This window comes from Akebia trifoliata, chromosome 12 (genome assembly GCF_017979445.1).
Source record: "Akebia trifoliata isolate Shusen 1 chromosome 12, ASM1797944v1, whole genome shotgun sequence".
Classification (NCBI taxonomy): domain Eukaryota; kingdom Viridiplantae; phylum Streptophyta; class Magnoliopsida; order Ranunculales; family Lardizabalaceae; genus Akebia; species Akebia trifoliata.
Window position 1 is genome coordinate 29,076,028 of NC_141386.1, and position 59,659 is coordinate 29,135,686.

The 59,659-nt window shown below is 35.5% G+C and overlaps 1 protein-coding gene across 1 annotated transcript; it reads right to left on the reverse strand.

Annotated features, from left to right (window-relative positions):
- Nucleotides 1–7,410: 7,410 nt before the first annotated feature.
- Nucleotides 7,411–52,483, reverse strand: VAD1 (GRAM domain family protein). The gene is made up of 18 exons (XM_086417872.1): nt 52,086–52,483; nt 50,556–50,615; nt 47,797–47,847; nt 47,300–47,365; nt 43,881–43,976; nt 43,565–43,666; nt 40,750–40,847; nt 40,462–40,652; nt 39,459–39,499; nt 39,218–39,305; nt 34,062–34,148; nt 33,485–33,539; nt 25,179–25,245; nt 13,234–13,333; nt 9,872–9,933; nt 9,739–9,781; nt 9,277–9,581; nt 7,411–7,864 (listed from the first exon to the last, which is right to left on the reverse strand). The coding sequence occupies exons 1-18, from the start codon at nt 52,275–52,277 to the stop codon at nt 7,619–7,621; spliced, it is 1,950 nt and encodes a 649-aa protein (XP_086273998.1). The 5' UTR covers nt 52,278–52,483; the 3' UTR covers nt 7,411–7,618.
- Nucleotides 52,484–59,659: the final 7,176 nt, after the last annotated feature.

A 59,659-nucleotide genomic window follows, 5' to 3' on the forward strand; every position in this document is an offset into this window, starting at 1 on the left:
GCATACTCAATCGACTTCATGACGTGGATCAGTTTGGGAATTGTAAATACAATCTCTCGAGATATATTTTTTTTATGTGAAAATACAATCATATATCCCGAGACATACAAATCTACGATTTTCAAACTTGTCATGGCAGGGAGTCGATTGAGTATGCCACTTGACAAGTCATATTATCACGACTCAAAAATCTATGGTTCCAGGCAGATTCCATTTCATTTGAGTAGTGTCTTTTTAGTTTTGTATTATTCTTTCTTGATAGGCTATTTCTGATGATTTAATAACGATTCAATTGACTTTATGGGCGGCTAATAATACTATTTTAGTCATCATTTAAATATAGAAGTAGCTTTTGCCTTGTATTGACTATTGACCGCTATTATGTCTTGGGCTTACATAGTAAAAAATGCTGCGAGACCCAACAGTTAAGTTGGACGTTTTGTAGTTTGATGTGACTTAGGTATTGTTTATTAAACTAAAAAAATAAGTATTGAATAGCATTTAGCATTGAAATTTATAAACGCTGAATATAAGTATTGAAAAAGTTGTTTGTTTAGATGTAGAATCATGTTTCTTGCACATTGCTGAAATTAGTAAATTATTCATTTTTATCCTTACAATTATATTATACATTGTTTGCATGTTTCAAATGCCTATTTTTTATAAAATTAAAATACAATTCATTTTTAAATAATAATTAATATTCAAATTTTCAATTTATAAATAATAATTTTTATTTTTAGAAGTCCACAAATTTCAAATTAAAAATAATAATGTCATACAAATCATCAAAATTTGAAATCAATATTGAAAGAACTTAATTTGAGATGAATAATTTTCGATGGAAATCAAGGATGTGTAATTATAAAAGCACCCCACGAATTAATAAGGGCAATCCACACCATAGTCAATTTTTTTTTGTCTTATATGGATTAAAATTTTTGGATTGAATCAATTTTTGGTGATGATGATCTATATGGTCTAGAGATCATACTCACCAAAAATCAGCCCATTCTGAAACTTTTAACCACATCAAAACTAATTTCCAAAAAAAAAAAAAAACAATTGGACAATTTACGATTCTTGAACTTGTTTTGATGGGGTTAGAAGTTTTGGGATGGGCTAATTTTTGATAAGAATGATCTTCTCATTAGAGAGATCATCCTCACCAAAAATCAACTCATTCAAAAACTTTAACCCATACAAAACAAAATAATTTAGCCATGGTGTGGGTTTATTAATTTGTGGGGTGCTTATATACTTATCCATGGGATATAAGAGGTAATATCCTTTTAAGTATAAGGGCATACTTATCCATGCCCAAAAAATGAAGAGTATATTTGTCTGTGCCAAAAAAAACAAAGTGCTTACAGCTTTAGCACTTTTTTTCAGCATCAAAATAGTGTTGAATTTTTTTCACTTATTTTCAACAATAATGAAAATATAAAGGAAACAAACGCGCTATTTTGACAAAAGGTGTTGAATTTTTTTTTCCAGCAATTAGCACTGAAAAATAGTGCAAACAAACATTGTTTTAGTCCTAAACTTTTATTAATCGAGTGATTTTTTTGCTCACAGCCCAACAACTGATTGACATATGGTTCAAAAAAGAATCTTAATAATCTGATTACCCCACGTAGCAAACTCAATCGGCTATCTTGACGCTACAAGTTCAGCAACCGTAGATCTGCACTTCTCGGGATACACAACTACACTTCCCCATAAAAATGCATATCTCGAGGGAATCATGAATCATGAGGAGCATAGATCTATGATTTCTGAACTTATCACGTTAGCTAATCTATTAAATATGTCATGTGGGGTAGTCAGATTATCATGACTTTTCAAAAAATCCTAAATTATTTCTAAGGTTCGAAGGATATAATAGATAGAATCTTAAAATTGAAGCAGATTGGAATTTTTATTCAATATTTTTTTTTAAGGTTATAGGTAGAATCTGGTTGAAGAGTAGGGTAAAAAAAGTATCCAAGAGATTGACGATGATGGCTTTTGAGAAAGGTAAAAAAAAAAAAAGGGTCTATTTGATTATAGCAAATCAGTACTCTAATAGAATACAAATTCCATCAAGAAATGAATTCCACCGTTTGATTGCACCAAGCAAAATACTATAAAGAGAGTTGATTTTTACCATAATTTTAAAACTTGACAAATTGTCATGAAATTTAACCAAGTTCAGTCAATTTACCAAGACTTTTAGGTTGCTCCACCCAAAATTTGATGGAACCAACTTGTTAGTTATTGAGCTATGTATAACAGTTTTGTGGAGAAAAAATAAATAAATATTGCATTTATTTTAAAATATTAGGATTTTAATATATTTATAAATTTAATACATTTTTATTTGAGTCATTTAAGTTGACTCTCCTGTAATTGACTTGATTCCACTCAATGGACGTGTGAGTCGAATTGAGTTAGAAAACTATGATTTTTTGTTTCTAGATTGGGGTGGTTGTGAGAACAATCCCAGGACCGGGATGGGATTGCTATCTTCACTAGGTGGAAAATTGTCCAAGGTGAAAGATTGAATTTTAGGGAAAATATGCAACCAAACACCTAAAAATTGTATTTTTCAAAGAAAATCATCTCTACTTACTTTTCATATGTGCAATTTTTTGAGATGGACTGTAATTTAGTTGTCTTTTTTAAGGTTGGAGTAAATGGAATCTAATTGACGTTAGGGTAAAAAAGAATTATTCAGAAGATAATGGGTGTCCGAGTCCAATTTGAAAATTGTGATTTTTTTTTTATATTTTGGATTGGGAGTAACTATGAAAGAATTTAAAATAGTAGTAAGATGTGAGAAATTCATTTTCTAGGGAGTGGTATAAGATTCTATTTTCCCTCCTAAGGTGGAAAATTGTCCAAGATGAAAAACATAAATCTAGGGAAAATATACTCAAACACCTAAATTTTATATTTTTCAAAGCATATCATTTTTCTAATTTTCCATGTTTAATTTTTTAAGGTGAATTGAATTTTTTTTAAGGTTCTAGAAAATAGAATTGTAGGCATCAAAAAAATTTAAGAAGACTTTATAACTCTCTAAATTATTGGAAAAACCCCTAAAATATGACTTGAGCCTATACATTTTAATTATGACCCATTGACTGACCTTCTAGAGATTAGGGTTTTGGATTTTCATAGATAAAACCCATGATCCAAAATAAGTCTAAGTGATCCATATATCAAGTATTGGGCCTTTCACTCAAATAAATGAGTTAACCTACTAATTGTTTATAAAATCTTTTAAATCAGATTTGGACAAATTTAGTATTTATACAAACCAATGAAAAACTCTTTAAATCAGGCATAATTGATAAGTTAAATTATCCATAAGTTTATAAATATCAAAGCCTCCCTTTGTCAGGGGGATTTAATCACTCTCTCTCTCAGAAGACAGAACCTCCCCCTCTAAAGAAAAAGAAGTTATTAAGCCCTCATTCAGAGACGAAGTAAAGTTCTTTAAGAGATTCAGACTCCGATTAAAAAGAAGATCAAGCCTAAAACCCATTCTTTGAAAATCAAAAAATCATTCTCAATCAATAAAATGCAAAACCCTAAGAAAAGAAATCTACAAAAACTTTTATAGAAAATCAAGCACAAACAAAATCACTATCAAAGCAACCTTCTCAGTGGATCAAACGCGAAGTCTGAAGAGAAGAAAGCTACACACGTTATCTTTATTTTGTACTTGATTGTTAATCAGAAGAAAATACTGAGATTTGTACTCTCATTTTTATCAAATCAATAAATTATTTACGATCTCTCTTCACAAATCTCAAGGTAGATCTGTGAAATTTATTGTCGACAAGAATCTAATTGTAGGGTAAAAGAAACTACCCAAAAAATGATGAATTTTGATAAGAAAATCAAAGATTTTTTTAAAATAAAAACTATGTGTGTGAGTGTGTGTGAGCCATAGTAACAAAGTTTGGATTCAATAATTATTCGGTAAGGGTTCAATTTGGATAAATTCGAGAAAGTTTCGGAAAAAAAAAATTGGAGATTATATAAAATGTTTTATTGGATTTGCTACCAAAACTTACCATCTATCTTATCTTCTTCTTGATGTTTGAATGTTGAAAAAACTTAAATTTTAGAGGTAAAAGGTACCATATTCCATGATTGCTTGAGGGATTATTGATTAATTCGTCAATTCGTTAAATTAATCAGCTTATCCTTAATTTGGAGAATATTTCGATTTTTTTAAAAATTCGGAGAATTTTGTGACTATAGTGTGAGGACATGCAAAGGACAACGAAGATTGAAGAGCCTAGACCGAAGTCCTCATTTGGGCAAGTGAAGTGCGGCATTGCTCCAAATAGTACCTCAACTCTCTACAACTAATAAATTATAGTGTCATGTTTGAAAAATAAAAAATCATAAAAACAATTGTTTGGAGCGAGCGTCAAATCAACGATTTTGAAAATGGATAGCTGCTAAACTCCCAAATTTAAAATTAGACTCCTTTGGTGAAAATAAATATTTTTTAATTTTATTTAGAGTAAATTACACTTTGACCCCTATAGTTTGGCATAATTCCATTTTGACCCCTTAACATTTTGATAATTATACTTATCTCTCCTTTCACTTGGCAAACTTAAAATTTAGATGTTATTGTACTATTTTACCCTTTTATTTTTTTATTTTTTAAAAAAAATTAAAACACCCGCCTAAGCATCAATTGAACTCATATTTTCACAGGAATATATTTTCTTTTATAAAAATATAACATTTTAAAGAAGATAAAATGATCTTTATAAAAGAAATTTAACTATTAAGTTGCCTGCAAATTGATAGGAGGGTAAATGAACCCCTTCGACAATTATAAGGGAGGTAAATGTAATTATCAAAATATTAAAAGGTCAAAATGAAATTATACCTAATTATAAGGAGTCAAAGTATAATTTACCCATTTGTTTATTTAAAAGTTTTTAGAGTTTTATAATCTGTTGTCATGTTTTTAGGTTCATAATTAAGGACATGCAATCCACATCAATAATGTGTATTAATTAAAAGTGGACTCGGTCAAAACCTTTAAATTTGAAGTCGGCTGACCACTTCAAAGTCAGGACTGATGATGATTATCTATTAAATATATTCTAAGTTGGAAAATGTGTATTATGTTGAAATGAATCCTTCCAAGTTTTGAAGGTGGCTGTCCCCTTCAAAAGTCTCACTCATGATCATACTCCCTACAATTTTCCATAGATCTCACCTCAAGTCAAAGTCATGGGTTGAATGACCTTCCCCTCCTAGTTTTTTCTATATTTAGCAATTCAAAACACGACAAAAATGTGAGTTTTATTCCATTTAGAAATATGAATTCGGTCAAAAATTCAATAAATGTAAAATATACGATATATATTTCATACATATATTATTTATTTTATTTCAAAAATTCAAAAATAAAAAATTCTTTCATATGATAGTGATGGCGATGATGAAATTGATAATGATAATTATGATGATGGCGATAATGAGAATATTTAAGTTATTATTCCATTGATTTTTAAAGAAGATGAAAGTCAAGAGACAAATCATCAATTTAAAAAATTAAGATATAATCTCAAATAAATGTAAAGGGTGATGTCATTATTTTTTAAAAATAAAAAGGACATTTATCATGTAAAAATCTAAAATTTTGAAGTATGGTTGCTTCAAAGACGATTTGTGATACACGTCACAACTTACAAGTTTACACTTAGCAACATATAATTAGTTATACTAGCATTTTTTTTTTCCATCAAATTTTATAAAAATTCATAAAAAAAATGTGTTTTATTCCTTTCAAACTTAAAATTTGTGAATTATTTAAAATAGTTCAATAATCCGGAGAATAATACTTTATTTGAAAAAAAAAATGAAAAATTCATAAATTTTTCAAGAATTAAAAAGGGTATATTGCTAACAAGGGTTAAAAGTCGGGCTGCAGTGACATTGACATGGACATTGTTTCACACATTGATATGCATAGAAGTGACAGAACCATAGATGCTTCTCACTTGTATCTCGATGAAAGCATCTACCACACATCTGTCAATTTGAATGTTACCTCAGCATTTTCCTATTGTTACTCAGGTACTGTGTGGTGGCAAGTTAGTCAATAAAAAAATTTCTGAGAAAAAATCACCAACCACACTATTAAGAGCCCAGTCCACCATTTCATAGACTTTTATAACTTAAAAAAAAAACACAAGGAGTCATCATGAAATTGTATCATTTTCTTGACTAAGTGTGACACCAAGTAGTAATTTATTCACACCACCTAATCTGGTCAAAATAGATAAATAAATAATTGCATTTGTTGAATACTTTAAACCAAACAATGCACAAGAAGGTCCTCCTTCCTCCATTTCATATGGTGAGGACCCTATGAAATTTTTCTTGGACACCCACACAATTAATTATCTTTTGTGTAAGAAACTGAATAAAAAAATTATTTTCTAGGAAAATATGTTGTGGAGGTATATGATTGGGTACTTTTGAGTGGGAAAAAAAAAATCTATAAAAGTGATATTCACATCATGGTATAAAAATATTCTCCAACCAGATCCATTTTAAAATGATTTTTTGAAAAAATCTAATGTTATCCGAAGATTATGTCCAACCCCAAAGGTACAATCCAACTTACTTGGTGACTTTTTTCTTAATGTTAATCAAATGTGAGCATAAATTTTCTGAAGAAAATTAACTTGTCATGATCATTTCTTAGAAAGAAAAAATATTTAATTCTGTCACTTTTCTTTGATCGATAAGCTCGGATTTCCACAGATCCTCCCCCCCACAAAGCGAATTCATTCAATGTGAAAGTTACTCACAAATGTAATTACAAGATAAATCATCACACATCACAAATGCACTCTTCATACATTAGGGCCTTTTTTTCCCAAATAAGCTCGGATGGCATAATAATCTCGAAAATAACAGAATAAGAGATCGTAGATTTTGGGGGTATGAAATCATGCATTGTGGGTTTGGTTTCAAGTGAGCTATTATGGATGTAAAGCTCTCTTGATAATTTTGTAAATGTGAAGAGTGTGTTATTAGCCCTGGCTGCAAGTCAAATTGGTCACATTTTATCTCACAAGTAGTGATATTTGTTGCTCAAAGATAATTTCCACAGATGCATATTTTGTTTAATTAATGAAATGGCTTTGTGATTAATGGGTCTCTTTGAGATCTACTTTTGGATGATTAGTAGGACCCACATTTGACATTTCATTGTAACACTTCTAACTTTTTTCTCATAATAAACCAATTATATTATGAGCACAACAAATAATAACACTTTTCAATTTCACAACAAAGTAAATTTTCTATTATTGAATCAATAAGAAGTTACAAATAATAATTTTCTACTATTACGAGCACAACAAATAACAACTCTTTTCAATTTCACAACAAAGTAAATTTTCTATTATTGAATCAATAAGAAGTTACAGATTTAACTCTACCACCCCTTCAATTTAATCCTCTGGAAGTTAGTTACGGATTCTTTTGATTTACAAAACCGGATATGCAGAAATAAGGGATTTTTTTTTTTGTCGGGGGACATTACATATACAACTTCTTTAAGGGTGGAGAGAGGGCGGTCTCATCTTGCGTTATTGAGCTGTTCAAGACCTTTGAGATGTGCTTTCAACAAAGCATGCTCATGCCGCATCTTCTCCAGCCGAGTCTCTACCATGAGCATGTCATCCTTCAGGTGGTGAACCCGTTTCTCCAACCAAGCTACAACCTCTGCTCTTTCCCCTCCATTACTTCCGATACCATTCATGTAGTCCATTTGAGATACAAGATGAACTTGTGGGGTTCTAGTTAGTAGCACAATTATGCTCAGCTGCAGACCAAATCGAGAACAAACAATCGTATAGAATAAATCAGACAATCATTCAAAAACAAAAAACAAAAAAAATTCCATACGTCTTGATCCTAGTTCACATGCGACAGGATCAGGACCCATCATCCGATGTTTCTCTTCGTAGTAGATAGTAAGGTCAAGGGGTTATGAAACATCCAATATAAACATCTTTCATTAACACCAACCATTATTCTTTCTGACAATCCACAAGAATGCAATACATATCTTTTGAATGCATGTATAGGTGTCCCGTAACTGGTTTGATTTAAACACAGTATAATACTTATTGATAGTAATGCCATCAAAGCTAACACTAATCACCAATGAAGATAATTATAATAAAATAGATAAAATTACTCTTCACAACAGAATAAACATAATGTTAAAAGCCCCAAATGTATAGAGCTTTCTGAGAGTCCTACACAAGTAAACTAAAGATCAATACCCTGAATGTTTTATCTAGAAATAAGCAGTGAAGCATTAAGCACCCCAATTAGGAAAGATCACATAACAATTCATTCATTTTAACATGCAATGTACACAATTGACTAATAAATAAAGAAATAAAAACGACCTTAAACTGCTCTTAAGAAGAGATTTAAGATAATCAGACGATGACAACATCCAGAATGTGAAACCATCGGGAGTCTCAATGATTAGATTATACACAACAAGAAGTGGTTTTATTTCTATAATCATCATGTAACATGTGTTGTATACATGGAATAGAAGGCCCAGTATGCATATACCCTTGGGAAATAATTTAGACATTATACACACAAGTAGTGGTTTTATATGGGGAAATAGGAGTGATGAGACTAGGGTTTTGGTTTCTTATATATGTATATATATGCAATTGTAATCATGGTTCAAAATTTTGTGCTGTTTCAGAATGTTTTGGAGGAACATGGACCAAAACCGAAGTAAAGCATTGGATCCCGAAACACCGAATGTTTTCAGAATGTTCCAGAATGTCTCAGAATGTCTCAGAATGATTCAATCGAGACCGTTTTGGTTTTTCTCCTGGCTGAAACATTGCCTAGAAACAAGATTTTAAACCTTATTATAAATCCTTTTGGGTAACAAGGATAACAGACGGGATTGAGATAAATCTAACAGTGAAACTAGGGTTTCAGGATTTGGGAGGTTTGAGGGGGATATTGGAAGATCATAAAGGCGATAATTTCTCCTTATCCTTGGATGTAGGCATTGCCGAGCAAGGTAATTTTTTTTCTGTGTTCTTTTCTCTTGTCATTTATTGCTTTCATGATTTGAACTAGGGGTTTTCCATTCACAATATGGATTTTACAATTAGCTATCAATTTCTTCTCAAGTCAAATAGATTGCATAATGTGAAAGAAACGCAATAATATATTTATGTATGTCTGTACCTGCATCAGAAGAATAATTGAAACGGAGGCGATAACCAGCACTAGAGGAAAGTGATTTTGACTTTTTAAATACAAGCAGAGACTCGCCAATGGTTCTCTAAGTAAAGAAGTAATAGAGGTTGCATCTCTCAAGTCTCTTTGTCCAAGATTCTCAAGATGTGGATTAACATCCTTGCAATCAGGTGAAACCTGTGCAATCCCTGGAAGATTCCTTGTATCATGTAACCTTTCAGAAGATCCATTGTTTTCGAACCCTTCCAGTTGAACATCATCATTTTGAATTGTGTTAGAAGCAGGAGCTGCCCCTGCTTTAAGCATAAGTATCATGTAGAATGTGAGAGGATTCTAGAAACAATTTTAAAATTAGAAAAAATGACTTAGTTTCTTTAATCAAAATCACTCTAAGCAAATACATAAACTAATTATTGCATTAGATGCACTCGGTGGTCTTCACAAACATACCTTCTAGTTTCGCAAGGTTTTTCTGCTTCAAAAATTCAAATGCCTGAAAAAAATTCAACAATTAGTTCAATATATGAACCTTCAACCTGTAATATATCTTAAAGAAAACCATCATAAAGAGAAATGAGGATACATTGTCTAGCCAAGCTGCATAAGCTTCTCGGCACTCTTCAATCGTGGACTGCTCTATTTTCCCTGAACCAATATATGTCCACTTGGTAATTAGTTCCAGTTTTTTTAGCATGTATATAATAAATAAACGATTATATGAAAATTCAAGCAAAAAACCGGAGAAGTATGCACCACATAGGTAGATAGATGCTTGTCAAAACAGACAATATGCAAAAACATATTTTTTGATAGAAGCATTGTGCAGATGGATGATTAACTTAACCGAAAAGTGAATAACAAAATTAATCATCTTTGTTCCCCTTTTTTGGTGGATTTAACTCACACCAGATAAATTATGCTCTTTTGGAGTCCCAAGATTAGTATTTTCAATTTTTTTGAGGATATATTTGTTTTCCCAAACATTTTTTTTTCTTCCAACTCTTCAACTCGTCCACAAATGATATTGAAGACATATTGAAGATTAAGCATACCGAGTTCCGTTTTTTGGAGAGCCTTAAAAGTCGCCATACTCCATTTGGAAATAGAAGTCCAAGGAATATGTGACCAAAAAAATAATGAGAAATATGCATCACTCAATGCACCCATGTTATAGAAGAATTAAAAAAAGAACAAATGTATTTTTACTAGTCGTGCATTCAAAGTCCCCAGCCAAACTCGCATACCTACAAGCTTGAATACTATGAATAAATATTTCATTTATATTTACTATATTAGTCACGCATTCACTAGGAGGCACCAGTGACTTATACACATAAACCATCACCATTTCTTCTTGCTTTCTTCCTTTTTTATGGGTAAGCTGGACTTAAACCCACAACCTCAAAGTTCTATTGCAATATGTCAAACAACTGAGCTATGGGTCTAAGTGTGCATGAAAATAGGTATGCAGCAAGGACCGTTAATAAATGTTTTGTACAACCCTCTAAATCCATTTATATTTTAATTATAACATTCTGGGAAAAAAACAAAAAAACTACTATAATTTCATGAAATGATACAATAGCCAAATTTTGTGTACTTTGAATTTCTTTAATCAGTTTCATGTGGGTTCTCAAGTATAATTTTGTTGTCAAAGACCATGTGAGTTTCATGTGAATGTTCAGAACCTATGGGTCCTTTAAAGGGTCAGAGGACTTTACAAAAAGTTGAGTGAGGATATGAGGAAGTTTAAGAGAGTAGTGCTCAAGCTCTCCTTCTACAATCAGCAAAGATGGTGCTATCTTCTTCTTCTTTCTTTTTCTTTTTCTTTTTCTTGTTCTTTTTTTTTTTTTTTCTTTTGGTCAGTAAGCCTATTTTTAATGAGTTCAATAACTCGGTAGTGGCAGGAATCAAACCTAGGTCTATGGTATCATCATCCTAAGACTTTACCAACTAAGCTAGCTAGCACTTGCTCGCTGTTGCTATCTTTAAAGGTGATTTTTATTTTTCTTTATGGACAGAAAGAAAGTGGGTAAAAAGTGAAGATCAAGAAGACCTTATCCTCTATCATTACAAATGTATTCCCATAAAATTAGGTCTTCAAAGAAAACATCCTTGGGTAAAAAGAGAAGATCAAAAAGACCTACCAATTACATAGGCAATTGACTGTGAATGTAGAAATTTTAAAGGATGTAATGATGCCATGGCAGTTTTAAGGATAACTTGCTAAAGTTTCCTCTCTAAGAAACAACTTGTTAAAGGCTAGACCCGAGAACAATTAGTAAAATAACAAGGACAAGGATGAGGGTTAGGGCTTGTTTATGTTAAGGTCTCTGAATTGACCATTCCTTGGACCCCAAGATTTCAAGCCTTGGTCATCTCCCTTTTTCCATCACTAAGGCTGATCAAGATCCTTGGGATAATGAATACAAGACTTAAAGAAACTAGTGGAACAACTGACATAGAACCTGTTGTACCTCTGTTATAAAAACAAAGTGAAATCCACCAAAACTGAAGGAGGTCGGAACCTCACTTATGATCACCGAGAAGGTGATGACAATTTATGAGAAAACACTAGAGCGATACAAAATCCCTTTCAGATCATGCACAAAATGCAGATCTGAAGCATGGGAATTGGAAGAAAGTTTGTTCAAGCCATTGATAAGCGTGATCATGGTATATGATTAGATGTTTTCATTTCCATGGAAGGCTCTATTTAGGGACATTCTTCGACTGCATGACATAAAGAATTTCTTTGAAGTTCATGAGGCAAAATGAGGCTAGATGACGTTTGGCAATACTAAATTGAACACTTATGGAGAGAGAGGTGTATTTTATAATTTTAATAAATAAAGATTTTTTCTCATTTAGGCAGCGAGACACTTACAGAACTCACATCTGTCGCTTGGTGATGTAGCATAAGTTGTGGGGCAACAAGGACCATGAAATCATATTGATAAAAAAAAAGGATCGCGAAATTATAAGAGTAAGAAACAAGGAATCATATTAATGAAGTGGTTACTTGTGGTCTTCATGAATATTTTAAAATGCTAAAGACGCATGTTTTCAAGTGGAAGATGCCTTCAAACTTAAATGTGGTAGATTTCCAAGACCTAGTTTCATTAGATATAAGTCGGTAGATTTCCAAGGTTTGAATATAAAGTTCCCTAGGTAAGCTACCCAATGTTTATTGTTCCTTAAAAGGTACAGAATTACAGGCACACATTAGCTTAGAAAAAGAAGTCCTTGAGAATTTTGCAACAACCTAGTGCTTTATTTCTAAGATTGAGTGAGTCCTCTTATTTGGGAGTTGAATGATTATTCAAAAATAAATAAAGTGACTCCTCTCATAGCGTACCTTCCCCAAATATATATCTATAGTTGTATTTTGTAATCAACCTGGGTTCACATATCATTTTATTGACAAACTAAGTTTTGGACCCAAAATTATGTTTAACTCTTCATTCATTATGTTGAAAAATCAAGCGATAGCTCAACAGGGTCACAGAATTTTCACAATCGATAAATATTCGATTTTTGTAAATCAGATTTGTTCAAAGTCCGACAAAATTCCCTATCTAACTATCCTTTTCAATTCAATTTTGTGACATTTTCCCCTTCCATCATAAAAGCAAAGGTGCTGTACTGAAATTCCTGCACCTTGTTCTGCATAGACTAGTATCAGATATCCCCCATGAAACAGGTATCAAGGCTCCCCACTTTATCAGGGGTTCACTGTTTAAGGTCTGCTCATGTTCTAGCTTAAATGAATTCCCATCCATATTCTTTAACAAAAACATTTGCATAGATGATGAGATTTCCATCTTTTAATTGTTTCTACCAAAAATTGAGATCTTCCAACATAATATGGTTTGGATATTTTTGAGAATAGTCAGATACCCCTAGAAAGCAAGAGATAACAACAAGAAGATTGCAAAGAGATACCTTTCCACATAGTTTTCTTAGAAAATGCCACATAAACATATACCCGCAAAATGCAACTGTTACTTGTCTCATCATCATCTCTCTCCACAGTCCAAAGTCCCTGAGATTTGACATGAAAAAAGAAAAACATAAATAAAGTGACAAATACCAGTACTTGTCAAAGAAAAATAGTTCTCTATTAATTGAACAACTTCCACCAACCTCATGCAAACAGTAGAAAGATCTGTATAGAAAAAGAACTACCAACTTTTGCATTGGAATCTACTCTTTTAGATAGAATCCTCGATTGGAATGGATTTTTATGAGACATAAATGGTGGTGGCCATTAGATAAAGTAACTACCTAGTCAAAGGACGTCCTAGAAAACAACTTGATGCAACTTGATGTGTTAACAAAATTGATGGTCAAACCTATGCTTTACTGGAAGAAGTCAATGGAAGCATGTCATTAAATGTAGGAGAGTAACCAACCCTCAACTAAAAGACCCAATCCCCGGCATAGAACGAAAAAGATATATATATATATATATATATATATCCAAATACTAAAAGGATCATATTAATAATGTTAATAGATCAATCCACAAGACATATAATGTACAAGAAAGTCAATCTGGTATCCTAGTTTTAATGAGGTCCAAAGATTTAGAAATACATTATAAAAAGAAACATTAAAATTCCAAGAAAAAAAACAATGCAAATTCCAAGACGGCTGATTCTGTAGTTCAACTGATTGAAAACTTGACATAATAATACAGCATGACCTTGATTTTTTGGATTCAACTCCAACTTACCCCCACCCCAATTATCAATTTTGAATCTAGTACTTCTCAAGATTTCTGTCCAGCTGCATTAAGTCATTGAAAAATGGTGCCAAACACAAGGGGGAAAAAAGAATATTTGTAGTTCCACTAAATGGAGTGGTATCACGCATGGAACTTCATGTGTCACATACAGAGATCTGTCTCCCACATCAATGACACAACACAATAAGAGACGATTGAACTAGCAACTGTGCAAAATAATGTCACTGACTGGGATTCTTAGATCCAAGAAAAAATAATGATTCCAGAAACCCTTTTTTTTTCTGATAAGCAAGGACTTCCAGAAAATTAAACAAAAGCCACAACTAAATACTAGTTTTCTAGATCCCATTTCAAATAAAACAAGTTTTTAACATAGAAACGTTGAACTATGAGATTTGGCAGAACTTTGTAAACTATATTCATTCAAGGTTTTTTTCCCTGAAAACCTAATACATTTTTTATTATGGATCCTTCATAAAAATGACTAAAAAAATGTTGGTTGGAACTTCCCAGGTCATTAAGAGGAAAGAATTGTACTCACTCAGGGTCCAAGCACTGTACCTAAAGGATCACTCACCAGAAAAGCTGATAAATACTAGTTATAGTATACTTCAAAAAATACATCTCCAATTCTAAATTACAAATATCCTTTATCATACATAAAAAAATTAATAATAATTTCAAGTGCTAATAGTAATTCAAAGTTCTTCCCACATCACCCTGATGCAGGGATTCAACTCACTTGAGGTATTAACACCCAGAGGCGAGACATCCCCACTAAAGATAATAAATGTGAGTTGTGTCTTCAAGAATAATATATCATCACTAGCTCCCAAATATCCTCTGTCATCCCTCAAATTTCCTATTATTATGGAGCTCCATAGATTCCAGAAACCAAGATATAGGCTATATTACCCAGATATGGCAAGGACATGGGAGAGAGACAGCACAAATTCATTTACACTTAAAACAAGTGCTTCTAAAGGCAAGTGATGAGCCTCACTAAAAGCCCTGAGGCACATGAATGAAACATAAAATAAAATAAAAACAAGCCCTACACACCACACCTCATACCAAAATACTAAAAATGCATTGAGGCACACAGAAGAAACATAAAAACAACTAAGGTATACACCTCATATCAAAATGCGTACTCCTCAGTAAGAGCCATTGCCGAGGCAAAAACCTTTTCTATTTTTTCCATATTTTTTAAAACATATTGTTGCCACTAGCATGCAAAATATTGGAGCATTCATAAACAAATTTGAATATACAACAGTGATACATGCAAAATTGATTTGATTCACAAATGAACTTTTGTAATATTTAGTATCTGCAAAGAAATTTATTGAAAAATAGCATTTAGTTATACTTTTGCAACAAATTTAAATTTTGCTGAAAAATAGGTCTTTCTGTTTTGTTCGTTATGATTATAAAATCTAAAGTTAGTGATCAGATATTTAGGGATAGGTTTTTATGTTGGTTCAGATTTTGTTGCTCTAATTTGTTAGGTTGTTGAGACTTTCTAGGCAGAGCTCTCTATTTATTTTGTAATCTGCTATTTGTTCAAGATACGTAGAATTTTTTTCTTCTCCTAAAATTCTTCATGGTGTCAGAGCTACAACTCTTAGCTAGGGTTTCTTGATGGCCAAAATGACGATGATCGCTGCCACCAAATCCAGTGACTCCACCAAAGAAACGACGGAGGAAACGCAAATCAGCCTTGTTGTCTCATTCAACAATTGTGAAAATTCAAACTCCCTTCAGATAATTGTTCACAGATTCAATGGCAAGAATTATTTAGAGTGGGCTCAATCGCTGAAATTGGTGATTGATAGCAAAGGCAAACTTGACTATCTCACTGGTGAACTGACAAAATTAGTAGAACAAGACCCCAAATTCAAGACATGGAGGTCCGAAAACTCCATGATTATGGCCTGGTTAATCAACTCTATGGAGTCTACTCTTGGAAAGCCATTTATGTTCCTCCCAACAGCCAAAGATGTCTGGGATGCGATCTGAGAAACATACTCGGATTTGGAAAATTTGTCTCAGATTTTTGAATTGAAGACCAAGTTGTGGCATTCAAAGCAAGGAGATCGAGATGTGACAGCGTATTACAACGGGATGATTATGCTTTGGCAAGAATTGGACTTGTGCTATGATGACCATTGGGAATGCCCTAATGATAATGCAAGACACATGAAGAGAAAGGAGAATGAGAGTGTATATGTTTTTCTTGCTGGGCTCAACAAGGAATTGGACGAAGTCAGGGGGCGGATTCTTGGGAGAAAACCTTTGCCAAATATCCGAGAAGTGTTCTCAGAAGTTAAGCGACAAGAAACTCGACGAAAGGTGATGCTTAGGGATGTTGATCCAAAGGTCACAGCCGAACTTGAACGTTCTACCCTGGCCTCTAAAGGCTTTGAACATGATGGTGATAAGAGGAATAATAGTGGGTCAGAAAAACCGTGGTGTGATCATTGCAAGTGGCCCTGTGTCACGGCCCTATTCTTTCGAAGCGGGGTCATGCGGCGCAAGGGGGTCAAATCCACTTGCAAGCCTGTAAAATGATCGTACACCACACACACGTAGCTAGCAAACAAGTAAACGAGGCAACACGAGATAAAGCCCGAAGGCAACTTTGTTGATATAATATTGATTACACGGTGTAACGCGGTATAAAAGCAAATAGATGCGTTACAAGCAATTGATGATCCTATGACACGCGGGACCTCCACGGAGCTGGGCTTCAAGGGCTTCAACAACGTGGGTGTAGGCCGGGGATTGGGACAGCACTGACACCCTTCCTACAAAGTGTATGCTAAGTCTTTACTAGATTTCCAGAAGGAAACATCAAAAGTAGAGGCCGGTCATACTCCCTTATTACGAAAATGCCACTAAGCTAACAAGTGTGCCCTGGCACGGGGCTGACACGTACCCTAAGCTAACAGATATGCCCTGGTACGGGGGCTGACATGGCTTCATAACGAGCCTTACATGATATTACATGGGTGCTCCCGGGTAGCTCCGGGGCGAGCTTACACCTAACTCTAGGTGACAGATGATTTGGCCGTTACAGTCTCCCCCACCTATTCTGCAGACGTCCTCGTCGCATTGACCTGGCAAACTCTTCAATCTGCTGTTTGAAAGGTTGTAGGTTCTCTGCACTCTCCTGTGTAGCTTCAAATTCTGGCATGTCCGGTGTGACGAAGTACTCCACGTGCTGCTGCTGCTGTTGCTGGATGGAACTGCTGCTGAAATGACGTCTTCGAGAACTTTGTCGACAACACGCTCTTGCTGAAAGGCTGAATGAGAAGTGGTACGTGTTGGAATGCTGCGCGCGGGATCTCCTTGATCTGCTTGGTATGGCTTGAGACTTCTTGCATGGATGACAGAGTAGATGCTGGGTAACCTGTACGGTAACCAGAGTTTAGCAAACCTGTACGTCCTTGGACTGTGTCTCCTGTAGCCTGAAACAATAGTGTGAGAAGTTAAACACTGTTGGCCTGATATAAGTTCAAAAGTACTCTTGTTGGAGGAAGAGTTCTTCTGAGTGGTGGAATTGAACAAATTCGTCCAATTCGGATGATCGACATTGGCAAGATGCCTAAAATACTCCAACGCAGAACTGAATCTCTCCGTTGGCCAAGCTGATTGATGGTGTACACTGCTCGGAAAATCAAGCTGGAATCTAAGTAGTCTGCATGGTCCGTTCCATAACTTCCCTGTGACTCTTGAATCTCTGACGCTGACAACACTCTGAGGTACATCACAATTCTTGCTGACACTCTGACTAAGTGGCTGAGGGGCTTCTTCTGCAACTTGAATCTTACAATAACCTGATCTCTGACCTAACTCTGAAAAATACTTGGCTGTTCCAAGCTTATCAAACAAGTCGGCACTCTGCTGGATAGGATACTTGTTCTTGATGGTGATCTTCTTCACTGCTCGATAATCGATACAACGTCTTGAAGACCCATACTGCTGCTTGCTCAACTCAGCTAGTCTTGGATGATTCATCCTGTAAGGCCTCTCTATAAGAGGTGTGGCAACAGGTAGCAATTCATTCTGATGATCATTCGACCTACGTGGCTGTAGTGTCTTCGGAAGCAAATTCGCTATCTCATCATCAACTTCTGCTAAAACCTGTGTGGCTTGTGTGGGAGTTGAACTATGGTCCTTTTCTTCGGCTTCAACTCTCAAGGAAGCAAGGTACGGTTGCTTACCTTTCTTCAACCCTTTCTTCACCTGAATGGCTGAAATCAAATTTCCCTCTTCCTTGCCTGTGGAGACGGGAACAAAGCTTGGACAATCACCCAGCATGCCCAAGGTGTTGGCAAATGGCATTGGTACAACCCTGTTCTGTCGCATGAAATCCATCCCAATGACAACTCTGAACTCATCGAGCGGAACTGCGAGTAAATCAAGCTTACCCTTCCATGTACCTATCTTGACGGACACTGACTTGGCCGAACCTTGGATAGGAGTGGCTTGGGAGTTTACAGCTTTCATACGGCTTGAACCCTTATCGAGCCGGATATTGAGACGCTTCGCCTCTGCAGGGGTAATAAAGCTGTGAGTAGCTCCTGTATCAACCATTGCCTGGGTGGTCTTCCCACCAACTTCAATATCGACATACATTAGACCCTTCCGTTTCTGGCTATTCTGAGTCTCAGATGTCTGTTTCATTGCATTCAAAAGATGCAAGGCTCCCATGTGAGGAGAATCTTCATGATCTCGCCCACTCGTACTCTCGTGACTAGGGTCACTCTGGGAAGCTAATAGTGCAGTCAGTTTGGCTCGCTGTGGGCACTTGACTGTCTTGTGAGGCCCACCACACAAAACACATCCATGCTTGTGACGACGCTTGACTGGCGAGGTACTTCTGCTCTGTGAAGGAGAGGAGTTCCTTGATGATCCCGGACTGGAACTCTTTCTATGCCTTCCATTCTTGCCATTCGAAGACTTCTTTGTGTACTCAGGTTGCTGGTAGTAACCCTTCGATTGAGGATGTACATACTGTTGGCTCCCTCCCACGGGAGTATAATCAGTCAACCGCTCGGCTGCTGCAATTGCAGACGCGAGATCTTCCACACGTTGCCGTTGGAGTTCTGTCTGAACCCAAGGCTTGAGTCCTTCTTGGAATGAGAACAGCTTGTCTTTCTCTGACATATCACGGATATCAAGCATCAAGGCGGAAAACTGCTTGACGTACTCGTGAACTGTACCTGTATGTTGGAGTTGCCTCAACTTTCTGCGGGCAATGAACTCCACGTTCTCTGGTAAGAACTGGTGCTTCAATTCTTTCTTGAGGTCCTCCCATGTATCGATGGAACATTGGCCACTTTCCATCTCGGTGTACTTTGTCCGCCACCATAGCTTGGCGTCACCTGCAAGATACATAGAAGCAGTTGTTACTTTTACCTCTTCGGAATCCGGACGAGCTGCACGGAAGTACTGCTCCATGTCGAACAGGAAATTCTCGAGCTCTTTCGCATCGCGAACACCATTGAAGGTACGTGGCTCGGGTACTCGCAAGCGCGAGGGAGAAGCTTCACCATTGGTAGGCCGTTCGTTACCGACGGCGCGAACTAGGAGACCTACTTTTGTAGTGAGCTCTGTAACCTGTTCCTGTAAGACGGCTAGACTGTCTCGGGTATCTTCCTCGAGGGCTGTTACTCTAGCTCTGAATGTCTCGGATCCTTCCTCCAGCGTGCTCTGGCGATCATCTAAATGCGCAATACCATCAACAATACCGGATAGCATACCTATCCTTTCCTCCAATACCTCGATGCGTTCCTTGTTTGTACGTGGTGGTGGTGTGTTTGGAGCGGGTTGATCCGCGGTACTAGTAGTTCCTCTTACCATTGTTCGCGTGAACTAAATGGGATCTCCGGGGAATAGCTAGGGGGAATACCAACCGTGCTCAAACAACTGCTGCTCTGATACCAACTGTCACGGCCCTATTCTTTCGAAGCGGGGTCGTGCGGCGCAAGGGGGTCAAATCCACTTGCAAGCCTGTAAAATGATCGTACACCACACACACGTAGCTAGCAAACAAGTAAACGAGGCAACACGAGATAAAGCCCGAAGGCAACTTTGTTGATATAATATTGATTACACGGTGTAACGCGGTATAAAAGCAAATAGATGCGTTACAAGCAATTGATGATCCTATGACACGCGGGACCTCCACGGAGCTGGGCTTCAAGGGCTTCAACAACGTGGGTGTAGGCCGGGGATTGGGACAGCACTGACACCCTTCCTACAAAGTGTATGCTAAGTCTTTACTAGATTTCCAGAAGGAAACATCAAAAGTAGAGGCCGGTCATACTCCCTTATTACGAAAATGCCACTAAGCTAACAAGTGTGCCCTGGCACGGGGCTGACACGTACCCTAAGCTAACAGATATGCCCTGGTACGGGGGCTGACATGGCTTCATAACGAGCCTTACATGATATTACATGGGTGCTCCCGGGTAGCTCCGGGGCGAGCTTACACCTAACTCTAGGTGACAGATGATTTGGCCGTTACACCCTGGCACACGAGGGAAACTTGCTAAAAGATACACAGCTAGCCACAGAATTGGAAGAAAAAATCCAGCAATGAAGGACGCGCGTTTCAAGTCAACAATGATGATCAAAGGTCAAAAATCTCTTCAGAAGCACTTCCTTTTACCGAGGAATAAATATAGCAACCATGTCAACTTCTCCAATCCCAAAAAAAGTTCCCTTCTTGTTCATTGGCTCAAAAAGATAATTCTTATTCCACTGCACTTGCTAGTATCCATTCCGGCTGCCCATGGATCATAGATTCTAGTGCAACAAATCACATGACAGGTTTATCAAAATTGTTTTCGTTCTATAGTCCTTGTGTAGGGATTCAAAAAATCAAAATAGTTGATAGATTTCTTTCGAATATAGTAAGAAAAGGGTCGATAGTCATTTCTCCCTCACTAACCCTTCACAATGTTCTTCATGTTCCTAACTTATCATGCAATCTTTTGTCTGTCAGTAAAATAACACAAGATCAAAATTGTCATGCTTACTTTCTTCCATCTGATTGTGAATTTCTGGATTTGAAATCAAGGATTGGCAATGAAAGGCAAAGTAGAGGACTTTATTTCTTCGAAGATGGGACAAAATTGAGAAACCAATATCAACATACTTGTTTTGAATCAATGTCTATTTCTCTTGACAATAAAATTATGCTATGGCATTTTAGATTAGGTCATCCTAATTTTCAATATTTGAAATACTTGTTTCCAAGTCTGTTTAAGAATAAAAATCCATCTTTCTTTCAATGTGAAATTTGTGAATTATCAAAACATCATTGTGTATCATTTCCATTACAACCCTACAAACCCATTGACATTCGGGGGCCGTCTAGGGTTAGTACAATTTCTGGAAAGAGATGGTTTGTTACATTCATTGAGGATCACACAAGAATTTGTTGGGTATATTTGTTAAAGGACAAATTGGAAGTAGGACAGGTTTTCAAAGATTTTCACAAGATGATTCAAACACAATTTCAGGGAAAAATTAACGTTTTCAGAAGTGATAATGGGAGAGAATTTTTTAGTCTGGTCCTAGGGAAATATTTTCTTGAAAATGGTATTGTGCATCAAAGCTCCTACAATGATACGCCACAACATAACAGAGTGGCTGAAATAAAAAACAAACATCTTTTAGAGGTTGTTAGATCTTTACTGTTTTCAACCAAGGCCCCTAAATGTGGGGAGAGGCAATTTTGACAGCAACTTAATTAATAGGATGCCCACAAGAGTTATAAAATTTTGAACTCCATTTAACATTTTCAAAAAATTATTTCCCACATCACGGATTTCCTTTAATTTACCTTTGAAAGTTTTCGGTTGCACTACATTTGTCCACATTCATAAGCATAACCGTGAAAATTTTGATCCAAGAGCTAGAAAGTGTGTCTTTATTAGGTATTCTCCTACACAAAAGGGATACAAGTGCTTTGAACCATTTTTTAAAAAAAAATGCATGTTACCATGGATGTGACCTTTTTTTAAACAAAATCCTTTTTTCATAATGCTCATTTTCAGGAGGAGAAACCATGTGAAGAGTCAAATCCCATGAGTTTTTTGGAGATGCTAGACGGTGAGCAATTAGGCAAGGACAGTGTAGAGGTGTTAGAAGATAAGGAATTAGGCTAGGCATGGATGGTCAAGAGAATGTAGGTTAGGATCAAGGCACAAGTGATGGAGAAAAGATGGTGCAGACCTCTAATGACCCACGGGCAGCCTTAGAGGGTGATATTCCAAGTCTAGAAAATACTAGGCAGCCACAACCAAGTCTAGTACAACCGAGTATGGATCTAGGTATTTCAAGATCTGAAAGTAAGGGATAATCTACTAATATGCCAAAAAATGATCAAAACACTAGAGAAATAAACACTGATAAGAATATAGGTAAAGAGGTGATGGTTTACTCAAGGAAGACTGGATGCGAAAAAAGGATGACTCAACTTTCCCACAAGGCCAGGACTCAAACCTAAGGATAGATCATCTGAAGACTTGTAAGTCAGGTAAAAATACCTCCAAATCCGATCCTTCTATGTCATATCATGATCTTAATGTTCCAATTGCCAATAGGAAAGATAGTAGATCCTGTACTAAACATCCTTTGTCAAATTTTGAGTAGAAATTCCCAAAAATGTACAAGATGCTCTAATTGTTCCTGAATGGAAGAAAGTTGTTTTTGAAGAGATGAGTGCACTTGAGAAGAACAAGACCTAGTATGTAATAACTTTACCAAAGGGGAAGACAACTGTTGGATGTAAATGGGTGTTTACAATCAATTACAACTCTGATGGCTCGCTACAGAGATACAAAGCTCGACTTGTTGCCAAAGGTTTCACTCAAACCTATGGCATAGACTACTCTGAAACTTTTGCAACTGTGGCAAAGTTGAATACAGTAAGAGTACTTCTTTCAATTGCTGCAAATCTAGTTTGGTTGTTACAATAACTGGACGTTAAAAATGATTTTCTCAACGGCGACTTAGAAGAAGAGGTATATATGGATTCTCCTCCGGGTTTTGAAGACAAATTTGGTTCAAAAGTGTGCAGATTGAAGAAGTCCTTATACTGGCTCAAACAGTCTCCAAGAGCCTGGTTTGAGAAGTTCACTCGTTCTGTAAAGAAGCAAAGATACTCACAGGGTCAAATTGATCATACCATGTTCATGAAATTTTCAACCGAAGGAAAGATAGCAGTATTGATAGTGTACATCGATGATATCATTCTTATAGGAGATGACTTGACAAAGATGAACAAATTGAAGACTTGCTTGGTATCAGAATTTGAAATAAAAGACTTGGGCTCACTAAGATACTTCTTCGGTATGGAGGTGGCTCATTCAAAAAGGGAGATTGTTGTGTCACAACGGAAGTACATTTTAGACCTTTTGGAAAAGACAGGGATAAGTGGCTGCCGACCTGCTGACATACCTATGAATCCAAACGTAAAACTGTGGGAAAATGGTGAAGGAACTCCAGTGGATACTCTCAATACCAAAAATTGGTAGGTAAACTGATTTACTTAACTCATACATGTCCTGACATTGCTTTTACAGTTAGTGTGGTAAGTCAGTTTATGCATGCCCCTTATGAGGAACATTTTGAAGTAGTCTACAGAATTCTCAGGTACTTGAAAAATACACCTGGGAAAGGACTTTTCTTTGGTAAAAGTGAACAAAGGAATATAGAAGTTTTTACAGATGCGGATTGGGCTGGATTTGTCATAGATAAAAGATCAACTTCTAGATACTGCACGTTCCTATAAGAAAATTTAGTGACTTGGAAGCAAAATGTAGAATGTAGTAGCTTGAAGTAGTGTTGAAGCTGAGTTTAGAGCAATGGCACATGGAATATGTGAACTATTGTGGTTAAAGCGAGTCCTAGAGGAACTATAGAAGGAGACAGAGTATCCAATGAAACTGTATTGTAATAATAAGGCTGCAATTAGCATTGCCCATAATCCTGTTTAGCATGATCGAACTAAGCACGTGAAGATTGACCGACACTTCATAAAAGATAAGCTTGAAGCTGGCATCATTTGTTTGTCATTTGTTCCTACAACTCAGCAAATTGCTGATATTTTGACAAAAGGACTCCCTCGACCTAATTTTGAGCATCTAATCAGTAAGTTGGGCATGATAGACATCTATGCTCCAACTTGAGGAGGAATGCTAAAAAATAAGCCTTTCTGTTTTGTTTGTTATGATAATAAAATCTGAAGTTAGTGATCAGATATTTAGGGATAGGTTGTTATGTTGGTTAAGTTAGTGATTGGATAGTTAGGGATAGGTTGTTATGTTGGTTAAGTTAGTGATTGGATAGTTAGGGATAGGTTGTTATGTTGGTTAAGTTAGTGATTGGATAGTTAGGGATAGGTTGTTATGTTGGTTCAGATTTTGTTGCTCTAACGTGTTAGGTTGTTGAGACTTTCTAGGCAGAGCTTTCTATTTATTTTGTAATATGCTATTTGTTCAAGATAAGTAGAATTTTTTTTCTTCCCCTAAATTTCTTCAAATTTAAAATAGTTATTTACTGACAAACTTTTAATTATTCATATATGAAATAATTTTCTTATTGAAATATAAAATAGTAATATTTTACATTACTATTCATGTAGGGACTAAAAAATTGAATTCGATCATGTCGATTTGAAATTTGAGATTTAGAAATATGTGATGGTAACCCAATTTTCTATTAATTATTTATAATGTTATGTTATTTATTCAAAAACTCTATATATGTCAGGTTTACACCTTATGCCTCGAGGTGCTAGCCAGTCGAGTGACTTGTCTCATGCCTTAGCGTCTGAAATATTACTTAAAACTGAAGTATCCAACATGGTTACCATTTCAAAGCATCAGAGTAACATGGAACATAGCTATGCAAGAAGGAAAAGTCACAGAAACCCCACAATTAACATACCATCGATAATACTTCTTCAAAACAGTTTATCCAGCAATAACATAAATAATATGTTTTATAACAGTTAGGACAGCAAAAAGATTCATCATCATCTACACCATATCCTCAAATACAGACAATTATTGTATGTGTGCCACGTTATCAGATTAATTAGCCTTAGAAGTGATACCTCAACACGGAAATAATCCCCATAAGGTACATCAGTAATTTCCTGTGACGTCTCAATAACCAAATGGCTGGTAGACAATAAAAATTCAAAATGTTAAAAAAACTAACCATTAGATATTTCACAAGAAACTTATAAAATTGTGGTACCATGTTTTCGGATTAGCATCATGGCATAAACCATTCACGTAATATATAAAGTGGTGCAAGTATAGAAATTTTCATTGGTGATTTCAATGCAAGCAGTCCAGCCTGGCAATCATTAAGAAAAATCTCTTGCACATCTATAAAGGACACTATAAGCCAGTTGAGGAAGCATTGTTCCAGGAACAGCATCAGACACGCATCAATGTAATCTATGCCACTCATTCTATTAGTGGAAACAATCCAGATAACCAAAAATGCTACCATATGTTGGCTATTAAGCACCGATACAAACCTCTTATAACGAAAATTTACAATCCAATAAAGGTCAGCCAATAAAATTTCTATTGCCTTATGGTTGTTTATTATAGTTTAATGACTTATGAGTACAGTCCTCTTATAAAGAAAATTTACAATCCAATACTAGTCAGCCAATAACATTTCTATTGCCTTCAGGTTTATTAAAGTTACTTATGAGAGTTTTTTTTTTATTATCATTCCCTGTAGTTTCAATGAATTTCCTCAACATTCCCATCACTTCCACAACATTTCCATAAAATTGTATTAATTTCCATAAAATTGTAGTCATTTCCACATAGGCTACTGAAATAGACAGTGAAACAGAAGGTTAATACTTTGGGAAGGAGACGAGAACAATCATAAATCTTCATCTTAAGATTCAAAAGTAACAAAAGGATGCCTTCAGCCATATTAAACAATTAAGGTTCATGTCTAGGATGAAATAGAATAACTATGGAGATAATCCAAGGATGGGATATCATAAAAGTGGCATGACTGGCATCTTCTTATAGGATAGGCATTTGGAAAGGAATTATGAAGTAATCTTTGAATTTTTATAAAGTCTATTACAAAGTAGAAAGCATTTAAAGGGGTAAGATTTAAGAAAGATGATGATGTAGGATTGGAAAGTATTGTGATTTTTGTCTTAGGCTCTATCAATTCCACTTCAAAACCTTCCGACTAATAGCTATTAGAGAGCAAGAATAGCACCTTCGAATTAATACTTACTTTGCGACCAAGAATAGCAAGACAATGAGGTGCTCACTTTCTTGAAGAAAAAAACTCTCTTAGAAATGGATATTGTTGAATGCATTACACATTTGAAGTGGCTTGAGGAAATGATAGAGATATACTGGCATTATTTGCTCATGTATTATAGAGGACATTTTTCAGTCCATTTGCCTTTATTGAAGTGTGTATGGTGAGGCTTCACCAATGCCTAGATTTAGGTGGAAGCCTTCAAATGAACAGCTTGGCTTGGGATGAGCTCATCATATCTTTTATTCCAAAAAGATGCAACATACACTCAGAACATCAAGATAATGTAGCCCATCTTTTTCATGGATCACAAAAGTGCAAAGGGCAAGTATGCTCTTTATTTCACTTTTTATTGAGTGGTTTTTTTTTTTAATGTTGGCCAAGTCTCCATTTGGGTTGAGGGTAGATGCAGTAGAAGGTTCTTCCTTGTGTCTTTTGTTGGAGCATGTGAAAGATTGGAAAGAGAATTTTCAAAGATAGGTGGAGAGTATTGGAATAATCTAGTGTAATTGTTGTAATTGTTTTTTATTCTTTTATTTCTTGTAAGGGCTTTTAGTCTTTTAACTCTTTTATTATTATAAATTCTGTCAAGCTCTCAGATTGAGACTTGAGAATTACCTTCTACAATTCTTCTTGGTATCAGAGCCTCTAGAGGCTCCATCGTCCTCTCCTCTTTTCTTTTCTTTTCTTCTCTCCGAGATATAAGTTGCTATTTGGTGTTTCAACAGCAACTAGGGTTACCTTTTTAGGCCCTGCGACAGCAGCTAGGGCTGAATGGAGGACCAACGATAGCAGCTGTCCTATTTCTGGGTTGTTATAGACCTTGCGACAGCAGCTGTGCTATTTCTGGGTTGCGTAAACCCTGCGGCAGAGACTACAGTAAAGCCCTTTGAGTGGTGGTCAACCCTGCAACAGCAGCTGTCCTATTTCTGGGCTGTTCTAGACCTTGCGACAGCAGCTGTGCTGTTTCTGGGCTGTGTTTGGTATCTGCCCTTCATGTTTATTCTTTTTATTCTTTGTTGTGCTGTTTCTGGGCTGTGTAAACCCTGCGGCAGAGTCTACAGTAAAGCTCTTTGAGTGGTGTTCAACCCTGCGACAGCTACCACATGTGTTAAACTCTGCGGCAGCAGCTACAGTGAGATTCTAAGTTGTGTTCAACCCTGCGACAGCCACCACACAGTGAGTTTTTTGAGGTTCCTTGAGTTGTGCCACAGTGCAGCCCTCTCATTCTCTCGACAACAACGAGTTTGTTTGTTTCTAGCCTTCTGGCATAGATCTCCCTTCAAGCCAAATCTACTCATTTCTTGTCTGTTCTCGTAAGCATGACTTCACACCAAGAAAGCAAAGACATCAACACTAATCTTGGGGCAAACTCCTCTACCCAACGTATTACTAATGCTCTATTAGATGGTCGAAATTTTCAGTCCTGGTCTCAATCTATTAAGCTTTATTTGGGTAGTAGAGGGAAATTTGGATGGTTTTTGGGCACCATCACTAAGCCACCCCTCACTGACCCCAAAATTGAACAATGGGAAATCGATAACTACATCATTCTTGGATGGCTTTTCAATTCCATGAAGCAGCGCATCTACACTATGTTTATATATCATGAGTCTATTTCATCATTGTGGTTAGCACTCACTCAGACTTATGCGCATGCCAGGAATAACTCAAGGATTTATGAGCTTTATAGAGACATAGCCCAGACTACCCAAGGGACTCAGAGTGTAGCTGATTACTTTGGTTTTCTTCAGTCTCGGTAGGAGGAGTTCTCTCATTATGAGTCTATGACTGAGTTATCTATAGAAGCAGTTGGGTATGTGGTTAAAGAGAATTTCTCGGCACCAGATATATCAGTTTCTCATGGGTTTACGTCCAAAGTTTGAGGCACTTCGGACCCAAATTCTTAACACCAATCATTTGCCTTCTCTGTTTGAGACATTTGCGACCATTGACAGTGATAAGCGTTGTTGTTGTGTTATCCCCTCTCAGGCACCTGGTATTCTCTCTGCTCCAGCTACAGATCAGATGGCTTTAGCAATCAACTCGAGTTTCTCCAACTCTCGGACCCCGGTATTAGGGAGTCATAGTCGTGGCAACCATGGTCGTGATAAAGGGAATGGTCTCACTTATATTCATTGTGGAAAGACTGGTCATGAGAAGGCCCGCTGTTTTCAGCTCTATCCTCATCTGATACCACGATCTTCTTCCACTCCGTCTTTGGGACAGTCTACTCCTTGTACCGCTACAGTGGAGTCATCATCCATTCATTTCACTAATCCTCCTTCCACACTTGGCACTATTGACTTGCAACAACTACAGACTCAGATTGCCACTATTGTTCGGGATCAGATTCATGCTCACTCACCCCTCCTCGACAGTAGTCTCAAGTACTACACCTCTAGATACATCATCTGCCTTCCATGTCATTCAGTCTGGCTATGCTCCTCTGACATGAGTTATGATTCTGGTGCCTCTGGTTACATGACCGGTGAGTCTAGTCATTTGACTTCGTCTACTTTTCCTATCACTCATATAGATGTTCGTCTTACTGATAAATCTCTTACACCAATCCACAGCAAGAGCACCATACCCTTATTCTCTAAGATTTCACTAGACTTTGTGTTTCATGTCCCTCATCTATCTCTTAATCTTATTTCTGTGAGTAGTCTTACTAGATCTCTAAATTGTTCAGTTACTTTTTTTCCTACCCACTACATTTTTCAGGACCTGACTTCGAGGAGGATTTTTGACAAGGGGTATAAAAGGGATGGGCTGTACTTGTTTGGATCTCAACCTACTGCGGTTTCGGCTTCTATGCTTCATTCTTCTAGGAGTCACACATTTTCTTCTCAGACTCTAGATTTATAACATGTTCATTTAGGACATGTCAATTTTCAGCACTTAAGTTATTTATTTCTTACTTTAAAAATTGCTTGTAGTGAACACAAATTTCAGTGCTCTGTGTGTGAACTTTCTAAACACACATGTACTTATATTCCTCGTATGCATCGAGTTAATAAAATATTTGATTTAGTTCATTCTGATGTGTGAAGGCTTTCTTCCATTACTACTTTTAATGGTCATAGATATTATGTTACATTTATTGATGACTATTCTCGTTGTACGTGGGTTTATCTGATGCGTTCTCATTCTACAGTGCTTCCTATTTTTGTCAACTTTTTTAAAATGATTCAAACTCAGTACAATATTAGTGTTAAATCTCTTCGATCTGATAATGGGGGGGAATATATATCTGATGGGATTCGTTCCCACCTTCATGAGCATGGTATGTTTCACTAGTTGACTTGTCCTTATATTCCTGAACAGAACAGGGTAGCGGAACATAAGAATCGTCATCTTATGAAAACATTGTTCGATGTCTTCTCTGAGGAATTCATGTTCTTGAGGCATATTGGAATATGGTAGTCTTCACTGCGCCTTATCTTATTAACCGCATCCCTAGTCGTACCTTAGAGGGACAAGTGCCTTTTCATGTCCTTCAACCTAATAATATACTTTTTCCCATTACACCTCGAGTATTTGGGTGCACGTGCTTTGTTAAGGACAGAACTCCTAATCGCACCAAATTGAATGACAAAGCTATACGGTGTATTTTCTTGGATTATTCTTCTATGTTAAAAAGGTATCGGTGTTATGATCCAGTTTCTCACTGGATCATACTCTCTTGATATTACTTTCTTTGAAAATATCACATACTTTCGTGCCGCATCTACTTTGCAGGACCCATCTCCTATAGTGTTGCTTTCTCCAATTTTTCCTCCATCTTCGCCAACGCTTAAGGTCTACAGTCGTTGCCCTTCCCCTCCTCCACCTGTGCCAACCTCTTCCTTGGACCCAGGTATATTTTCTCCTATCTCTACATCTATACCTGTCCTTACTCCTTCGATTTCTGACTCTCACTTGCCTATTATTATTCGCAAAGGTAAACGGGGGTGTGTGATTGATCATCCTATTGTCCAGTTTGTTTCCTATCAAGGTCTTCCTTCCTCTTATCAGGCCAACCTTGCGATCACTGATTCTATTTGGATTCCTTAATCAGTATCAGAGGCTTTGCGAAACCCTCAATGGCTTAGAGCTATGACTACCGAGATGGATGTTTTGCAGAAAAATAATACCTGGGAACTTGTTACCCTTCCATCTGGGAAGCATACCGTTGGGTGTAAGTGGGTCTTCACTGAGACTGTTGATCGGTACAAGGCACGCCTTGTTACTAAGGGGTTTACACAAAATCCTGGAAAAGATTTTGGTGTCACGTTTGCTCCGGTTGCCAAACTTTCCACTGTTTGCCTTCAGATCATAGTTGTTTTATTCGTCGAGAAGTGGATGGTCGTTGCATTATTGTCTTGGTTTATGTGGATGATATTTTTGTGACTGGAGATAATGCACAATGGATTGATAAGATTAAGGCGTTATTGGGTCGTACTTTTGAGGTTAAGGACTTGAGTCCACTCAAGTACTTATTGGGGATAGAAGTGGCCTGGTCTCAGCGTGATATTTCGCTATATCAGCGTAAATACACATTGGATCTTCTTCAGGACACGGGGATGTTAGGTTGTCGTCCTGCTTCCTCCCCTATGGATCAGAATCATCTTTATGCTGACTCTGATGATCTTTTATCGGATTCTTCTTCTTATCAGAGACTTGTAGGTCGTCTGATTTATCCAACTAACACTAGACCAGACTTGTCCTTTGCGGTCAGTGTGGCCAGTCAGTTCATGCATACTCCGTATACTTCTCACCTTGATGTTGTTTATCATATTCTTCGTTATTTGAAGTCGTGTCCTGATCTCGAGCTTTTCTACTCTTCTACTGCTCAGTCGCATTTGTCATGTTTTACAGATGCTAATTATGTTGGTTCTCTTACATATAGGAGATCTACCTCTAGTTTCTGTACTTTTTATGGTGATAACCTTATCTTGTAGAAAAATGATAAACAAAATGTGGTTTCTCATTCTTCTACTGAAGCTGAATATCGTGTTATAGCCCTTGGCACATGTGAGCTAATTTGGCTTCGGTCTTTGCTGACAGAGTTGGGTTTTCCTATTTCCGGTTCTTCTACTTTCTTATGTAACAAGTCTGCTATCATGCTTGCTTCTGACTCAGTTCTTCATGAAAGAACGAAGCATATTGAGATTGATGTTCACTTTCTCAGGGAGAAAGTTCGATCTGGTGATCTTTAGACAGTCTTCGTACCATCTTCAGATCAACTTGCCGACATGCTTACGAAGTTTGTTGGTTCTTCTATCACTAATTCTCACCTTGTCAAGCTGAGTTTAGTTGATATATTTGCCCCAGCTTGAAGGGGAATATTGAAAATAATCTAGTGTTATTGTTGTAATTGTTTTTTATTTTTTTATTTCTTGTAAGGGCTTTTTAGTCTTTTAACTCTTTTATTATTATAAATTATGTCAAGCTCTCAGATTGAGACTTGAGAATTACCTTCTACAATTCTTCTAAGAACAGGACTCGGTAACAAAAGAAGTAAAAGAGTTTAAGGTTGCTGATTTGCAAACCAAATGAATGAATATAAGTCAAAGTGTCTTCAAGAAAAGGACACCATTAAGTCATTGTTCCTTTTCCTATAATATTTGGTCAACTTTCCTTGAGCTTTTCCGTATTAATTGGGTCTTTTCTCGTTGTTAGAAGGGTGGACCAGTAATGCTTTCCACACCAGAAAACGGTTCCTGTGGGTTATGTCTCCAGTGGCTATTGCTTGGGGGGTTTGAAACAAAAGAAATAACAGGGTGTTCAACAATAAATCTAGCAGCTCTCAAGTGGGTTTCTTGGAGATATTGGGCCTTTTATGCCTTTGGTCCAAGCAGAACATAGAATTTGTGGGAATTACTTTTGATGATTTTGTTTTTAGATGGAACTCTTTATGTAACCACTGATGTTGTATTTTTCTTTTCTTTGTTGCTCTTTGGGAGGCTTTCTCGGCCTCCTAGTTTCTTATTTTTCCTTTTTTCAATATATTATACTTATCAACAAAAAAAAAACATTACATATTTGTAAAAGATTGGAAAGTGTTTTTGAATGTCCTCAGAGGGTCTATGGATATGGATGGAGACTGCAATAGCTAAAGATGGTGTATAATTGTATATAACTTATTTATCAAAAAACAAAAACAAAGGTAGTTTATATAACTTCCATAAGTAGATAGGAACTCTATTGTCAAAGGTTGCACCTAGGTGCCACTTTAGTAACACCCGTTTTAAGCAAAATTGAAAAGGGGGATCATTTTTGTGTAGTCCCTCCCTCCCTTTCAGTTACACCCATTTTAAGTAGAATAGAAAAAGGGGGTATTTGATCATTTTTGTGTAGTCCCTCCCTCCCTCCATCAAACATACCCCTGATACATAAGGAGAAAAAAACATAGATTTCCTAGAGATTAGCATTGGTTTTCTAAGGTATCAGTATTCCACCTACACTGTTTGTTTCATGGAAAACCTCAAATGTTGTCTGAAACTAGTTTCTTTTTTAGGCTCCAGTCTCCATGAAGCATACAACTAAGATAAGATGAAAGACATAAATTTCCTAGAGCTCAGAACAGATTTCCTACCGATCCATTTTTATATGAAATCTCTAGGGAGTGTCATCCCATCTCCTACCATTCATTAGATGGAGAGTAGGAGTATCATCCTATCTCAACCATTCGTTTGATGGAGAGCATATTTATCATTAGTTTTTGCTCCCTTTTTTTTCTACTTTGCATGACCTTCATTGCAGCATTAAAAAATTGTAACATTAATTTTAGTTGTCGCTTAATCCCCACCAAGGACTTGCCGAGGCCCTTCCAAGCTCTTTTAACAACCTTGGATAGGGCCAACGTACCCCACTAGTTAATGTGATTTTACAGCTTACACTGCAACAAAGATCCATTTATTTCACAGAGAATTTAGCTAATAAACTATTTTAGAAAAAAAAAATCATAGAATTCAACTTAAGTATAAGATGCAATCAGAAGGTACTGAGTGCAGCATAACATTGCTTGTAAGGAGTTCTTCCAATAAGGAAAAAAAATCTGGTATTTTCTGTATCATCACTATCTTAAAAGTGAAGGCAAGAGAGAGAGAGATGAGCAACCTGTTTCTGTAAACTCGAAATTTCTGGACCTCCCGACAGTGGCCAAATTTTGCACCTTAAATGCAACATAACAAAATTAAAATGAGATTCGAAGAGACACAATGACACTCGAAATAATGGTGCAACCGCACAACGACACTCGAAATAATGATCACTGTCACCAAAAATAAGTCTACTCTGATATTACAAACCATGTAAAAGGTTCACTTAAAATAATGGTTTAGAAGAAGAGTCCAATTTTTTCAACTTCAAGTAGATTGTCAAAATGGATTGGATTTTTGTAGGGATGATCTCCCAGGTATGGGACAAAATCAGACTACTCTAATATCAGTAACCATGTAAAAGATTCACTTAAAATAATGTCTTAAATGAACAATCTAGATTTTTTGACTTTAAGCCAATTTTTCATGAGGCTAGGAATGTCAAAATGGATTGGATTTTGTAGGGATGATCTCCCATGTATGAGCAATTCTTATAGTTGGCCCATCCAACATGAAATTCATATGGGAGCCACAAGCAGCACAAAGAATCGACTATATATATACTTCATGGAGAATTAAATTAACCACTATCATACCAAAATATATTTTGATTGGATGCTGAAACGACAAATCACGGGCATATCCAAATTGTTCGTGCTCGTACCAAGAAGAGCACCTAAAATCTGAAAGAAATAAGAGTTAAACATACAAGAAAAAAAAATGAACAGTGTATAAAAACGATGTCTTTTGCAATATGATCCAGTTTATTGGACTTGGCAATAGTCAACATGAATATGAACTAATTTCAGAAAATGCACAACTAGTGGTATAATAGAAGATGTCTTCAGACAGAAATGCATGTGTTAGAAGATTAGGGTTAAGGAGAGGAGGAAATTGGAGAAGAGAATGAGTAAGTCACTCCCAATAGGGTTCAGCCTCTCTTTTATATTAAAAACATATGGTTAGGCGTGTGAGCTTAAGTATTGGGCCCACATGACATTAAATGAGTACTCTAACTCTCCCCCTCACGCTGAAGCATACAAATCTGACATGCCCAGCTTGGTACAAAAAGTAAGAAAGGAACTCCTAGACAATGGTTTTGTTAGAACATCTCCCAATTTATTTACTGACTTGATATAGAGAGTAGATATCTTTTTAACCCTCTGAATCAAAGCATCTCACATGCAGTATGTGTCATCACCCTGTATTCTGCTTTAGAATTAGAGCAAGCTAAAACTTCTTGTTTTTTATTACGCCAAGTCAACAAATTACATCCCACGAAGGTACAATACCCAGAAGTAGATCTACGATTAGTCGACTCCCGCCAATCAACATCTGGGAAGCCAGTAATAGATATAAGAGGTGAAGGTCTTTATAATAATCCTTTGCCTGGTGACCCCATTAGATACCTTAGTATCCTAAACACAGCATCTTAATGAGTCTTCACGGGGCATGCATAAACTGGCTAACTACTCCCACAACAAAGTTAATATTTGGCCGAGTGACAATCAGGTAGATTAGTTTACCAACTAACCTACGGTAACGCCTGCATTAGGAAAAATCTCCCCCATGTTCAACATCAAACTTAGTAATAGGATTCATAAGAGAGTATCAGCTGGTTTAGAACCCAAATACTCGAACAAAAAATTTAGAACATACTTCCTCTGAGACAAACTAATACCTTCTTTGGAGCGAACTACGTCAATACCAAAGTTGCGAGAAGACACAAGTCTTTAGTGTAAAATTGTTTGGCTAGATGAGTCTTCAAATCAGATATACCACTAAGATCACTTCCAGTGATGATTCACATAAACTATCAACACAATACTTCCACCAGAAGAGTGCCCCACAAACAATGAATGATCAAAAGTAGACCTAGCAAATCCATTGACGAGAACTGAGCTAAATTTATCGAACCAAGCTCTAGGCGACTATTTCAGCCCATAGATTGCCTTCCATAGGCGACACACTAGTCCAGTCTTATCAGAGGCAACATATCCAGGTGACTACACCATATATACCTCCTCCTGCAAATCTCCATGTAGAAAGGCATTTTTAATATTCAATCGATAACAGGGGCCAAACATAACACACTGCAACAGAAATAAGAAATCTAACAGAGTTCACACAAGCTAATGGAGAGAAAGCCTCACTATAATCAACTTCAGAAGTCTGTGTGTAAACCCTTGGCTACAAAGCGAGCCTTCAACCTCTCAATGGATCCATCAGGAAGATACTTGATTGCAACACTCATCTACACCCCCACAGCCTGTTTTCCAGTTGGAAACGGAGATAGATCCCAAGTATAATTATGATGAAGTGCTGCAATCTCCTCATCCATAGTTAGTTTTCACCGAGAGGAGAATAATGCATGCATATAGGAAGTAGGAACAGAAAGAGCAGACAAGGAAAGTGCAAACTAACGAAAGAATGTGACATCCGATGAAAAGACACAAAATAATCAATTAGGTGCTTAGTGCAAGATCTAGGACCTTTCCTTAAAGCAATAGGAAGATCACTAGAGATTAGAAGAAGATGCTGGTGGATGCGGAGGAATCTCAAGGTGAAGCTGATGATAGATCTAGGACTGGCAGAGAAGAGGAAGGTGCTCGGAAATGAGTATGTTGATATACTTGAAGAAGCACAGTAGAAGAGGCACCTACAATAAGAATTGGAAGCACAAGAGATAGGGAAACTATAAGAGACAGCTCCCCCTAACGAGAAGACACAAAATCAAAATCAAATGAGGTACTAGCAGAAGAAAAATAAGATGTAGACTCAAGGAATGTCACATCGGCACTTACATAATAGTGTTGAGTGACAGGACAATAATACCTATACCCTTTTGTGTACGAGAGTAACCTAGAAAAACACATTTGATGATCTTGGGGAAAGTTTATCCAACCCGAACTCAAATGAGTAAAAAAAGCAAACATAACCAAAGACTCTAAGAGTAACAGCAAAAGAATGAACTTAAGGATAAAACAGAAAGAAAGGTGATTGATCATTTAGAATTGATGATGGCATGTAATTAATAAGATGACAAGTTGTGAGGACAACATCACCTCAATAAGGCTTAGGTACATACATCTTAAACATAATAGTGCGAGCAACATCAAGCAAATGACAATGTTTTCGTTCAGCAACATCATTATGTTAAAAAGTATTAACACAACCGGTCTAATGAACAATGTTATTATCTAAACAAAAAGACTGAATAGAAAATTGCATGTATTCTAAGGCATTATTAAAATGGGTAATTTTCACAAGTTTGTCAAATTGGACTGAAATTTCTTTATAAAAAGTAAACAAAACACGAGGTAAGTTAGTGACCTTTCAATAAAAAGAGCAATGTCATACGAGAATAATCATCCACAAACACCACAACATAATGAAAATCAGATAAACTTTTTATTCTTGACATACTACAAATATCCTATGAACTACATAAAAAAGACTAGATTGACGACTCTCAGTGCGACTAGGAGCCCAATTAACAAGCTTCACATTTTAAAACCAACATTGAACTCAACTTAGGAATAACACGACATAAATAAGACAAAAACACATGACCTAACCGATAGTGCCACTGAAGAAGTGAAACTGAAGCACTCAAGGTAGTAGTAGACCCATCACACATTAAATAGTATAATCCATCTTTCTCATGCCCCAAACCAATTATCTTTCTCGTCTTAAGATCATGAAAGACACAATAAGAAGGAAAGAAGGTTTAGGAGCATTCCAATGATTTTGTAAGCTGACTGATAGAAAGTAGATTTAAAGGAAAATTAGAGACTAAAAGAGTAGAAAATAAAGGAATGGATGAGTTTGGAAAAACATCACATTTCCTAACTACATTATGAGTAGACCCATCGGCTAGTACAATGTGAGACTTAAGAGAACGAAAATTAAAAAAAGACAAGATTTACCAGACATTTGGACACGAACTCCTGAATCGATGACCCAAGACGAGGAAGACTTGGCAGTCATAAATGTGGGATTACCTGAAGTAGTCATAATAGTTGTGGGTGGAGTAGGTCCTGTAGTCAAGGTAGTCAACTTCTAAAGAATCTCTCCTCACTATGCGGTAAGATCGGAAGATACAACTCTCGATGTAGTCTAAGAAGTGGAATCAGTAGAAATCTTAGGAAGTTCCTCTTGAACCTGATTAGTCCAAGTAGGTTTACCTCATTTATCCCAATAAAACTGCTTAGTGTAGTCAGTGTAGTCACAATAGGTACACCTCAAATTACCACCACGGCCACCTCCACAACCACCACGACCTCCTCTACCACAGCCACTAGAAGATTCAGATAAACCACTAGAAACCAATGTTGGTGACTCTTTAGGAATTCTACAAGAGACACTCCCAAGAGAAATACACTGAAGATGAGAGAAGGCATTGGCAGCAGTTGGTAAAGACTCACTAGCAAGAATCTGACCCTTCAAAGAAGTATACTCTGGATTTAGGTTAGAGAGAACCAGTGCAACTTGAAATTCTTCTCGTTGCCTTTTTTGGGTGTAGTTAAGGACTGATGTTACTAAAGTTCTTCCTACATACCCCGAAGAGAACAATAATAGTCACTCAAGGATCTATCTCCTTATTTAGAAGTGAACATGGCCTCAAATAGATTATATACCATAGAAACGTTCTTTTCTTGAGAGTACATCTCTTGTATAGCTAACCAGATCTATTTTGCAGCATCTAAATACATCACATTGAAGGAAATAAAGGGTTTCATACTGTTCCACACTCATGTCATAACCCAGGAATTATCATTTGTCAATCTTCATACCGTTTGTCATCCCAAGGAGGTGGATCTTCAACCAAAAACCTTAATTTCTTCTTAGTGCAAAGGAATACTCGCACAGAGTGTGAACATGGAAGATAATTAGTGTCGTTAAGCTTGACAGAGGTGATTTGAGCATCATCACAAATCCCCAAATTTTTCATCCGGGGATGAGTAAATTGAAAACCCGCACAGAAATGAAAAAAATCTCAAAAAAATATAGAGTATCCCTAAGGATATTCTATGAAATGCAACTACGGTTGAGAGGCCAACAAAACAACAATCGAAATAAAATTGCAAAACCCAAAAACACACGGAAAAAAAATTAGATCTAGGAAAATTTTCAAATTGTTGATCGAGAAGCCGAATAAGTCTATTTTTTTTAGAAAATATTGGTCACGCAGAAAACACTGTTCACAAGCACTATTAACATAACAATATTCACATATTTGTTCTAAAAAGTGAATTTTGGGACTTCAAAATTGTCCACCAATTCCTCAATCATTCATAAATACCTTAAACAAATGCAAATCAAGCCCTAAATAAACATCTAGGTGCAAACAAACAAACCTCAAACACCTAATCCCTTTTTGGAACCAAGGCCTTAGGGTTTGGAAGTACTGGATTGAAGAGGGAAGAGAAAACGATTAAAAAATTGAAGAAAAGAAGAGAAATCAAGCAACTCTAATGGTAGAAGTACTCTGATACCATGTTAGAAGATTATGGTTAAGGAGAGAAGGAGGAAACTAGAGAAAAGAATGATGTCACACCCAATAGGGTTCGGCCACTCTTTTATATTAAAAATATGTGGTTGGTCGTGTGGGCTTAAGTATTGGGCCCACACGACACTAAATAAGAACTCTAACATCATGGACAAACAGTAATCGCTTAGCCAACCCCAAACTCCGGGGTAAGCGTTCGATAATGATGACAACTAGTGGTATAAGATGAGTTTCATCTACCTTTGTCTCCACATCTTTGATGAAACATTTCGATAAAATTAACCGCATCATCTGAGAAAAAGTGATTGAAAAACTCCTCTACTTGAATCTGTGAACCATAAATTGAAAATATAAACCAAACCATATTGTTCAGTAATTAAATAGTAATAACAATGAACCTTACAGGATTATCAATGAAAAGGAGTGTATGCTATACATATATTTGGAACTATAGGTAGCAAAAAAATAAATATAACATTACCGGAAATTTTGATTCAGCAACCTTTGTGTAGCAATCAGGTACTGCACAGAGAAATCAAAATTTTCTAAAAAAAATGAGAACATTATCTAGAAAGATGAAGCTTAAAAAAATAGAAATTAAAAGGAAACAAAGAAAAATATTAAATCAGTTTTCTAGGGAATGGCACATAATCCATAAAGGTGTGAATGTGATCATAACAAGTGAATCCACAAGGCTAAAAGAACATAAGATAAGTAATTTTTTTTTTATAAGTAATCTAACCGTGAAAAAAATAGAAATTAAAAGGAAACAAAGACAAATATTAAATCAGTTTTCAAGCGAATGGCACATAATCCATAAAGGTATGAATGTGATCTTAACAACTGGGAAATTAGGTTTTGCCATTGTATCATAAATTATTCTTAACAACACTACTGAGACCTATGTATCAGAAATTAATCACAAGTCAGGTGCTGAAAATCAGATGCAAAATATGTGAACTTTCCAAAGTTATCCTAGGAAGCTGTATAAACAGTACTATACAGCTATACCATCAGATGCAAGACACTTGGGCATTCAAAAGTTACAGTAGGCAATTTTACTTTACACACTCTTCCCGTGCATCTTCTTTCTTTATATCTTTCCATTGTTTTCTTTTTGGGTATGGTGGAGGGAGGGTGGGTGTCACTCTAGATTCAGCAGAAATGGAGACTAAGCATCCTTTTTTTTCTTTTTTTTCTTTTTTTCTTTTTTTCTTTTTTTTTTTTTCTTTTTTTCTTTTCTTCTTTTTGGGCATGGAGGAGGGTGGTTATCACTCTAGATTCAGCAGAAATGGAGACTAAGCATTTTTATTTTATTTTTTGGTGAGGTAAGGAAGCTGAGCTGAAATCCAAAATCTCAGCCTAACAGACAGAACCAGAAACCTTGTATCGATGCATGTGCTTTGACCATCGGCTTAGTCCTAGCATAACATATACCACACAACAAGAGTACTGATTAGAGAATAAATCAGAAACCAACGAACCTGTAGGGGCATCAGCATCCTCCAGCTTCCACCTCAAAGGCTCTCCAGAAGACAAACACTCCGCATTCAAAACCTGTTCTGCATCTTCTTCTCCATTTTCTTGTGCTTCTATAAGATTTCTTGATACACTGATGTAATCTTCACCAATTAATAGAGGCTTATTTTCTCCCGAAAGATGAGCATCCTTATTCCTGATTCAAAAAACCAGTAAAAAACTAAATAAATGTCTTGGAATAATAGAATGGTGTAAGAATCAAGCTTGCTAAAAGAAAATTGCGTATGAAATACCTGTCCATGGAAATCAAGTCAGGTGGTTCTTGGAAGTTCGTAGTATTTTCAAGCATAACATGCTCATTGGCTGGGCTTATGATCTCAGATTTCAAGTCCTAATTTACAAAAATAAATTAAAAACTAGTAATGACTGCGAAGCAAGGAATTGTCACCTCAACCAACTAAACAGTCATAACAAGCTAATTTTTTTTATCAACATTATATGGTTTTGAAAAAAATTTGATACTATAGAAATCTCTATAAGTAAGCCTTTTGATATATAACTTCTTTTCTTTTATTAGTGAAGACAAACTATCTTCAGCAGTGTTACTTGAACAAAAGCATGAAAGTAAGTGCATGTTGCAAGTTGGTAAACTAGATGCAGCCAAAATATAATAGGACTTACCATCTTAAGCCATAAATATTGGGATTGGCAACACAACTCCACAACATTATAGAACTTACTACCACATCTGGCACATAAATGTGTGTTTTTGTGCCCAAAAAAAAAAGTGCGAAAGAATTACTGAAAATCACAGTTGAAAAGAAGATTAGGGTCACTATTTAGTAGGTGAAGCTGGGTTTTCAAACCAGGTCGTGGTATCAACATTCACAGACTTTAATGAACTTAGCAAGCTGGCAACTTCTACTGAAAATCACAGTTATCTTTCATCAACACCTCTCAATTTATAACATTTAAAGATATGCGTAAGTTTAAAAAGTTTATATGCATTTATAAAGAAATCCTGCCATAAACATGGTACAAATATATTTAAAAACATATACATATCATGGTACAATATAATGCATAGAGAACTCTGATATTCCATCCAATATATTGTGCGTTTTACTGTATTCTTCAGAAAGCATAACGCACAAGATACAATAGGCAGTACGTTCTGCGATACGACATAAATTTGAATGGCACAGAATGAAATTAGAAAAAAGTAAAATCTGAACCCCAAATTGAAGGTTAGAAACTTGATAGGCTTAGTTTATTTTCTAATACTGTGGGGAAAATTAAAATTTTCAAAAAATAATAGAAACAAACAAAAACAAATCTGAGCAAACATAAAATAAAAGTTCATTTATAAGTGATTATAGGTCTATGACAAGCTCTAAAAGAGTCATGGACTACATTTTAGAAAGAATATATTCCTATTAGTTATAATATAGAACTGAAAATCGTCGCATGTGTCAATATCATGATACCATGGAAGGAGAAGCCTACATATTGATCTTCGCACTAAAGTTACACTCCACATACCCGGTCATGTTTCTACTTATTCTAAAGCACTTGGACTCCAATACATCTTTCCATAATTCTAATTTTGCATTGACCCCCTCTCTAGTCTCATCATTGAATAATACATCTGCAAATAACATACACCAAACTACCTGCTTTGAATATGAGCAGATAATACATGTTTACATATATAAATAAAGCAAATAAATATGGACACAAAGTCAATCTCTGACATAAACCAATTGTAACTAGGAACTCCTTTTTTTCCTCTCCACTTGCTCTCACACTAGTCATAAACTTCTCATACATGTCCTTAATTATGTCAATCCATTCGATACTCCTTTCTTTACTAAAATTCACCAAATTAATTCTCCAGGTACTTTGTCGCATAACCCTAAGAAGCTCTAAACCTTAGCCATGCCTTGGGTTTCCTTAAGTCAATAAAAACTACCAACTTCCCTATTCCTTGTCTAAATAGAAAGATCGCATCAATGGTTTATCTGTCTAGCATAAACCAAATTGGTTCTCGAATATATTTATTTTTTCTTAAACTTTGTGCAATCACTCTTTCACACGTTCATAGTATAGCTCATAAGTTTAATACCACAACAATCGATACAACTATGTATGTCTCATTTATTACTATATGTAGGCATTAAGATGTTTCTTCTCCATTCATTTGGCATATTCTTTAGTTTTTAAAATATGATTGAACTTAGTTAGCCATGATAATCCAAAACTTCCAATGCATTTCCACACTTCGTCAAAATATCACCCAGTCCTAAAGTCCAACCTATTTTCATCTTTTTTTTTTTTTTGGATAGATAAAGATGGGTTAGTGGTTAGCATAAGAAGTATGGATTCAAGGGGGTTTGAACCTAGGATGTGGGTACCAGTGTTGTTTTCACTATTCAAATCTTAATGGTATGGAAGTATGCATGTTATTGGATCTCCCATCATCTCATGTACCTTTTTTCTAGCCCCTAGTTTTTTGTCTGGTTCTTATTTAATAATTTATGACAAGAACTTGCTATATTACCCTAATTCTTTTCATCTTTTACCATGACTCTCTCATGTATGGCTTTAATGTGCCTAACATTAAGTCTATAGTTGTCCTTTCTCTAATTTGCTCCAACTTATAGACATCCTTCTGACCTTCTCTAGTACCCAGTTTGTTATATAGATCATCATACTTCCTACTTCACTTACCACTTTTTTACTTCCTTTATAGACCTTTTTATATTTTTCTAAGTTTTCTTCTGTTTTATTTATTTTCCACGACTTGTAATGGATCTTTTTTCTCTAATGACCATTTAAAACATCATGGTTCCACTACCAAGTTGCCTTACATAAATGCAACTAATATGAACAAAAGATTGTCAAATCATTATCATCAAAGCCTTACCAAAAATTTGAGTTGGAAAATGACTGTCAAATGGAAAGAATTAATTTAGAAGAAAATTATTACGAGAAAATTACCGAACTAGTATCAGACCCACATAAAAATTAGGATTCTATTCTCGAACATAGTCTTACTACAAATAACCTTTTTTAAATTGCCATAAGATATATGAGAAAATGCCATACCTGATGATCTATGATAGTATTAGCACCCTTGCAATATTGGGACCATCCATCAACAATTAGCCGATACGCTTCATCACGAGACAAAAATGATGCAAAGAAGTTCTGCCAAATTAAGAAGTGGAGTAGGACAATGAACATAAGGTAACCAATTCAACTAACAGATAGATTGTCACAAATTCATGAAAACTATATCGATAATGAAGCAAAAGGTTACCATAATATGCCTGAAAACCAGACTGGTTATTTTTGTAGTACAGAATTAAAAATGGGAATTTGGTACATGAACACAAAAAAAGAGGTAATCAATCAAAATTACCTTCTTTTCCCCAGAAACAATTTCTATGGCATTAGGGAAGATTGCTGCTGTCTTTGCTTTCCGTACACATGTGACTTCATTGAAGGGGATTGCCTTCTGCAGTACGAACCCATGTTACAGAATTTCCCTTTGTACAATCTAGGTTAACATAATAGGTAACCTAGCAGACTAATTAAATTGAAAAGGTTCAGCATACAATAGCCTAAAAGGCAAAAGACTAACATCAGTCATTAATAAATAAAAAAATTTAAATCAATATTAGTTCAATTTATAGGTAACATACTTCATTCACAATGAAAGACCAAAAGAGAAAACAATATTTTTACTAGGGAAAAGGTCAGATCAGGAAAAACAAAGAGGAAAATACATTAGACCAAAAAAAATGGAACTCCCAGCTGTTAACAAAGTCCTCCCTCTTCACCTCATTGAAATGCTTCTTATTAGACAACCAATCCATTGAGACAATCGATTGTCTAGCAAAACTTCATGAACTCCACAATGATTATCAAAACTTGGAGAATTATACAACTCTAAAAATAACCAAGTAAAAGGCATAAGACATCATCCTTAATAACCACCAACCCTTGGACCAAAGAAACTAGCAAGTCCATGAACCAAATGCATCCATCATGCCTTTCAAAAAACCAGTAGCACATGAACAGCGATATGAAGAAGTGCCACAATCAGGATGAAATTTAAAAGAACAAACAGGCAGATCATACTCTCCTCCTGCTCCTTTGTACGTAGCACACCCATTCGGAATCATAAGCTTACGATGATTAAGAAGATGCACAGTTAACAAGATTCCAAAAAAAAAAAATCAATGCAAGAGGCACCAAAGCACCACAAATGCAGCTCAAACTTAGTTTTTTTTTTTTTTGCTTATTGTGAGTATCCCCACCCTTCGGGCGAGGCTAATCCCACGGTCACACACACACCGCCCCCTCAGAAAATCCTACATGCAACTAGTTGAGTCGAGAGTCAACCAGACCCTGGAGGGTGGCCCCAAGAAATTCATAGCTTCGTGGGGTTTTGAACTAATCAAACTTAGTTGAGGGCATGAAAATATAAATAAATAAACTGCCAACCTCGCTTATCCCAGTCACCAATCTTGCAGTGGGATTCTTCTAGAAGATTCAATACCACCAAACAATCATCAATCTCCCTTTCTTGCAATTCAAAAAATAAATAAATAAACAGATAAATCAAAAGCACCGAGCAATGTTGTCATATCTTATAGCAAAGCATTGATTCATCTTTGTACCATTCGGATTGAGAAATTCGAAGAAAAAAATCCAAATATCATAGAGCTTTCCCACCCCCGCACCAATCATCCTCCCCCATTTGCGCACCTTGAAAGTAGCCATTTTGAGAAAACTTCCAGCCACCATCATAATCCCTTTCCACAAACCAACTCTGAAGGATGAGTTCACCTGCCTACAATCCCACCCATTTCACAAGACCTTTATTTATTTAATTTTCTGTTTTAGGGCTTTAATTTTATATTTTTTGGGCTAATTTTGATGTTTTATTGGTCCATGGTCTTAATATTATATTTAGGGGCAATTTAGTAACTTTACTTTGTCTTTTATTTAAGTTTAGTAGGGTTGAAAATTTAGGATAGAGAAAGTTAGGAAAATTAGATTTATTTATTTGATATTTTAGTTTAATTAAGATTCTTGATTTATTTTCTTTATATAAATTGTATTAGGGTTTTTTTATGAATGAACAATAAAGATTTTGATGAATAAAGAATGAGTTTCTTTGATAGAGTGAATTGAGTTCTCCACCATTCTTTGTGTGAGTCCAAGGTTCTATCTTTATATCCCTTTTCTCTCTTTTTTCTTCTAATCTTTATTTTTCTTTTCTATTCTTTTGTTTTTTTTTCTTGATTTTCTTTTAGTTGCTTGTTCTTGATTTTCTTGATTCTTGATTCTTGAAATCCCTTTCTTGATTTTTGATTCTTGAAACTTACAAACATCAACCCTTAATTCTTCCGCACTTTCTTTAACCATTATATCATTAATATTTCCTTACCCTATAAACTTAACCTTTGACCCTTTTCATCTATCCTACTAAAAATGTCGAAATTGCGAAAAAAAAAAAATAATTTACTTTTGGGTTTACCCTACCCTAAACCCCTCTATTTTCTTACCTCCCCTCATCGTCCTGCACCAATGGGACTCTATTTGTAATTCTTAGTTGTCTTTTCTTTCGGTTGGTCATCTCGACCAGTTGTTGTTTTTGCTTCTTTCCTTGATAAAATTTATACTTATCAAAAATATATATCTATGTGCATACCACGTGTACTTGGCATGAATGAAATAACAAAGCAGAGTCAACTTGGAGGGGGAAAAGGGCATAGATTTAGAGGGCAAGAAATGATCGCAACCACACCACCTTTTGCACCTTTCATCTAAAAAGCAAATGTCCCTTAAAGGTCATAGAATAGAAAATGGACATTTAGAGTTTTTTTTTTTTTTTTTATAGATATAAGGGTGAAAACGTGGTTTTGATCCCATGTCTGTGGTATTACTACTAACGAACTTTACCAACTTATGAAGTAGGTAACTTGAAGACTTTTTTAGTCTTTTGCCACTCAACAAGCCTATAAATAAGAGTTCAAGTGCATTAAAAAGGGACTCATCCACCCACCCACCCAACCTCCTTTCTCTCTTGGACTTCTGCCTCAATTGTCTTTACTTCTTTTCCTTTCTAACTAACCTTATGGCCCACAAGTGACCCACTAATCAATTTAGGTAGGGAGCCAAAGCAACCTCACTGCTACCCTTCCGCATGCATAACCAACCCAATTGCACACGTAAATGCCTTGTACACCTATTAAATCCAAGTTCGCATAATGTTAATAAGGTCACTATCAATGACAAAAATTCCAGGAATGAAGTTTGGCTGGCAGGATTAAAGAAATATTGGACTTATATATAACATAGATTATTATCTAAGTACTCCTAAAAATATTCACAAGGTATCTAATAAGGTGGCAGATTCTCTGGTTAAAGATGGTTACTTAGCATTATTTTATTTTACCATTAGCAGGCAAATGCCCCAAAGTTTCTGCTTTTTTACCTATCAAAAAAAAGTTCTCCTTTTTGCATTTCCCGTTTTTGTAATTCATCAATAGTTCCCAGAGTTCTTCAGTTGTACAAATTTGAGAAAGAAAAAAACTGTTTAAAGCCTCCAAAGCATATTTTTCAAGTTGGAATCAACTTCAAGAAAATCTAGTGAAGTTTTTGTAGAATATATGCACTACAAAGCACAAAGATAAGAGCATTGAAACAGATAAATATTTAGCATGCATCTCGATGCACAAGCATATCGTTTTTTCTCAAATATAACATCAAATTTATACTTAACAGAGATAAATGAAACACAATGGGAAAACAAGTTAATCAACATACCTTTGTTTCAAACCCAAATATGTTTGAATAAAAACAAATATGGCGAACAAACAAGTACATATGACCCTGCAATCCAACAAACAAATAACTTAGACCATATCCGTGAATTAATGAGAAGATCCATAACCATTTCTCTTTCTCTCCTACCGCAAAGGATGAAGATGATATAGCAAATTTCCTTGCAAGGAGTGATAACTTTTCATGCATAATAACTGTCTTTTCTTTTTCTGGCCTTCAAAATTTAGTTTTAAACTTTTAGTTAATAAATTTGTTTATAATTTATTGGGGAAAAAAAAGAAAGATTCTAACAGTTTTGTCACCATAGGAGTGCAAAATACAAGCCTTTTTCCAATATAAATCATATAAAAACTATATTATTCACTTTGAAAAAAGGGGAGGGGGTCATAAGAAATGCTCTAAAACAAGCAATCATCTAAGGTTATGGAGCTTTAAAGTTCAAACAAGCAATCCAAATAGGTACCTAGAACAAGATTTACCTGAAGAAGAATACTCTCTTGCAGTGCACAATTGAAGTCTTGAACAAGGACCTATATAATATGGAAAAGAGAATATATCAAAAGTATAAAAAGAAAATTAATCAAAATTATATAAAATATTCATCTGAATGAAATGTATCAATCAATTAATTTTTCCAAGTTCAGCTAATATCTAAAGTGACATTTAAACAACTAGTTGGAAATTCACAATACAGAATGAGCAACCAATATAGATTACGACAAACAATGAATACTATTAAGAATCTTAATGCTCGTATCTTTTTGTGGAAAATGGTGGTTATATGTGATGGGGGGAGGGGGAAGGACCACACAAGTTGATTATGTGCCAAAGCAAGAAAAAAAATTGTCACAAACATTTTCCCATGTTATCCATATCTTCCCAAACATTGGCGTTGGCAACATGAATCCTATTTCACAATGCAACTCTATCTAAAGCCATATACCCAAGCAAGGCATGTGTCTTTATATCCTTCCTTAATACGTCTATCCATTTCATTTTTGGTCTTCCCCTCACATTTTAGGATCTTTGACTTGCACCAAAGCAGTACTTCACACTGGTGTTATCATTGATCTTCGATCTATGTTCCCAAACCCCATTGACTTTACTTTATTTGATCTCCTTTGGGAGAAAATTCCTAAATTCCCATACTTACCCCATCTTCCCCAGAGACGAAGACAAGCTAGCTTGGAAAAGGAATCGAGATGGCTTTTTATGATAGATATCTTTATGCTACATTAAACCACTCAAGAGACATCCATTTCCTACCTCCTTTATTTTGGGTCAAAAATCCCATGTAGAGAGACTCTTTTGGATGTTGTGCAATTGCCTTGCATTCTATTTCCTTTTTAGGGTTGCTAAAAAGGGAATTAGGGAACATTTTCTTAAGGGTTTTTTCCTATTTTTGGGGATATGGATACATTTAGCAACCTCCATTTTTATAAATAGAGATCTCTAAGGCTATAAAAACTAAAGGAAATAAAATAGTGATTGTTCTTGTTCTAATCCATGGACGTAGACACACTGTCGGACCACGTAAATCCATATTTCGTGAGTGATTTTTGTTTTATCTTTGTTTCGTTGTTTTAGAAATAGGTAACAGAGCTAGCAAATTCATACAGATGGCAATGAAGAGTTCGAGGTAGACATTCGACAAAAGTAGTAGTTCCAATCTGTGGCAAAGAAGGGTGAGGGATATCTTGGTTCAACAGGGCCTAGCTAAAACGTTGAAAGAGAGAAGTCCGGTAAACCAAAAAATATGACAGATGCAGATTTGGAAGACATAGAGGCAAGAACAGTTAGCATTATTCGCCTTTGCCTTGCAAATGATTATGAGGTGGTTCCTAAGATTCGAGAGGACAAATCAAAGTCCCTTTCTAGCTTTGATTAGGGAATCGCCTCAAAGCTACACATGAGTATTGGCCGTGTGATCGAGTCGGGATGGATCGGGATGATTCGATAGTGTGCAGTTAATTATTTTAAAGGCCAATAGTTGTTTGCGATATTAACAGACAGGTGACTAAATCAGGTTGATTCAAGTTTGAAGTGGAGTTGCATCATGGGCATACGTGATGCACAATTTGTTGTGGAAGACATGTGTGGTTTCTCACCAAGGTGGTTCTAGTATTTAGCCCAAGGTGAAGCAATAGGCACGTGTGACAAGTTATTGTCCCAAGTCTTCGATGTGATAGAATTCAAATGAAGGACTGTTGTGCAATTGACTTGTATTTTGTTTTCAAGAATTATGGAATATTTTTTTAAGGGATTTTCTTTATTTGGGGAGATAGATGCATTTAGCAACTCCCAATTTTATAAGTAAAGATCTCCAAGACTGTAAAACCAAGGAAAGGAAAGGAGGAAAATAGTGATTGTTCTTGATCTGATCCGTGGACATGGGCACACTGTTGAACCACGTAAATCCTTATTCTCCGTGTCTGATTTCTGTGTTTGATTCTCTTTACTGCTTTGTTGTTTCACATTTGAGTGGTTTTCCACTTTAGAAAAGATTCTCGACATTGATAAGCTTATAGCTCAAAGGAGAATTATGTTGAATATTTTCTCTAGGTAAAAAAGAATGGTGAAAACACCAATCATCTTTTAATCCATTGTAATGTTGATAGAAAGTTGTGGTTTAATTTCCATTGAGTTCTCCATCTCCCATAGTTGGCAGAATGTGGAATGCTTAACAAGAAAGAAGAGTTTTGCAGGGAATGATACTATTTGCAGTGTTTGGTGTATCTGAAAAAAAAAAAAATGGAAATAGGGAATTCTTTGAGGGGGAAAGAGAAATCTTTGCACAACATCATTGTGGATGTCAAAGCTTACTTGCCATTTTGGTCAAAAGATCCTCAATGAATTGGGTTATTCTTAGAAGATCCTACTTTAAAATGGAACCTTGTGGTTGACCCTGCTCATTCAATCATATCGGCCAAGACCGATACAAAGCATTGACCCCAAAATGTTGAATTTTTCGAGAATGTATCGGCCGAAACAGTATCGATTTTTCTCTTGACCAAAGCATTGCCTCGAGATGAGATTTTAAACCTTGGTTCCCATCCAATTTTCAAGGATCAAATTTCCCTCAAACCTCCTAATTACATATCAAGAATACTCGAAGAAATTTTCATGATTATAAAATTTAAAAGGATAATAAACCTCTAAAACAAATATAAGAGTCAGGGTCTAATGAGACTCTTAGTCTAGTAAAAGATAAATCATCGTGAATTTTAAATTCACTTACCTCATCAGGTGGAAGACGAAATAGAAGCCGATATTCTTCACTTTTCAAAGATGGTGGAGACTGAAACAGAACAGGCACAACAAAGAAATCACAGGTTACTCAAAACTGAAATTTCTCAAAAAGACCTTATCTAGTACAATTCCCAACCAACACACTGAACTATGAAATTTAACAGAAATCTCAGTTCAAATATAGTTAATTTATACCTGGAAGACGGATTACTAAAAACTGAAATTTCACAATAAGACGCTATCTAATAAGATTCCCAACCAAAACTATGAAATTTAACAGAAATCTTAGTTCAAATATAATTATTTTATACCTAGAAGACGGATTACTCAAAACTGAAATTTCACAATAAGACTTCATCCGATATGATTCCCCACCAAAACTACGCCAATTTAACAAAAATCTTAGTTAAAATATAGTTAATTTATACTTGAAAGACGGATTACTCAAAACTGAAATTTCATAATATGACCTCATCCAATACAATTCCCAACCAAAACACCGAAACTTTGTAATTTAACATAAATCCTGGTTCAAATATATTCAAATACTGGGAAGAAGGGTCACTCAAAGTTGAAATTTCACAATAAGAGCTTATCTGACACGATTCCTGACCAAAACACCGAAACTATGAAATTTAACATAAATCTCAGTTCAAATATAACTAATTTATACCTGGAAGATAGATTACTCAAAACTGAAATTTTACATCAAAACCTCATCCAATACAATTCCCAACCAAAACACCGAAACTATGAAATTTAACCGAAATCAAATATAATTAATTTATACGTGGAAAATGGATTATTCAACACCGAAATTTAAAAATAAGACCTTATCCAATATCATTCTCAACCAAAACACTGAAACTATGAAATTTAACAGAAATCTCATTTTAAGTATACTTAAATTATACCTGGAATACAGATTACTCAAAACTGAAATTTCACAATAAGATCTTATCTGATACAATTCTCAACCACCAAAACACCAAAACTATGAAATTTAAAAGAAATCTCAGTTCAAATATAATTAAATTATACCAGGAAGATGGATTACTCAAAACTGAAATTTCAAAATAAGACCATATCCAATACGATTCTGAACTAAAACACCAAAACTATGAAATTTAACAGAAATCTTAGCTCAAATATGGTTAGTTTATATTTGGAAGATGGATTACTCAAAACTGAAATTTCACAATAAGATCTTATCCGATACGATTCTCAACTAAAACACCGAAACTATGAAATTTAACAGAAATCTCAGTTCAAATATAATTAGCTTATATTTGGAAGACGGACTACTCAAAGCTGAAATTTCACAATAAGACCTTGTCCGATATGATTCTCAACAGCGAAACTATGAAATTTATCAAAATCTCAGTTCAAATATAATTAAATTATACCTGGATTTCGACCTAAATTGCACAATAAGACCTCATCCGATACAATTCCCAACCAAAAAAACGAAACTATGAAATTTAACAGAAATCTCAGTTCAAATATAATTAAATTATACCTGACTTTCGACTTCTTTGTGTTTGTTCACCGATGAATCAGGTTGGTCATTGCGATCAGAAGGATCTCCAGTTCCTGAAATTCCAACTGAAGAAGTTTCGAATCCCGAATCTGAACCTGGTTTCGACTCCAAAAGTGAAGAAGGAAGAGATTCCAATCCGGTTTTCTCTTTGCTTGGAGAGGCGATGGCCATGGCGAAGATCTAGGGCTCTTCGGTAAGATTGGTTTCGAAGAGACGAAGAGAGAGAAAGAGATAAATTTTCGTCTTTATTATATTCGTCAATTTTCTAAGAGTTATTTTTGCGATTTTTTCGGTTTTAATTACAGTTTGGTGACAGAACGAACAACGAAACTGTCGGTTTAGGAACTTCGAGCGCGGCACTTCAACTCCCACAAGACGTCTACGCACTTCAAAATCAAACGTCACGTTTAAATTGCTGGTACAATATTTATAGATCCAAACAATGGTCTAGTAAAGTTAGTAGGCCTAAATAATGGTCTAGTAACACTAGGGCTGTCAATGGATAGGATCAGGGTCAATGGGGTACCAATCCAATAAGGATCAGATCGAGGACTGATCCGATAAGTATCGGATCAAGTTTTCATTAGATCTCAACATTAAGATCCAAACCCGATCCAATAACAATCGGATCAGGTCTGGACCGGGCCAATCCCAATTTTATATATATAATCTAGATAAACTTCACATATTTCAATAAATATATCATATAATTTATATACTTTCTAACATTTGATCGGATCAGGACATGATTTATCCAAATCTGATCCAATAAGATATCGGATTGGAACCTTATCGGATCGAATCATTATCAAAATTCAAAATGTTGATCCAAACTCTAAATTATCATATCGGAACAAATCGAATTTTAGGTTTGACCAATCCATGGATAACCCTAGGTAACACCACCATTTCATTTATTGCAATGAGGATATATAAGAGCATCTCTAATGGCAATGTTATATTTAAAATGGGACTCTCCATTGTTTCGCAAAACTTGCCATTCTTATGCTCTAGATGGCAATTAATTAAAAAATGAAATTTCAAAAATTATTTTTTTTAAATAGATTTTGAAACATGATAAATCCAATGCCAATTTGGCATAAAATAGGGTGTATTTAATTTATATCTGAGACAATTTTTAGCACATGCATTACAGCATGATTTTGGAGTGGTAGTGTTGTCATTACTATCATAAAATAGCATGTCGTTGGAGATGCTTTAAAATGCTAGAAAAAAAATTTATGGACCATGGTCTTAAAATGAGTACAAATTTGCATCTTGAGACAAAGAGATCTATACCTCCCTTTGTCCAAGATGTTAGTGGCACAATTACTAAGGAAAGGTTTTACCTAGATCGCATCTCGCTAGAAATGGAATCATATCCTAAGGTGAAATGATTTTCTAATTATTGAGGGAGCTATCATATTTTAATCATCGGATAATTACAACTTCTTTATTATTAGGATCAATCACATTTTTCCTTAGGATATTTTACTTTTATCTTGTGGAGAGCTTTTTGGATTTTTCACTCCTCGAAATATGAACTCTCTTATGATTATAGGCTTGATCTAAAGAGCTCTCTCTTTTGTTGGTGTTGACCTCTTCTGATGGTGAGTTTGATCTAGATCTAACGAACATCTTTCTTCATTGAGGATAGTTAATTTTCATTTTTCCACCACTTTCTAGTCAAAAGAAGATGAGAAGGAGATAATGATAAAGTCCCGGTGTAGTGTATGCCAACAATTCTCTAACGGTTAAGTTAGTATTCAGATAGAGAAAATGATGAATAAAGAAGAATGTGAATAGTTATCAAAGATCTACATATTAGAACTCAACCAACTAACCAGTCCCTTCTTAATTAGTTTGTACAGTGTATACTTAAAGGCAAGCCTTGAGACAGGTATCACCACATTACTTGTCCAGGTGTATCGGTAATTGAGATGTAGTTAAGTACTTTGGAAGATAGACCCATCACTTGTCAGTAAATACTTGAATCTGGTGTGTAAGTATTACAGGTCTTCTGTAACACCCCGAATTTTTAATTCGTATCTCGAGGAAAAAATAAATAGTTAAATTTTAAGAAAATCTTGAAAGTGGGATTTAGGGGTAAAACTTTAAGATGTTTCTGATCATTTTTAATGGAATCTGACATCACCATTAGATTCAAAATGATCGAAAAACATAATTTAGCCTATAAGCACGTTCAAATGCGAGTCCAAATATAAAAGTTACAAAATCCTCGATTACCGGGTCGGACTAGACTAAAATAGTGACTTTTTATTAGAGCAATAATTTTTAAAATTCGATTATACCATTGGATTCATAACGAAAAATTATTCAACATGAACTATTTATTTGTCATTTTTAGAGATCAGGAAGTCGAATTATCGTCAAAAACGAAAACGACATCAAGTTTAGGGGTCACCTCAGGCCAAAAATGTAAATTTCTGTTAGAGACTTAATTTGTAGAAATTGACTATACCATTAGATCCGCAACGAAAAATTAGGCGAAATAGAGTATTAATTTGTCAGTTTTGGAGTCCGAATGGCCAAGTAATCTTCGATCAAAACAATGGGCGAAATACCGAATTCGTCCCACATTTTATATAAATAATATTTTTTAATTTTTTTTTTCTCTCATCTTCCCCAACGCGTCTAAACAGCCGAGACTTATACGAAACGAAATTTTTTTCTCTTCGACCTTCCACCTCAGATCTCTTACAAACGGTTCGCCGTCGACGATCGACGCAGAAGGGAGAAATGTCCGCAGCTACGTTCTCTACAAAACCCACCCAACCTTTCTTTGTTTCACTTTCTATTTCACCCGATATCGTCAAAAATCAGTCGTATTTGGATACGAAAATTTCGAAACTTTGACCTCGGATTTCGTCCGTTTCGGGGTCAAACCGTCTTCCGACGCAGAAAGAAGAAACGTCTGCAGCCTCATTCTCTACATAACCCACCCAAATTCCTTTCGTTTTCTCGTCTTTTTCACCCCGTATAGTCAAAAATCAACCGTATTTTTATACGGAGATTTCGTAACTTCGACCTCGATTTTCATTAGTTTCTAGGTCAAATCGTCTTCCATCGTAGAAGGGAGAAGAGACGAGCACATCGAGATCTTCAAAATCACTGGGCCAGTTTCAAAAATCAGCCGCTTCAAAGTTCGGTCCGTCTCGATTTCCGTGTTGATCGTCTCGATTTCTGCACACACGCCTCGATCCTTTTGCCTGGAGATTGTAAGGAACTCTCAATTTCTATTAGTAATCATAGATTGTGAAAATTGCATTTAGGATTTTATTGGAAAATTTTAGATGTATTTCCGAAATATAGAATTCTTTGTTTATTTCAAAATTCACGCCAGAAATTGCATGTTTGATATGTTTAATTGTATTTTTAACAAATTATACGTGGGTAGAGTATTATAACGGGTTATTTCCATAAATTGGGTCTTGTGCACTGTTCGGACCCCGTTTTGATATAAAAATTGTATTCTTTTTCAATAATATTGATAGAAATAAATTCCATAGTTGGAAAATGTGATTTAATATTCAATGAACTCATTTTGAGTTGATGAATATCAGAAAATGGATATTTTATTGATGAGATTGAAAACTGTAAAAATCGGAAAAAAAAGGAAAAAGGGTATGAAACAGTAAAATGTCAGAGTCACACCCGAGGGGTGATGTCTGCATTTTACGTTGTTGTGTTGTGTGCAGGTTGGTGAACAGATATCTAGGGATAATATTATTGGTTGCATGTTTATTTCCTTTCTGTTAGCGCGAGGCGCTGTTTACGTTTCCGTTATGTTATTTATTTTAGGCCGGGTGGCCACACTTGCATGGTAGGAAACTGGATATCTATTCTCAACCTTGTATTGTTAATTTCTCTTTTGTTTTCAAATGAAAATAATATATATATATATATATATATATATATATATGTAACTATTTTGTGAGCTGTTAAAGAGTTTGTGAATGCCTGAAGGGATAGTACGTCATATCATCCGGAGTGGTGTACTATCCTGGGATGTACGGTAGGGACCACCAAGCTCATACGTGGTATGGGACGCGTATGAAAGTGGAGTCACAACTGGAATCCGGGTTTATTCCTCTCTATCTTTACCAATGAACTTGTAATGTAAAGGTGGTCGTATACGAATGGTTTGTATATTTAGGAATCACATGTACGCCTGATAGGCATAGACGAAGATGATTGGTCAGTGATCACTAACAATCTATAGTAGTCGAACGTTCTGACACATCGAAAAGAGACTCATTGCTTACGGTCACGTCAAACGGCCAGCCTGAGCCGGATAAATGGTCAACCAAGTGTGGTAAGTGCAGCGACCGGCCACAAAATCAGGAACTAAAAACCAGAGAAGAATTGTAACATTATGTCCCGACTGGGAGCGATCCAGTCGTGAATCCCAACTCTCTAATTCCAATACTCCACCATTGTGTATTATGTATCTGTTGTTATTTTGATATATAAAATGAAATACATGTTTATTATTTCCCTTTTATCAATTAGATTTGTATAAAAAGATAATGTTATAGTGAGTACTGCTGATCGATGTAATGTGAGTTTTAAAATGTTTAGTTGTTCATCCCTGGCTATATGTACTAGTTAATCGTAATTTCTTCTGTAAAACTTTGACTATTTTAAAATGATTCCGTATGCTTATTCGTTCATGTTAGGAGGGGTTATTGGCAGAAATTGTTTGTTTCCCTACTGGGTAACCATTGTTACTCACCCTTTCTTTCTCCATTTTTTTAGTTTCAGATCCGAAGTTTGGCGAGGCAGATATAGAGCACGAGTGAGAATCATCTGGTGGGTGAGATAGACAGCCAGAGTTCGTCACTTGGTGAGTATTGGGGTTATTACCCCTAGTGGTGTCGATTTATCCGAGAGTATTATACATGTTGTTCTGAGTGTTAGGATTTCTGTTAGAGTGAGAAATTTTGTATAATCCTGTATCCTGGTTATTATTCCGCACTCTGATCTTTCGTACGTTATTAGACTTATATAGGCTTCCGCTAGTATTATATTTTATATCTGTATGCAGGATTGTATGTCGTTTATCAGGTGCTGATTAAACGCCTTGGATTGCTAACATAAACAGAGGAGACCATGCCAAAATTTCGAGGTGCCACCTAGTACCTCGAGATCTGACATGGGGATTTGTGTTAGCTTTCGGCGGGGCGCCACATCTTCAATGCAAAATAGAGAAAAACTATCTCTAACATTATTGTCCCATCAGTCTGATAAGATCTTATTTGTATTTTATTTAATGTGAACGAATATACTTAATTTTAGATATGTACTAGAGATCAAATATGGCATCGGGTTCAGGTTAGATACGAGTTAGGGATTACATACGAGCTCAAACTTAAGTCAAATACAAACTCGAGTTTAGATCAGATACGAGCTCAGGTTTAAGTCAAATACGAGTTCAAGTTTAAGTCATATATGAGCTCAGATTTATGTTAGATATAAGCTCAGGCTTACGTTAGATACGAGTTCTGACTCAGGTCAGATACGAACTCTGACTCAAGTGAGACATGAGCTCAGATTTAGGTCAAATATGAGCTCGATTCAAGTTAGATATGAATTATTTTAAGATATTGAATTAAATATGCTTAGGAGCTTGGACTCCGTCCCTTTTTTCCAATAATATTTACTTATGAGGCTTGTAACATTTTGTAGCCTAATAAATCGACCCTTTGGATATTGTTCTTTGTGGACATTACCAATCGGATCGTGAACCTGTTGCATCGCCATTGAAGTTTGTTGTCCATAAGTTGTAATTGGTAATACCTTGTGCAGATGTCTTCAACGATTCAATCTCATGCATCAATTCATTGTTTGAAGACTGCACCACCATCAATACCGATCTGGTTTTGCCTTCAATTACCATAGCAAGCTTTCATTGAAACGGCATGTTAGGTATCTCAAGATTTGAAAGTACAAAATCTGAATTGACTTTGACCTTTTAAATTCTTTATTGAAGTAAATATTCTTAAATTAAAGCTATCGTGCACTGTGGGAACTCTTTTGAAGAGTTTTGGTTGAAGTTAAGAAGTAAGGATATATTGTGTACAACAAAGAGAAGATGTTTTGATCACATACATCTCAAACATATTAAACCTTGGGTATGCATCTCAACCACAATAGAATATGAGTTGCTGGATATTTTTGGGGGTTTGATCTTATACAACTCATATACACAAGCCTTGGGTTTTAGATATTTTGGAAGGTCTAATCCTATACAACTCAGGTGTACACCACATATCTTAAAGAGGTATTTTTCCTACAAAAGAATTGGGAAAAAAGGGTTTTAAAGACAATGAATTGTAGGGAGGCTTGTAACATTTTGTAGCCTAATAAATTGACCCTTCCAAATACTAGATCATTTTACTATTGTAAAATCCATACTATGAGGTCCAATGGAAGGTGATAACATCAAGGCAAATTGAGGTAGTTTCAATTTTAAACAATTATATAGTTAAATAAAATAACAATAAAAAATATGCAATTAGGGTCAATTCCAAGAATCGGACCTCAAATAAAGGCTACGTTCTAATTCTTATCAATTCGATTCTGGGTATGAGATCCTTAAAATCAAACTTGACACTACAAGTACCCGATACCAATCAAGTATCCATTAAGATAGATAATATTTTTTTATGAGAAAAAATGAATATAAGTTTAACAATTTAATTTGTAATTATTCAATTGAAAGTTAAAATCAACCATGAAATTTTCAAGCAAATCAAAATTTTAATAATAAAATTATTGACAATTATGGTATGGACCATTTATTTGTTGTTAAAATTGTATAAAAATATGTAAAATGATTTGATGTTCACGTAGCAAAAAATTTTTTTTTTTTTTTTTTTTTTTTTTAAGTTTAGCATTATCGTTTTGAAAAACCTAGGGTCTGTTTGAAAAGAGTTAGTTCACCATGAGAGTAGGACTTTCAATGGTTTAACTCTCAAAAATTGAACTCTTGAAAGTTGACCATGGGAGTTAATAATTACTTTTTTGTTTAATTGCCAAATGAGTAGAGAAATCTTAACTCCATTGAAAGACATAGAATGAAAAAACAATAATAACATAATTATAAATTCATGTAAATAACAAATAGAAGATACCTCTGAATTCAAGAAGATAACTCTGAAAGAAACCAAGGAAAACTAAAAAAAAAAAAAAAAAATTAGCATATCTAAGAGCCATTTTTCTGTAATCACTCTTAATTTCATATTATTGAGTTCCAAGAGTCATCAAGAACCTCATACAGATCTCTTCGTTGTTGCTTCGTGACTTCATTCTTCTTTGATTTTGAAGAGAAATCATTAGATGGAATTTTAACTTAGATTCAGATTAGGCAAAGTTCCCTATTTATATAAACCTTGGAAATATCTTTGTAGAACGAACATTGATACAAAATCTCACAAAAATTTATAGATTTGAGAGAGAAATCAATCTCTTAGTCTCTCATTTCTCTTAAATAAAATAAATCAATCTTCGAAACATTAAAGTGGCATCGA

What these genes read in the sequence shown, in the direction of transcription:
- VAD1 (XM_086417872.1), bottom strand. Translation starts at nt 52,277, where the DNA reads ATGGCCATCGCCTCTCCAAGCAAAGAGAAAACCGGATTGGAATCTCTT. An exon ending in ATACTATCATAGATCATCAG is followed by an intron (nt 40,848 to 43,564) that starts GTATGGCATTTT and finishes TTTGTAAATTAG; the next exon opens with GACTTGAAATCTGAGATCAT. An exon ending in AAACCTTGCGAAACTAGAAG is followed by an intron (nt 9,582 to 9,738) that starts GTATGTTTGTGA and finishes TGCTTAAAGCAG; the next exon opens with GGGCAGCTCCTGCTTCTAAC.